Below are 72,089 nucleotides of genomic sequence, written 5' to 3' on the forward strand. Positions count from 1 at the left end.
TGAGCCTGACGAGGGCAAATCCTAGACCTTACCCAGACCTAACAGGCGTTATCCTCTAAAATATTTATCATAACCAGGTTTAATTGATTGTTTCAGTATGGTCCCACATTTCTACGTGATCCAAACCAGAAAAAACCCACGATCCGTTCAACAAGTATGTGAAGAATGCGAAAGTATGAGTCTGATGAGGGCTAATCCCAGACCTATCCCAGACCTAACTTGCGTTATCGTCTAAAATAATGATCGAAACCAGGTTTAATTGACTGTTTTAGTTGTGGTACCACTTTACCACGTGATCCAAAGCAGAAAAAACCCTCGATCAGGTCAACATGCATGTTAAAACTGCGAAAGTATGACCCTGATGAGGTCAAATCCCAGACTTATCCCAGACCTGACATGCGTTATCCTCTAAAATAGTTATCAAGAGCAGGTTTAATTGATTGTTTCGGTTTGGTCCCACATTACTACGTAATCCAAACCAGAAAAAACCCAGGATCCGTTCAACAAGTATGTGAAGAATGCGAAAGTATGAGTCTGATGAGTGAAAATCCCAGACATAACCTAGACCTAACATGCGTTATCCTCTAAAATATTGATCCAAACCAGGTTCAATGGACTGTTTCAGTGGGGTACCACATTACTATTAGATCCAAACCAGAAAATAACCGAGGATCTGTTCAGCGAGTATGTGAAGAATGCGAAAGTATGAGTCTGATGAGTGAAGATCCCAGGCCTAACCTAGACCTAACATGAATTATTCTCTAAAATATTGATCGAAACCTGGTTTAATCTATTGTTTCAGTGTGGTACCACATTACTATTAGATCCAAACCAGAAAATAACCCAGGATCTGTTCTACGAGTATGTGAAGTGTGCGAAAGTATGAGTCTGATGAGGTCAAATCCCTGACCTATCCCAGACCTAACTTGCGTTATCCTCAAAAATATTGATCGAAACCAGGTTTAATTGACTGTTTCAGCGTGGTACCACATTACTACGTGATACAATCCAGAAACAGCCAAGGATCTAGCCATGAAGTATGAGAAATATGCGAATGTATGAGCCTGATGAGGACAAATCCTACACCTAACCCAAACCTAACATGCGTTATCCTCTAAAATATTTATCAAGACCAGGTTTAATTGAATGTTTCAGTGTGGTACCACGTTACTACGTGAACCAAACCAGAAAAAACCCAGGATCCGTTCAACAAGTATGTGAAGAATGCGAAAGTATGAGTCTGATGAGTGAAAATCCCAGGTCTAACCCAGACCTAACATGCGTTATCCTCAAAAATATTGATCGCAACCAGGTTTAATTGACTGTTTCTGCGTGGTACCACATTACTACATGATACAATCCAGAAACAGCCAAGGATCTAGCCAAGAAGTATGAGAAATATGCGAATGTATGAGCCTGATGAGGACAAATCCTAGACCTAACCCAAACCTAACATGCGTTATCCTCTAAAATATTTATCAAGACCAGGTTTAATTGAATGTTTCAGTGTGGTACCACATTACTACGTGAACCAAACCAGAAAAAACCCAGGATCCGTTCAACAAGTATGTGAAGAATGCGAAAGTATGAGTCTGATGAGTGAAAATCCCAGGCCTAACCTAGACCTAACATGCGTTATCCTCAAAAATATTGATCGAAACCAGGTTTAATTGACTGTTTCAGTGTGGTACCACATTACTATGTGATCCAATCCAGAAATAGCCCAGGATCTAGCCGTGAAGTATGAGAAATATGCGAAAGTATGAGTCTGACGAGGGCAAATCCTAGACCTAACTCAGACCTAACATGCGTTATCCTCTAAAATATTTATCATGACCAGGTTTAATTGATTGTTTCAGTGTGGTGCCACATTACTACGTAATCCAAACCAGAAAAAACCCAGGATCCGTTTAACAAGTATGTGAAGAATGCGAAAGTATGAATCTGATGAGTGAAAATCCCCAGCCTAGCCTAGACCTAACATGCGTTATCCTCAAAAATATTGATCAAAACCAGGTTTAATTGACTGTTTCAGTGTGGTACCACACTACTACGTGACCCAAACCGGAAAAAACCCAGGATCTGTTCAACAAGTATGTGAAATACGCGAAAGCATGAGCCTGATGAGGGTAAATCCCAGACCTACCCCAGACCTAACTTGCGTTATCCTCTAACATATTGAACGAAACCAGGTTTAATTGACTGTTTCAGCGTGGTACCACATTACTACGTGATACAATACAGAAACAGCCCAGGATCTAGCCTTGAAGTATGAGAAATATGCGAAAGTATGAGCCTGATGAGGGCAAATCCTAGACCTAACCCAAACCTAACATGTGTTATCCTCTAAAATATTTATCAAGACCAGATTTAATTGAATGTTCCAGTGTGGTACCACATTACTACGTGAACCAAACCAGAAAAAACCCAGGATCCGTTCAACAAGTATGTGAAAAACGCGAAAGTATGAGCCTGATGAGGGCAAATCACAGACCTATCCCAGACCTAACTTTCGTTATCCTCTAAAATATTGATCGAAACCAGGTTTAATTGACTGTTTCAGTGTGGTACCACATTGCTACGTGATCCAAACCAGAAATAGCCCAGGATCTAGCCATGAAGTATGAGAAATATGCGAATGTATGAGCCTGACGAGGGCAAATCCTAGACCTAACCCAGACCTAACTTGCGTTATCCTCTAAAATATTTATCAAGACCAGGTTTAATTGACTGTTTCAGTGTGGTACCACATTGCTACGTGATCCAAACCAGAGAAAACCCAGGATCCGTTCAACAAGTATGAGAAATATGCGAAAGTATGAGCCTGATGTGGGCAAATCCCAGGCCTAACCTAGACCTAACATGCGTTGTCCTCTAAAATATTGATGGAAACCAGGTTTAATTGACTGTTTCAGTGTTGTACTTCATTACTACGTGACGCAATCCAGAAAAAGCCCAGGATCTAGCCATCAAGTATGAGAAATATGCGAAAGAATGAGCCTGATGAGAGCAAATCACAGACCTAACCTAGACCTAACATGAATTATTCTCTAAAATATTGATGAAAACCAGGTTTAATTGACTGTTTCAGTGTGGTACCACATTACTACGTGATCTAATCCAGAAATAGCCCAGGATCTAGCCATGAAGTATGAGAAATATGCGAATGTATGAGCCTGACGAGGGCAAATCCTAGACCTAACCCAGACCTAACTTGCGTTATCATCTAAAATATTTATCAAGACCAGGTTTAATTGATCGTTTCAGTGTGGTCCGACATTACTACGTGATCCAAACCAGAAAAAACCCAGGATCCGTTCAACAAGTATGTGAAGAATGCGAAAGTATGAGTTTGATGAGTGAAAATCCCAGGCCTAACCTAGACCTAACATGCGTTATCCTCAAAACTATTGCTCGAAACCTGGTTTAATCGACTGTTTCAGTGTGGTACCACATTACTATGTGATCCAAACCAGAAAATAACCCAGGTTCTGTTCAACGGGTATGTGAAGTGTGCGAAAGTATGAGTCTGATGAGGGCAATTCCTAGACCTATCCCAGACCTAACATGCGTTATCCTCTAAAATATTTATCAAGACCAGGTTTAATTGACTGTTTCAGTGTGGTACCACATTGCTACGTGATCCAAACCAGAGAAAACCCAGGATCCGTTCAACAAGTATGAGAAATATGCGAAAGTATGAGCCTGATGTGGGCAAATCCCAGGCCTAACCTAGACCTAACATGCGTTGTCCTCTAAAATATTGATGGAAACCAGGTTTAATTGACTGTTTCAGTGTTGTACTTCATTACTACGTGACGCAATCCAGAAAAAGCCCAGGATCTAGCCATCAAGTATGAGAAATATGCGAAAGAATGAGCCTGATGAGAGCAAATCCCAGACCTAACCTAGACCTAACATGAATTATTCTCTAAAATATTGATGAAAACCAGGTTTAATTGACTGTTTCAGTGTGGTACCACATTACTACGTGATCTAGTCCAGAAATAGCCCTGGATCTAGCCATGAAGTATGAGAAATATGCGAAAGTATGACCCTGACGATGGCAAATCCTAGACCTAACCCAGACCTAACTTGCGTTATCCTCTAAAATATTTATCAAGACCAGGTTTAATTGATTGTTTCAGTGTGGTCCGACATTACTACGTGATCCAAACCAGAAAAAACCCAGGATCCGTTCAACAAGTATGTGAAGAATGCGAAAGTATGAGTCTGATGAGTGAAAATCCCAGGCCTAACCTAGACCTAACATGCGTTATCCTCAAAAATATTGATCGAAACCTGGTTTAATCGACTGTTTCAGTGTGGTACGACATTACTATGTGATCCAAACCAGAAAATAACCCAGGATCTGTTCAACGGGTATGTGAAGTGTGCGAAAGTATGAGTCTGATGAGGGCAAATCCTAGACCTATCCCAGACCTAACATTCGTCATCCTCTAAAATATTGATCGAAACCAGGTTTAATTGACTGTTTCAGCGTGGTACCACATTACTACGTGATACAATCCAGAAACAGCCCAGGGTCTAGCCATGAAGTATGAGAAATATGCGAAAGTATGAGCCTGATGAGGGCGAATCCCAGACCTATCCCAGACCTAACTTGCGTTATCCTCTAAAATATTGATCGAAATCAGGTTTAATTGACTGTTTCAGCGTGGTACCACATTACTACGTGATACAATCCAGAAACAGCCCAGGGTCTAGCCATGAAGTATGAGAAATATGCGAAAGTATGAGCCTGATGAGGGCAAATCCAAGACCTAACCCAAACCTAACATGAGTTATCCTCTAAATATTTATCATGACCAGGTTTAATTGAATGTTTCAGTGTGGTACCACATTACTACGTGAACCAAACCAGAAAAAAACCCAGGATCCGTTCAACAAGTATGTGAAGAATGCGAAAGTATGAGTCTGATGAGTGAAAGTCCCAGGGCTAACCTAGACCTAACAAGCGTTATCCTCTAAAATATTCATCCAAACCAGGTTTAATGGACTGTTTCAGTGTGGTACCACTTTACTGCGTGATCCAAAGCAGAAGAAACCCTCGATCAGGTCAACATGTATGTTAAAACTGCGAAAGTATACCCTGGTGTGGGCAAATCCCAGGCCTAACCTAGACCTAACATGCGTTGTCCTCTAAGATATTGATGGAAACCAGGTTTAATTGACTGTTTCAGTGTTGCACTTCATTACTACGTGATCCATACCAGTAAAAACCCAGGATCCGTTCAACAAGTATGTGAAGAATGCGAAAGTATGAGTGTGGTGAGTGAAAAACCCCGTCCTAACCTAGACCTAACATGCGTTATCCTCAAATATATTGATCGAAACCTGGTTTAATCGTCGGTTTCAGTGTGTTACCACATTACTACGTGATCCAATCCAGAAATAGCCCAGGATCTAGCCATGAAATATGAGAAATATGCGAAAGTATGAGCCTGACGAGGGCAAATCCTAGACCTAACCCAGACCTAACATGCGTTATCCTCTAAAATATTGATCGAAACCAGGTTTAATCGACTATTTCAGTGTGGTGCCACATTACTACGTGATCCAAACCAGAGAATGACCCAGGATCTGTTCAACGAGTATGTGAAGTGTGCGAAAGTATGAGTCTGATGAGGGCAAATCCCAGACCTATCCGAGACCTAAAATGCATTATCCTCTAAAATATTTATCAAGACCAGGTTTAATTGAATGTTTCAGTGTGGTACCACATTACTACGTGATCCAATCCAGAAATAGCCCAGGATCCAGCCATGAAGTATGAGAAATATGCGAAAGTATGAGCCTGATGGGGGCAAATCCTAGAACTAACCCAGACCTAACATGCGTTATCCTCTAAAATATTGATCGAAACCAGGTTTAATCGACTGTTTCAGTGTGGTACCACACTACTACGTGACCCAAACCGGGAAAAACCCAGGATCTGTTCAACAAGTGTGTGAAAAACGCGAAAGTATGAGCCTGATGAGGGCAAATCCCAGTCCTATCCCAGACCTAACTTGCGTTATCCTCAAAAATATTGATCGAAACCTGGTTTAATCGACTGTTTCAGTGTGGTACCACATTACTACGTGACCCAATCCAGAAATAGCCGAGGATCTAGCCATGAAGTATGAGAAATATGCGAAAGTATGAGCCTGACGATGACAAATCCTAGACCTAACCCAGACCAAACATGCGATATCCTCAAAAATATTGATCGAAACCGGGTTTAATCGACTGTTTCAGAGTGGTACCACATTACTACGTGATCCAAACCAGAAAAAACCCAGGATCCGTTCAACAAGTATGTGAAGAATGCGAAAGTATGAGTCTGATGAGTGAAAATCCCAGGCCTAACCTAGACCTAACAAGCGTTATCCTGAAAAATATTGATCAAAACCTGGTTTAATCGATTGTTTCAGTGAGGTACCACATTACTATGTGATCCAAACCAGAAAATAACCCAGGATCTGTTCAACGAGTATGTGAAGTGTGCGAAAGTATGAGTATGATGAGGGCAAATCCCAGACCTATCCCAGACCTAACATGCGTTATCCTCTAAAATATTTATCAAGACCAGGTTTAGTTGATTGTTTCAGTGTGGTCCCACATTACTGCGTGATCCAAACCAGAAAAAACCCAGGATCCGTTGAACAAGTATGTGAAGAATGCGAAAGTATGAGTCTGATGAGTGAAATTCCCCGGCCTAACCTGGACCTAACATGCGTTATCCTCAAAAATATTGATCGAAACCGGGTTTAATCGACTGATTCAGTGTGGTACCACATTACTACGTGATCCAAACCAGAAAAAACCCAGGATCCGTTCAACAAGTATGTGAAGAATGCGAAAATATGAGTGTGATGAGTGAAAAACCCCGGCCTAACCTAGACCTAACATGCGTTATCCTCAAAAATATTGATCGAAACTTGGTTTAATCGTCTGTTTCAGTGTGGTGCCACATTACTACGTGATCCAATCCAGAAATAGCCCAGGATCTAGCCATGAGATATGAGAAATATGCGAAAGTATGAGCCTGACGAGGGCAAACCCTAGACCTAACCCAGACCTAACATGCGTTATACTCTAAAATATTTATCAAGACCAGGTTTAATTGATTGCTTCAGTGTGGTCCCACATTACTACGTGATCCAAACCAGAAAAAACCCAGGATCCGTTCAACAAGTATGTGAAGAATGCGAAAGTATGAGTCTGATGAGTGAAATTCCCCGGCCTAACCTGGACCTAACATGCGTTATCCTCAAAAATATTGATCGAAACCAGGTTTAATCGACTGTTTCAGTGTGGTACCACACTACTACGTGACCCAAACCGGAAAAAACCCAGGATCTGTTCAACAAGTATGTGAAAACGCGAAAGTATAAGTCTGATGAGTGAAAATCCCAGACCTATCCCAGACCTAACATGCGTTATCCTGTAAAATATTTATCAAGACCAGGTTTAATCGACTGTTTCAGTGTGGTACCACATTACTACGTGATCCAAACCAGTAAAAACCCAGGATCCGTTCAACAAGTATGTGGAGAATGCGAAAGTATGAGTCTGATGAGTGAAAATCCTCGGCCTAACCTAGACCTAACATGCGTTGTCCTCTAAAATATTGATCGAAACCAGGTTTAATTGACTGTTTCAGTGTTGCACTTCATTACTACGTGATCCAAACCAGTAAAAACCCAGGATCCGTTCAACAAGTATGTGAAGAATGCGAAAGTATGAGTGTGATGAGTGAAAAACCCCGGCCTAACCTAGACCTAACATGCGTTATCCTCAAAAATATTGATCGAAACCTGGTTTAATCGTCTGTTTCAGTGTGGTGCCACATTACTATGTGATCCAAACCAGAAAAAACCCTGTATCTGTTCAACAAGTATGTGAAGAATGCGAAAGTATGAGTCTGATGAGTGAAAATCCCAGGGCTAACCTAGACCTAACAAGCGTTATCCTCTAAAATATTTATCAAGACCAGGTTTAATTGACTTTTTCAGCGTGGTACCACATTACTACGTGACACAATCCAGAAACAGCCCAGGATCTAGCCATGAAGTATGAGAAATATGCGAAAGTATGAGCCTGATGAGGGCAAATCCTAGACCTAACCCAAACCTAACATGCGTTATCCTCTAAAATATTCATCAAGACCAGGTTTAATTGATTGTTTCAGTGTGGTCCCACATTACTACGTGATCCAAACCAGTAAAAACCCAGGATCCGTTCAACAAGTATGTGGATAATGCGAAAGTATGAGTCTGATCAGTGAAAATCCTCGGCCTAACCTATACCTAACATGCGTTATCCTAAAAAATATTGATCGAAACCAGGTTTAATCGACTGTTTCAGTGTGGTAGCACATGACTACGTGATCCAAACCAGAAAAAAACCCAGGACCTGTTCAACAAGTATTTGAAGTATGCGAAAGAATGAGTCTGATGAGGGCAAATCCCAGGCCTAAACTAGACCTAACATGCGTTATCCTCAAAAATATTGGGCAAAACCTGGTTTAATCGACTGTTTCAGTGTGGTACCACATTACTATGTGATCCAAACCTGAAAATAATCCTGGATCTGTTCAAGGAGTATGTGAAGTGTGCGAAAGTATGAGTATGATGAGGGCAAATCCCAGACCTATCCCAGACCTAACATGCGTTATCCTCTAAAATATTTATCAAGACCAGCTTTAATGGAATGTTTCAGTGTGGTACCACATTACTACGTGATCCAAACCAGTAAAAACCCAGAATCCGTTCAACAAGTATGTGGAGAATGCGAAAGTACGAGTTTGATGAGTGAAAATCCTCAGCCTAACCTAGACCTAACATGCGTTATCCTCAAAAATATTGATCGAAACCAGGTTTAATCGACTGTTTCAGTGTGGTATCACATTACTACGTGATCCAAACCAGTAAAAACCCAGGATCCGTTCAACAAGTATGTGGAGAATGCGAAAGTATGAGTCTGATGAGTGAAAATCCTCGGCCTAACCTAGACCTAACATGCGTTGTCCTCTAAAATATTGATGGAAACCAGGTTTAATTGACTGTTTCAGTGTTGCACTTCATTACTACGTGATCCAAACCAGTAAAAACCCAGGATCCGTTCAACAACTATGTGAAGAATGCGACAGTATGAGTGTGATGAGTGAAAACCCCCGGCCTAACCTAGACCTAACATGCGTTATCCTCAAAAATATTGATCGAAACCTGGTTTAATCGTCTGTTTCAGTGTGGTGCCACATTACTATGTGATCCAATCCAGAAAAAACCCTGTATCTGTTCAAAAAGTATGTGAAGAATGCGAAAGTATGAGTCTGATGAGTGAAAATCCCAGAGCTAACCTAGACCTAACAAGCGTTATCCTCTAAAATATTTATCAAGACCAGGTTTAATTGACTGTTTCAGCGTGGTACCACATTATTACGTGACACAATCCAGAAACAGCCCAGGATCTAGCCATGAAGTATGAGAAATAAGCGAAAGTATGAGCCTGATGAGGGCAAATCCTAGACCTAACCCAGACCTAACATGCGTTATCCTCAAAAATATTGATCGAAACCAGGTTTAATCGACTGTTTCAGTGTGGTACCACATTACTATGTGATACAAACCTGAAAATAATCCAGGATCTGTTCAAGGAGTATGTGAAGTGTGCGAAAGTATGAGTATGATGAGGGCAAATCCCAGACCTATCACAGACCTAACATGCGTTATCCTCTAAAATATTTATCAAGACCAGGTTTAATTGATTGTTTCAGTGTGGTCCCACATTACTACGTGACACAATCCAGAAACAGCCCAGGATCTAGCCATGAAGTATGAGAAATATGCGAAAGTATGAGCCTGATGAGGGCAAATCCCAGACCTATCCCAGACCTAACATGCGTTATCCTCTAATATATTTATCAAGACCAGCTTTAATGGAATGTTTCAGTGTGGTACCACATTACTACGTGATCCAAACCAGTAAAAACCCATAATCCGTTCAACAAGTATGTGGAGAATGCGAAAGTACGAGTTTGATGAGTGAAAATCCTCAGCCTAACCTAGACCTAACATGCGTTATCCTCAAAAATATTGATCGAAACCAGGTTTAATCGACTGTTTCAGTGTGGTATCACATTACTACGTGATCCAAACCAGTAAAAACCCCGGATCCGTTCAACAAGTATGTGGAGAATGCGAAAGTATGAGTCTGATGAGTGAAAATCCTCGGCCTAACCTAGACCTAACATGCGTTGTCCTCTAAAATATTGATGGAAACCAGGTTTAATTGAGTGTTTCAGTGTTGCACTTCATTACTACGTGATCCAAACCAGTAAAAACCCAGGATCCGTTCAACAACTATGTGAAGAATGCGACAGTATGAGTGTGATGAGTGAAAACCCCCGGCCTAACCTAGACCTAACATGCGTTATCCTCAAAAATATTGATCGAAACCTGGTTTAATCGTCTGTTTCAGTGTGGTGCCACATTACTATGTGATCCAATCCAGAAAAAACCCTGTATCTGTTCAACAAGTATGTGAAGAATGCGAAAGTATGAGTCTGATGAGTGAAAATCCCAGAGCTAACCTAGACCTAACAAGCGTTATCCTCTAAAATATTTATCAAGACCAGGTTTAATTGACTGTTTCAGCGTGGTACCACATTATTACGTGACACAATCCAGAAACAGCCCAGGAACTAGCCATGAAGTATGAGAAATAAGCGAAAGTATGAGCCTGATGAGGGCAAATCCTAGACCTAACCCAGACCTAACATGCGTTATCCTCAAAAATATTGATCGAAACCAGGTTTAATCGACTGTTTCAGTGTGGTACCACATTACTATGTGATACAAACCTGAAAATAATCCAGGATCTGTTCAAGGAGTATGTGAAGTGTGCGAAAGTATGAGTATGATGAGGGCAAATCCCAGACCTATCCCAGACCTAACATGCGTTATCCTCTAAAATATTTATCAAGACCAGGTTTAATTGATTGTTTCAGTGTGGTCCCACATTACTACGTGACACAATCCAGAAACAGCCCAGGATCTAGCCATGAAGTATGAGAAATATGCGAAAGTATGAGCCTGATGAGGGCAAATCCTAGACCTAACCCAAACCTAACATGCGTTATCCTCTAAAATATTTATCAAGACCAGCTTTAATTGAATGTTTCAGTGTGGTACCACATTACTACGTGATCCAAACCAGTAAAAACCCAGGATACGTTCAACAAGTATGTGAAGAATTCGAAAGTATGAGTGTTATGAGTGAAAAACCCCGGCCTAACCTAGACCTAACATGCGTTATCCTCAAAAATATTGATCGAAACCTGGTTTTATCGACTGTTTCAGTGTGGCGCCACATTACTACGTGATCCAAACCAGAAAAAAACCCAGGACCTGTTCAACAAGTATTTGAAGTATGCGAAAGTATGAGTCTGATGAGGGCAAATCCCAGGCCTAAACTAGACCTAACATGCGTTATCCTCAAAAATATCGATCAAAACCTGGTTTAATCTACTGTTTCAGTGTGGTACCACATTACTATGTGATCCAAACCAGAAAATAACCCAGGATCTGTTCAACGAGTTTGTGAAGTGTGCGAAAGTATGAGTATGATGAGGGCAAATCCCAGACCTATCCCAGACCAAACATGCGTTATCCTCTAAAATATTTATCAAGACCAGGTTTAATTGATTGTTTCAGTGTGGTCCCACATTACTACGTGATCCAAACCAGAAAAAACCCAGGATCCGTCCTACAAGTATGTGAAGAATGCGAAAGTATGAGTCTGATGACTGAAAATCCCCGGCCTAACCTAGACCTAACATGCGTTATCCTCAAAAATATTGATCGAAGCCAGGTTTAATCGACTGTTTCAGTGTGGTACCACACTACTACGTGACCCAAACCGGAAAAAACCCAGGATCTGTTCAACAAGTATGTGAAAAACGCGAAAGTATGGGCCTGATGAGGGCAAATCCCAGACCTATCCCAGACCTAACTTGCGTTATCCTCAAAAATATTTATCAAGACCAGGTTTAATTCATTGTTTCAGTGTGGTCCCACATTACTACGTGATCCAAACCAGAAAAAACCCAGGATCCGTTCAACAAGTATGTGAAGAATGCGAAAGTATGAGTCTGATGAGTGAAAGTCCCAGGCCTAACCTAGACCAAACATGCGTTATCCTCAAAAATATTGATCGAAACCTGGTTTAATTGACTGTTTCAGTGTGGTACCACATTACTACGGGACCCAAACCAGAAAAAACCCAGGATCTGTTCAACAAGTATGGGAAGAATGCGAAGGTATGAGTCTGATGAGTGAAAATCCCAGACCTATCCCAGACCAAACTTGGGTTATCCTCTAAAATCTTGATCCAAACCAGGTTTAATTGATTGTTTCAGTGTGGTCCCACATTACTACGTGATCCAAACCAGAAAAAACCCAGGATCCGTCCTACAAGTATGTGAAGAATGCGAAAGTATGAGTCTGATGACTGAAAATCCCCGGCCTAACCTAGACCTAACATGCGTTATCCTCAAAAATATTGATCGAAGCCAGGTTTAATCGACTGTTTCAGTGTGGTACCACACTACTACGTGACCCAAACCGGAAAAAACCCAGGATCTGTTTAACAAGTATGTGAAAAACGCGAAAGTATGGGCCTGATGAGGGCAAATCCCAGACCTATCCCAGACCTAACTTGCGTTATCCTCAAAAATATTGATCAAGACCAGGTTTAATTCATTGTTTCAGTGTGGTCCCACATTACTACGTGATCCAAACCAGAAAAAACCCAGGATCCGTTCAACAAGTATGTGAAGAATGCGAAAGTATGAGTCTGATGAGTGAAAGTCCCAGGCCTAACCTAGACCAAACATGCGTTATCCTCAAAAATATTGATCGTAACCTGGTTTAATTGACTGTTTCAGTGTGGTACCACATTACTACGGGACCCAAACCAGAAAAAACCCAGGATCTGTTCAACAAGTATGGGAAGAATGCGAAGGTATGAGTCTGATGAGTGAAAATCCCAGACCTATCCCAGACCAAACTTGGGTTATCCTCTAAAATCTTGATCCAAACCAGGTTTAATCGACTGTTTCAGTGTGGTACCACACTACTACGTGACCCAAACCGGAAAAGCCCAGGATCTGTTCAACAAGTATGTGAAAAACGCGAAAGTATGAGCCTGATGAGGGCAAATCCCAGACCTATCCCAGACCTAACATGCGTTATCCTCTAAAATATTTATCAAGACCAGGTTTAATTGATTGTTTCAGTGTGGTCCCACATTACTACGTGATCCAAACCAGAAAAAACCCAGGATCCGTCCAACAAGTATGTGCAGAATGCGAAAGTATGAGTCTGATGAGTGAAAATCCCCGGCCTAACCTAGACCTAACATGCGTTATCCTCAAAAATATTGATCGAAACCAGGTTTAATCGACTGTTTCAGTGTGGTACCACATTACTACGTGATCCAAACCAGAAAAAAACCCAGGACCTGTTCAACAAGTATGTGAAGAATGCGAAAGTATGAGTGTGATGAGTGAAAAACCCCGGCCTAACCTAGACCTAACATGCGTTATCCTCAAAAATATTGATCGAAACCTGGTTTAATCGTCTGTTTCAGTGTGGTGCCACATTACTACGTGATCCAATCCAGAAATAGCCCAGGATCTAGCCATGAGATATGAGAAATATGCGAAAGTATGAGCCTGACGAGGGCAAACCCTAGACCTAACCCAGACCTAACATGCGTTATACTCTAAAATATTTATCAAGACCAGGTTTAATTGATTGCTTCAGTGTGGTCCCACATTACTACGTGATCCAAACCAGAAAAAACCCAGGATCCGTTCAACAAGTATGTGAAGAATGCGAAAGTATGAGTGTGATGAGTGAAATTCCCCGGCCTAACCTAGACCTAACATGCGTTATCCTCAAAAATATTGATCGAAACCTGGTTTAATCGTCTGTTTCAGTGTGGTACCACATTACTACGTGACACAATCCAGAAACAGCCCAGGATCTAGCCATGAAGTATGAGAAATATGCGAAAGTATGAGCCTGATGAGGGCAAATCCTAGACCTAACCCAAACCTAACATGCGTTATCCTCTAAAATATTCATCAAGACCAGGTTTAATTGATTGTTTCAGTGTGGTCCCACATTACTACGTGATCCAAACCAGTAAAAACCCAGGATCCGTTCAACAAGTATGTGGAGAATGCGAAAGTATGAGTCTGATGAGTGAAAATCCTCGGCCTAACCTATACCTAACATGCGTTATCCTAAAAAATATTGATCGAAACCAGGTTTAATCGACTGTTTCAGTGTGGTAGCACATGACTACGTGATCCAAACCAGAAAAAAACCCAGGACCTGTTCAACAAGTATTTGAAGTATGCGAAAGAATGAGTCTGATGAGGGCAAATCCCAGGCCTAAACTAGACCTAACATGCGTTATCCTCAAAAATATTGGGCAAAACCTGGTTTAATCGACTGTTTCAGTGTGGTACCACATTACTATGTGATCCAAACCTGAAAATAATCCAGGATCTGTTCAAGGAGTATGTGAAGTGTGCGAAAGTATGAGTATGATGAGGGCAAATCCCAGACCTATCCCAGACCTAACATGCGTTATCCTCTAAAATATTTATCAAGACCTGCTTTAATGGAATGTTTCAGTGTGGTACCACATTACTACGTGATCCAAACCAGTAAAAACCCAGAATCCGTTCAACAAGTATGTGGAGAATGCGAAAGTACGAGTTTGATGAGTGAAAATCCCAGAGCTAACCTAGACCTAACAAGCGTTATCCTCTAAAATATTTATCAAGACCAGGTTTAATTGACTGTTTCAGCGTGGTACCACATTATTACGTGACACAATCCAGAAACAGCCCAGGATCTAGCCATGAAGTATGAGAAATATGCGAAAGTATGAGCCTGATGAGGGCAAATCCTAGACCTAACCCAAACCTAACATGCGTTATCCTCTAAAATATTTATCAAGACCAGGTTTAATTGATTGTTTCAGTGTGGTCCCACATTACTACGTGACACAATCCAGAAACAGCCCAGGATCTAGCCATGAAGTATGAGAAATAAGCGAAAGTATGAGCCTGATGAGGGCAAATCCTAGACCTAACCCAGACCTAACATGCGTTATCCTCAAAAATATTGATCGAAACCAGGTTTAATCGACTGTTTCAGTGTGGTACCACATTACTATGTGATACAAACCTGAAAATAATCCAGGATCTGTTCAAGGAGTATGTGAAGTGTGCGAAAGTATGAGTATGATGAGGGCAAATCCCAGACCTATCCCAGACCTAACATGCGTTATCCTCTAAAATATTTATCAAGACCAGGTTTAATTCATTGTTTCAGTGTGGCCCCACATTACTACGTGACACAATCCAGAAACAGCCCAGGATCTAGCCATGAAGTATGAGAAATATGCGAAAGTATGAGCCTGATGAGGGCAAATCCTAGACCTAACCCAAACCTAACATGCGTTATCCTCTAAAATATTTATCAAGACCAGCTTTAATTGAATGTTTCAGTGTGGTACCACATTACTACGTGATCCAAACCAGTAAAAACCCAGGATCCGTTCAACAAGTATGTGAAGAATTCGAAAGTATGAGTGTTATGAGTGAAAAACCCCGGCCTAACCTAGACCTAACATGCGTTATCATTAAAAATATTGATCGAAACCTGGTTTTATCGTCTGTTTCAGTGTGGTACCACATTACTATGTGATCCAAACCAGAAAAAAACCCAGGACCTGTTCAACAAGTATTTGAAGTATGCGAAAGTATGAGTCTGATGAGGGCAAATCCCAGGCCTAAACTAGACCTAACATGCGTTATCCTCAAAAATATCGATCAAAACCTGGTTTAATCTACTGTTTCAGTGTGGTACCACATTACTATGTGATCCAAACCAGAAAATAACCCAGGATCTGTTCAACGAGTTTGTGAAGTGTGCGAAAGTATGAGTATGATGAGGGCAAATCCCAGACCTATCCCAGACCAAACATGCGTTATCCTCTAAAATATTTATCAAGACCAGGTTTAATTGATTGTTTCAGTGTGGTCCCACATTACTACGTGATCCAAACCAGAAAAAACCCAGGATCCGTCCTACAAGTATGTGAAGAATGCGAAAGTATGAGTCTGATGACTGAAAATCCCCGGCCTAACCTAGACCTAACATGCGTTATCCTCAAAAATATTGATCGAAGCCAGGTTTAATCGACTGTTTCAGTGTGGTACCACACTACTACGTGACCCAAACCGGAAAAAACCCAGGATCTGTTCAACAAGTATGTGAAAAACGCGAAAGTATGGGCCTGATGAAGGCAAATCCCAGACCTATCCCAGACCTAACTTGCGTTATCCTCAAAAATATTTATCAAGACCAGGTTTAATTCATTGTTTCAGTGTGGTCCCACATTACTACGTGATCCAAACCAGAAAAAACCCAGGATCCGTTCAACAAGTATGTGAAGAATGCGAAAGTATGAGTCTGATGAGTGAAAGTCCCAGGCCTAACCTAGACCAAACATGCGTTATCCTCAAAAATATTGATCGAAACCTGGTTTAATTGACTGTTTCAGTGTGGTACCACATTACTACGGGACCCAAACCAGAAAAAACCCAGGATCTGTTCAACAAGTATGTGAAGAATGCGAAGGTATGAGTCTGATGAGTGAAAATCCCAGACCTATCCCAGACCAAACTTGGGTTATCCTCTAAAATATTGATCCAAACCAGGTTTAATCGACTGTTTCAGTGTGGTACCACACAACTACGTGACCCAAACCGGAAAAAACCCAGGATCTGTTCAACAAGTATGTGAAGAATGCGAAAGTATGAGTATGATGAGGGCAAATCCCAGGCCTAAACTAGACCTAACATGCGTTATCCTCAAAAATATTGATCAAAACCTGGTTTAATCGACTGTTTCAGTGTGGTACCACATTACTATGTGATCCAAACCAGAAAATAACCCAGGATCTGTTCAACGAGTTTGTGAAGTGTGCGAAAGTATGAGTATGGTGAGGGCAAATCCCAGACCTATCCCAGACCTAACATGCGTTATCCTCTAAAATATTTATCAAGACCAGGTTTAATTGATTGTTTCAGTGTGGTCCCACATTACTACGTGATCCAAACCAGAAGAAACCCAGGATCCGTCCAACAAGTATGTGAAGAATGCGAAAGTATGAGTCTGATGAGTGAAAATCCCCGGCCTAACCTAGACCTAACATGCGTTATCCTCAAAAATATTGATCGAAACCAGGTTTAATCGACTGTTTCAGTGTGGTACCACATTACTACGTGATCCAAACCAGAAAAAAACCCAGGACCTGTTCAACAAGTATTTGAAGTATGCGAAAGTATGAGTCTGATGAGGGCAAATCCCAGGCCTAAACTAGACCTAACATGCGTTATCCTCAAAAATATTGATCAAAACCTGGTTTAATCGACTGTTTCAGTGTGGTACCACATTACTATGTGATCCAAACCAGAAAATAACCCAGGATCTGTTCAACGAGTTTGTGAAGTGTGCGAAAGTATGAGTATGGTGAGGGCAAATCCCAGACCTATCCCAGACCTAACATGCGTTATCCTCTAAAATATTTGTCATGACTAGGTTTAATTGATTGTTTCAGTGTGGTCCCACATTACTACGTGATCCAAACCGGAAAAAACCCAGGATCCGTTTAACAAGTATGGGAAGAATGCGAAAGTATGAGCCTGACGAGGGCAAATCCTAGACCTAACCCAGACCTAACATGCGTTACCCTCAAAAATATTGATCGAAACCTGGTTTAATCGACTGTTTCAGTGTGGTACCACATTACTACCGGACCCAAACCAGAAAAAACCCAGGATCTGTTCAACAAGTATGTGAAGAATGCGAAAGTATGAGTCTGATGAGTGAAAATCCCAGACCTATCCCAGACCTAACTTGCGTTATCCTCTAAAATATTGATCGAAACCAGGTTTAATTGGCTGTTTCAGCGTGGTACCACATTACTACGTGATACAATCCAGAAACAGCCCAGGATCTAGCCATGAAGTATGAGTAATATGCGAAAGTATCAGCCTGATGAAGGCAAATCCTAGACCTAACCCAAACCTAACATGCGTTATCCTCTAAAATATTGATCCAAACCAGGTTTAATGGACTGCTTCATTGTGGTACCTCTTTACTACGTGATCCAAAGCAGAAAAAAACCCAGGATCTGTTCAATAAGTATGTGAAGTATGCGAAAGTATGAGTCTGATCAGGGCAAATCCCAGGCCTAAACTAGACCTAACATGCGTTATCCTCAAAAATATTAATCGAAACCAGGTTTAATCGACTGTTTCAGTGTGGTACCACATTACTACGTGATCCAAACCAGAAAAAAACCCAGGATCAGTTCAACAAGTATGTGAAGTATGCGAAAGTATGAGTCTGATGAGGGCAAATCCCAGGCCTAAACTAGACATAACTTTCGTTATCCTCTAAAATATTGATCGAAACCAGGTTTAATTGACTGTTTTAGTGTGGTACCACTTTACTACGTGATCCAAAGCAGAAAAAACCCTCGATCAGGTCAACATGCATGTTAAAACTGCGAAAGTATGAGTCTGATGAAGGCAAATCCCAGACCTATCCCAGACCTAACATGCGTTATCCTCAAAAATATTAATCGAAACCAGGTTTAATCGACTGTTTCAGTGTGGTACCACATTACCACGTGATCCAAACCAGAAAAAAACCCTGGATCTTGTCAAGGAGTATGTGAAGTGAGCGAAAGTATGAGTCTGATGAGGGATAATCCGAGACCTATCCCAGACCTAACATGAATTATTCTCTAAAATATTTATCAAGACCAGGTTTCATTGATTGTTTCAGTGTGGTCCCACATTACTACGTGATGCAAACCAGAAAAAACCCAGGATCCGTTCAACAAGTATGTGAAAAACGCGAAAGTATGAGCCTGATGAGGGCAAATCCCAGGCCTAACCTAGACCTAACATGCGTGGTCCTCTAAAATATTGATGGAAACCAGGTTTAATTGTCTGTTTCAGTGTTGTACTTCCTTACTACGTGATGCAATCCAGAAAAAGCCCAGGATCTATCCATCAAGTATGAGAAATATGCGAAAGAATGAGCCTGATGAGAGCAAATCCCAGACCTAACCTAGACCTAACATGGATTATTCTCTAAAATATTGATCAAAACCAGGTTTAATTGACTGTTTCAGTGTGGTACCACATTACTACGTGATCCAATCCAGAAATAGCCCAGGATCCAGCCATGAAGTATGAGAAATATGCGAAAGTATGAGCCTGATGGGGGCAAATCCTAGACCTAACCCTAACCTAACATGCGTTATCCTCTAAAATATTTATCAAGACCAGGTTTAATTGAATGTTTCAGTGTGGTACCACATTACTACGTGAACCAAACTAGAAAAAACCCAGGAGCCGTTCAACAACTATGTGAAGAATGCGAAAGTGTGAGTCTGATGAGTGAATATCCCCGGCCTAACCTAGACCTAACATGCGTTATCCCCAAAAATATTGATCGAAACCAGGTTTAATCGACTGTTTCAGTGTGGTACCACATTACTACGTGATCCAAACCAGAAAAAACCCCAGGATCTTTTCAACAAGTATGTGAAGAATGCGAAAGTATGAGTCTGATGAGGGCAAATCCCAGACCTAAACTAGACATAACTTTCGTTATCCTCTAAAATATTGATCGAAACCAGGTTTAATTGACTGTTTTAGTGTGGTACCACTTTTCTACGTGATCCAAAGCAGAGAAAACCCTCGATCAGGTCAACATGCATGTAAAAACTGCGAAAGTATGAGCCTGATGAGGGCAAATCCCAGACCTATCCCAGACCTAACATGCGTTATCCTCAAAAATATTAATCGAAACCAGGCTTAATCGACTGTTTCAGTGTGGTACTACATTACTACGTGATCCAAACCAGAAAAAAACCCAGGATCTTGTCAACGAGTATGTGAAGTGTGCGAAAGTATGAGTCTGATGAGGGCTAATCCCAGACCTATCCCAGACCTAACTTGCGTTATCCTCTAAAATAGTGATCGAAACCAGGTTTGATTGACTGTTTTAGTTGTGGTACCACTTCACTACGTGATCCAAAGCAGAAAAAACCCTCTATCAGGTCAACATGCATGTTAAAACTGCGGAAGTATGAGCCTGATGAGGGCAAATCCCAGACCTATCCCAGACCTAACATGCGTTATCCTCAAAACTATTGATCGAAACCGGGTTTAATCGACTGTTTCAGTGTGGTACCACACTACTACGTGACCCAAGCCGGAAAAAACCCAGGATCTGTTCAACAAGTATGTGAAAAACGCGAAAGTATGAGCCTGATGAGGGCAAATCCCAGACCTATCCCAGACCTAACTTGCGTTATCCTGTAAAATATTTATCAAGACCAGGTTTAATCGACTGTTTCAGTGTGGTACCACATTACTACGTGATCCAAACCAGTAAAAACCCAGGATCCGTTCAACAAGTATGTGGAGAATGCGAAAGTATGAGTCTGATGAGTGAAAATCCTCGGCCTAACCTAGACCTAACATGCGTTGTCCTCTAAAATATTGATCGAAACCAGGTTTAATTGACTGTTTCAGTGTTGCACTTCATTACTACGTGATCCAAACCAGTAAAAACCCAGGATCCGTTCAACAAGTATGTGAAGAATGCGAAAGTATGAGTGTGATGAGTGAAAAACCCCGGCCTAACCTAGACCTAACATGCGTTATCCTCAAAAATATTGATCGAAACCTGGTTTAATCGTCTGTTTCAGTGTGGTGCCACAATACTATGTGATCCAAACCAGAAAAAACCCTGTATCTGTTCAACAAGTATGTGAAGAATACGAAAGTATGAGTCTGATGAGTGAAAATCCCAGGGCTAACCTAGACCTAACAAGCGTTATCCTCTAAAATATTTATCAAGACCAGGTTTAATTGACTGTTTCAGCGTGGTACCACATTACTACGTGACACAATCCAGAAACAGCCCAGGATCTAGCCATGAAGTATGAGAAATATGCGAAAGTATGAGCCTGATGAGGGCAAATCCTAGACCTAACCCAAACCTAACATGCGTTATCCTCTAAAATATTCATCAAGACCAGGTTTAATTGATTGTTTCAGTGTGGTCCCACATTACTACGTGATCCAAACCAGTAAAAACCCAGGATCCGTTCAACAAGTATGTGGAGAATGCGAAAGTATGAGTCTGATCAGTGAAAATCCTCGGCCTAACCTATACCTAACATGCGTTATCCTAAAAAATATTGATCGAAACCAGGTTTAATCGACTGTTTCAGTGTGGTAGCACATGACTACGTGATCCAAACCAGAAAAAAACCCAGGACCTGTTCAACAAGTATTTGAAGTATGCGAAAGAATGAGTCTGATGAGGGCAAATCCCAGGCCTAAACTAGACCTAACATGCGTTATCCTCAAAAATATTGGGCAAAACCTGGTTTAATCGACTGTTTCAGTGTGGTACCACATTACTATGTGATCCAAACCTGAAAATAATCCTGGATCTGTTCAAGGAGTATGTGAAGTGTGCGAAAGTATGAGTATGATGAGGGCAAATCCCAGACCTATCCCAGACCTAACATGCGTTATCCTCTAAAATATTTATCAAGACCAGCTTTAATGGAATGTTTCAGTGTGGTACCACATTACTACGTGATCCAAACCAGTAAAAACCCAGAATCCGTTCAACAAGTATGTGGAGAATGCGAAAGTACGAGTTTGATGAGTGAAAATCCTCAGCCTAACCTAGACCTAACATGCGTTATCCTCAAAAATATTGATCGAAACCAGGTTTACTCGACTGTTTCTGTGTGGTATCACATTACTACGTGATCCAAACCAGTAAAAACCCAGGATCCGTTCAACAAGTATGTGGAGAATGCGAAAGTATGAGTCTGATGAGTGAAAATCCTCGGCCTAACCTAGACCTAACATGCGTTGTCCTCTAAAATATTGATGGAAACCAGGTTTAATTGACTGTTTCAGTGTTGCACTTCATTACTACGTGATCCAAACCAGTAAAAACCCAGGATCCGTTCAACAACTATGTGAAGAATGCGACAGTATGAGTGTGATGAGTGAAAACCCCCGGCCTAACCTAGACCTAACATGCGTTATCCTCAAAAATATTGATCGAAACCTGGTTTAATCGTCTGTTTCAGTGTGGTGCCACATTACTATGTGATCCAATCCAGAAAAAACCCTGTATCTGTTCAAAAAGTATGTGAAGAATGCGAAAGTATGAGTCTGATGAGTGAAAATCCCAGAGCTAACCTAGACCTAACAAGCGTTATCCTCTAAAATATTTATCAAGACCAGGTTTAATTGACTGTTTCAGCGTGGTACCACATTATTACGTGACACAATCCAGAAACAGCCCAGGATCTAGCCATGAAGTATGAGAAATAAGCGAAAGTATGAGCCTGATGAGGGCAAATCCTAGACCTAACCCAGACCTAACATGCGTTATCCTCAAAAATATTGATCGAAACCAGGTTTAATCGACTGTTTCAGTGTGGTACCACATTACTATGTGATACAAACCTGAAAATAATCCAGGATCTGTTCAAGGAGTATGTGAAGTGTGCGAAAGTATGAGTATGATGAGGGCAAATCCCAGACCTATCACAGACCTAACATGCGTTATCCTCTAAAATAGTTATCAAGACCAGGTTTAATTGATTGTTTCAGTGTGGTCCCACATTACTACGTGACACAATCCAGAAACAGCCCAGGATCTAGCCATGAAGTATGAGAAATATGCGAAAGTATGAGCCTGATGAGGGCAAATCCCAGACCTATCCCAGACCTAACATGCGTTATCCTCTAAAATATTTATCAAGAGCAGCTTTAATGGAATGTTTCAGTGTGGTACCACATTACTACGTGATCCAAACCAGTAAAAACCCATAATCCGTTCAACAAGTATGTGGAGAATGCGAAAGTACGAGTTTGATGAGTGAAAATCCTCAGCCTAACCTAGACCTAACATGCGTTATCCTCAAAAATATTGATCGAAACCAGGTTTAATCGACTGTTTCAGTGTGGTATCACATTACTACGTGATCCAAACCAGTAAAAACCCAGGATCCGTTCAACAAGTATGTGGAGAATGCGAAAGTATGAGTCTGATGAGTGAAAATCCTCGGCCTAACCTAGACCTAACATGCGTTGTCCCCTAAAATATTGATGGAAACTAGGTTTAATTGACTGTTTCAGTGTTGCACTTCATTACTACGTGATCCAAACCAGTAAAAACCCAGGATCCGTTCAACAACTATGTGAAGAATGCGACAGTATGAGTGTGATGAGTGAAAACCCCCGGCCTAACCTAGACATAACATGCGTTATCCTCAAAAATATTGATCGAAACCTGGTTTAATCGTCTGTTTCAGTGTGGTGCCACATTACTATGTGATCCAATCCAGAAAAAACCCTGTATCTGTTCAACAAGTATGTGAAGAATGCGAAAGTATGAGTCTGATGAGTGAAAATCCCAGAGTTAACCTAGACCTAACAAGCGTTATCCTCTAAAATATTTATCAAGACCAGGTTTAATTGACTGTTTCAGCGTGGTACCACATTATTACGTGATCCAAACCAGAAAAAACCCAGGATCCGTCCAACAAGTATGTGCAGAATGCGAAAGTATGAGTCTGATGAGTGAAAATCCCCGGCCTAACCTAGACCTAACATGCGTCATCCTCAAAAATATTGATCGAAACCAGGTTTAATCGACTGTTTCAGTGTGGTACCACATTACTACGTGATCCAAACCAGAAAAAAACCCAGGACCTGTTCAACAAGTATGTGAAGAATGCGAAAGTATGAGTGTGATGAGTGAAAAACCCCGGCCTAACCTAGACCTAACATGCGTTATCCTCAAAAATATTGATCGAAACCTGGTTTAATCGTCTGTTTCAGTGTGGTGCCACATTACTACGTGATCCAATCCAGAAATAGCCCAGGATCTAGCCATGAGATATGAGAAATATGCGAAAGTATGAGCCTGACGAGGGCAAACCCTAGACCTAACCCAGACCTAACATGCGTTATACTCTAAAATATTTATCAAGACCAGGTTTAATTGATTGCTTCAGTGTGGTCCCACATTACTACGTGATCCAAACCAGAAAAAACCCAGGATCCGTTCAACAAGTATGTGAAGAATGCGAAAGTATGAGTGTGATGAGTGAAATTCCCCGGCCTAACCTAGACCTAACATGCGTTATCCTCAAAAATATTGATCGAAACCTGGTTTAATCGTCTGTTTCAGTGTGGTACCACATTACTACGTGACACAATCCAGAAACAGCCCAGGATCTAGCCATGAAGTATGAGAAATATGCGAAAGTATGAGCCTGATGAGGGCAAATCCTAGACCTAACCCAAACCTAACATGCGTTATCCTCTAAAATATTCATCAAGACCAGGTTTAATTGATTGTTTCAGTGTGGTCCCACATTACTACGTGATCCAAACCAGTAAAAACCCAGGATCCGTTCAACAAGTATGTGGAGAATGCGAAAGTATGAGTCTGATGAGTGAAAATCCTCGGCCTAACCTATACCTAACATGCGTTATCCTAAAAAATATTGATCGAAACCAGGTTTAATCGACTGTTTCAGTGTGGTAGCACATGACTACGTGATCCAAACCAGAAAAAAACCCAGGACCTGTTCAACAAGTATTTGAAGTATGCGAAAGAATGAGTCTGATGAGGGCAAATCCCAGGCCTAAACTAGACCTAACATGCGTTATCCTCAAAAATATTGGGCAAAACCTGGTTTAATCGACTGTTTCAGTGTGGTACCACATTACTATGTGATCCAAACCTGAAAATAATCCAGGATCTGTTCAAGGAGTATGTGAAGTGTGCGAAAGTATGAGTATGATGAGGGCAAATCCCAGACCTATCCCAGACCTAACATGCGTTATCCTCTAAAATATTTATCAAGACCAGCTTTAATGGAATGTTTCAGTGTGGTACCACATTACTACGTGATCCAAACCAGTAAAAACCCAGAATCCGTTCAACAAGTATGTGGAGAATGCGAAAGTACGAGTTTGATGAGTGAAAATCCCAGAGCTAACCTAGACCTAACAAGCGTTATCCTCTAAAATATTTATCAAGACCAGGTTTAATTGACTGTTTCAGCGTGGTACCACATTATTACGTGACACAATCCAGAAACAGCCCAGGATCTAGCCATGAAGTATGAGAAATATGCGAAAGTATGAGCCTGATGAGGGCAAATCCTAGACCTAACCCAAACCTAACATGCGTTATCCTCTAAAATATTTATCAAGACCAGGTTTAATTGATTGTTTCAGTGTGGTCCCACATTACTACGTGACACAATCCAGAAACAGCCCAGGATCTAGCCATGAAGTATGAGAAATAAGCGAAAGTATGAGCCTGATGAGGGCAAATCCTAGACCTAACCCAGACCTAACATGCGTTATCCTCAAAAATATTGATCGAAACCAGGTTTAATCGACTGTTTCAGTGTGGTACCACATTACTATGTGATACAAACCTGAAAAAAATCCAGGATCTGTTCAAGGAGTATGTGAAGTGTGCGAAAGTATGAGTATGATGAGGGCAAATCCCAGACCTATCCCAGACCTAACATGCGTTATCCTCTAAAATATTTATCAAGACCAGGTTTAATTGATTGTTTCAGTGTGGCCCCACATTACTACGTGACACAATCCAGAAACAGCCCAGGATCTAGCCATGAAGTATGAGAAATATGCGAAAGTATGAGCCTGATGAGGGCAAATCCTAGACCTAACCCAAACCTAACATGCGTTATCCTCTAAAATATTTATCAAGACCAGCTTTAATTGAATGTTTCAGTGTGGTACCACATTACTACGTGATCCAAACCAGTAAAAACCCAGGATCCGTTCAACAAGTATGTGAAGAATTCGAAAGTATGAGTGTTATGAGTGAAAAACCCCGGCCTAACCTAGACCTAACATGCGTTATCATTAAAAATATTGATCGAAACCTGGTTTTATCGTCTGTTTCAGTGTGGTACCACATTACTATGTGATCCAAACCAGAAAAAAACCCAGGACCTGTTCAACAAGTATTTGAAGTATGCGAAAGTATGAGTCTGATGAGGGCAAATCCCAGGCCTAAACTAGACCTAACATGCGTTATCCTCAAAAATATCGATCAAAACCTGGTTTAATCTACTGTTTCAGTGTGGTACCACATTACTATGTGATCCAAACCAGAAAATAACCCAGGATCTGTTCAACGAGTTTGTGAAGTGTGCGAAAGTATGAGTATGATGAGGGCAAATCCCAGACCTATCCCAGACCAAACATGCGTTATCCTCTAAAATATTTATCAAGACCAGGTTTAATTGATTGTTTCAGTGTGGTCCCACATTACTACGTGATCCAAACCAGAAAAAACCCAGGATCTGTTCAACAAGTATGTGAAGAATGCGAAGGTATGAGTCTGATGAGTGAAAATCCCAGACCTATCCCAGACCAAACTTGGGTTATCCTCTAAAATATTTATCCAAACCAGGTTTAATCGACTGTTTCAGTGTGGTACCACACAACTACGTGACCCAAACCGGAAAAAACCCAGGATCTGTTCAACAAGTATGTGAAAAACGCGAAAGTATGAGCCTGATGAGGGCAAATCCCAGACCTATCCCAGACCTAACTTGCGTTATCCTCAAAAATATTTATCAAGACCAGGTTTAATTCATTGTTTCAGTGTGGTCCCACATTACTACGTGATCCAAACCAGAAAAAACCCAGGATCCGTTCAACAAGTATGTGAAGAATGCGAAAGTATGAGTCTGATGAGTGAAAGTCCCAGGCCTAACCTAGACCAAACATGCGTTATCCTCAAAAATATTGATCGAAACCTGGTTTAATTGACTGTTTCAGTGTGGTACCACATTACTACGGGACCCAAACCAGAAAAAACCCAGGATCTGTTCAACAAGTATGTGAAGAATGCGAAGGTATGAGTCTGATGAGTGAAAATCCCAGACCTATCCCAGACCATACTTGGGTTATCCTCTAAAATATTGATCCAAACCAGGTTTAATCGACTGTTTCAGTGTGGTACCACACAACTACGTGACCCAAACCGGAAAAAACCCAGGATCTGTTCAACAAGTATGTGAAAAACGCGAAAGTATGAGCCTGATGAGGGCAAATCCCAGACCTATCCCAGACCTAACTTGCGTTATCCTCAAAAATATTTATCAAGACCAGGTTTAATTCATTGTTTCAGTGTGGTCCCACATTACTACGTGATCCAAACCAGAAAAAACCCAGGATCCGTTCAACAAGTATGTGAAGAATGCGAAAGTATGAGTCTGATGAGTGAAAGTCCCAGGCCTAACCTAGACCAAACATGCGTTATCCTCAAAAATATTGATCGAAACCAGGTTTAATCGACTGTTTCAGTGTGGTACCACACTACTACGTGACCCATACTGGAAAAAACCCAGGATCTGTTCAACAAGTATGTGAAGAATGCGAAAGTATGAGTATGATGAGGGCAAATCCCAGGCCTAAACTAGACCTAACATGCGTTATCCTCAAAAATATTGATCAAAACCTGGTTTAATCGACTGTTTCAGTGTGGTACCACATTACTATGTGATCCAAACCAGAAAATAACCCAGGATCTGTTCAACGAGTTTGTGAAGTGTGCGAAAGTATGAGTATGGTGAGGGCAAATCCCAGACCTATCCCAGACCTAACATGCGTTATCCTCTAAAATATTTATCAAGACCAGGTTTAATTGATTGTTTCAGTGTGGTCCCACATTACTACGTGATCCAAGCCAGAAGAAACCCAGGATCCGTCCAACAAGTATGTGAAGAATGCGAAAGTATGAGTCTGATGAGTGAAAATCCCCGGCCTAACCTAGACCTAACATGCGTTATCCTCAAAAATATTGATCGAAACCAGGTTTAATCGACTGTTTCAGTGTGGTACCACATTACTACGTGATCCAAACCAGAAAAAAACCCAGGACCTGTTCAACAAGTATTTGAAGTATGCGAAAGTATGAGTCTGATGAGGGCAAATCCCAGGCCTAAACTAGACCTAACATGCGTTATCCTCAAAAATATTGATCAAAACCTGGTTTAATCGACTGTTTCAGTGTGGTACCACATTACTATGTGATCCAAACCAGAAAATAACCCAGGATCTGTTCAACGAGTTTGTGAAGTGTGCGAAAGTATGAGTATGGTGAGGGCAAATCCCAGACCTATCCCAGACCTAACATGCGTTATCCTCTAAAATATTTATCATGACTAGGTTTAATTGATTGTTTCAGTGTGGTCCCACATTACTACGTGATCCAAACCGGAAAAAACCCAGGATCCGTTTAACAAGTATGGGAAGAATGCGAAAGTATTAGCCTGACGAGGGCAAATCCTAGACCTAACCCAGACCTAACATGCGTTACCCTCAAAAATATTGATCGAAACCTGGTTTAATCGACTGTTTCAGTGTGGTACCACATTACTACCGGACCCAAACCAGAAAAAACCCAGGATCTGTTCAACAAGTATGTGAAGAATGCGAAAGTATGAGTCTGATGAGTGAAAATCCCAGACCTATCCCAGACCTAACTTGCGTTATCCTCTAAAATATTGATCGAAACCAGGTTTAATTGGCTGTTTCAGCGTGGTACCACATTACTACGTAATACAATCCAGAAACAGCCCAGGATCTAGCCATGAAGTATGAGTAATATGCGAAAGTATCAGCCTGATGAGGGCAAATCCTAGACCTAACCCAAACCTAACATGCGTTATCCTCTAAAATATTGATCCAAACCAGGTTTAATGGACTGCTTCATTGTGGTACCTCTTTACTACGTGATCCAAAGCAGAAAAAAACCCAGGATCTGTTCAATAAGTATGTGAAGTATGCGAAAGTATGAGTCTGATCAGGGCAAATCCCAGGCCTAAACTAGACCTAACATGCGTTATCCTCAAAAATATTAATCGAAACCAGGTTTAATCGACTGTTTCAGTGTGGTACCACATTACTACGTGATCCAAACGAGAAAAAAACCCAGGATCAGTTCAACAAGTATGTGAAGTATGCGAAAGTATGAGTCTGATGAGGGCAAATCCCAGGCCTAAACTAGACATAACTTTCGTTATCCTCTAAAATATTGATCGAAACCAGGTTTAATTGACTGTTTTAGTGTGGTACCACTTTACTACGTGATCCAAAGCAGAAAAAACCCTCGATCAGGTCAACATGCATGTTAAAACTGCGAAAGTATGAGTCTGATGAAGGCAAATCCCAGACCTATCCCAGACCTAACATGCGTTATCCTCAAAAATATTAATCGAAACCAGGTTTAATCGACTGTTTCAGTGTGGTACCACACTACTACGTGACCCATACCGGAAAAAACCCAGGATCTGTTCAACAAGTATGTGAAGTATGCGAAAGTATGAGTCTGATGAGGGCAAATCCCAGGCCTAAACTAGACATAACTTTCGTTATCCTCTAAAATATTGATCGAAACCAGGTTTAACTGACTGTTTTAGTTGTGGTACCACTTTACTACGTGATCCAAAGCAGAAAAAACCCTCGATCAGGTCAACATGCATGTTAAAACTGTGAAAGTATGACCCCTGATGAGGGCAAATCCCAGGCCTAACCTAAACCTAACACGCGTCATCTTCTAAAATATTGAGCGAAACCAGGTTTAATTGATTGTTTCAGTGTGGTACCACATTACTACGTGATGCAATCCAGAAATATCCCAGGATATAGCCATGAAGTATAAGAAATATGCGATAGTATTAGTCTGATGGGGGCAAATCCCAGACCTATCCCAGACCAAACTTGCGTTATCCTCTAAAATATTGATCCAAACCAGGTTTAATGGACTGTTTCAGTGAGGTCCCACATTACTACGTGATCCATACCAGAAGAAACCCAGGATCCGTTCAACAAGTATGTGAAGAATACGAAAGTATGTGTCTGATGAGTGAAAATCCAGACCTAACCTAGACCTAACATGAATTATTCTCTAAAATATTTATCAAGACCAGGTTTCATTGATTGTTTCAGTGTGGTCCCACATTACTACGTGATGCAAACCAGAAAAAACCCAGGATCTTTTCAACAAGTATGTGAAAAACGCGAAAGTATGAGCCTGATGAGGGCAAATCCCAGGCCTAACCTAGACCTAACATGCGTGGTCCTCTAAAATATTGATGGAAACCAGGTTTAATTGTCTGTTTCAGTGTTGTACTTCCTTACTACGTGATGCAATCCAGAAAAAGCCCAGGATCTATCCATCAAGTATGAGAAATATGCGAAAGAATGAGCCTGATGAGAGCAAATCCCAGACCTAACCTAGACCTAACATGGATTATTCTCTAAAATATTGATCAAAACCAGGTTTAATTGACTGTTTCAGTGTGGTACCACATTACTACGTGATCCAATCCAGAAATAGCCCAGGATCCAGCCATGAAGTATGAGAAATATGCGAAAGTATGAGCCTGATGGGGGCAAATCCTAGACCTAACCCTAACCTAACATGCGTTATCCTCTAAAATATTTATCAAGACCAGGTTTAATTGAATGTTTCAGTGTGGTGCCACATTACTACGTGAACCAAACTAGAAAAAACCCAGGAGCCGTTCAACAACTATGTGAAGAATGCGAAAGTGTGAGTCTGATGAGTGAATATCCCCGGCCTAACCTAGACCTAACATGCGTTATCCCCAAAAATATTGATCGAAACCAGGTTTAATCGACTGTTTCAGTGTGGTACCACATTACTACGTGATCCAAACCAGAAAAAACCCCAGGATCTTTTCAACAAGTATGTGAAGAATGCGAAAGTATGAGTCTGATGAGGGCAAATCCCAGACCTAAACTAGACATAACTTTCGTTATCCTCTAAAATATTGATCGAAACCAGGTTTAATTGACTGTTTTAGTGTGGTACCACTTTTCTACGTGATCCAAAGCAGAGAAAACCCTCGATCAGGTCAACATGCATGTAAAAACTGCGAAAGTATGAGCCTGATGTGGGCAAATCCCAGACCTATCCCAGACCTAACATGCGTTATCCTCAAAAATATTAATCGAAACCAGGCTTAATCGACTGTTTCAGTGTGGTACTACATTACTACGTGATCCAAACCAGAAAAAAACCCAGGATCTTGTCAACGAGTATGTGAAGTGTGCGAAAGTATGAGTCTGATGAGGGCTAATCCCAGACCTATCCCAGACCTAACTTGCGTTATCCTCTAAAATAGTGATCGAAACCAGGTTTGATTGACTGTTTTAGTTGTGGTACCACTTTACTACGTGATCCAAAGCAGAAAAAACCCTCTATCAGGTCAACATGCATGTTAAAACTGCGGAAGTATGAGCCTGATGAGGGCAAATCCCAGACCTATCCCAGACCTAACATGCGTTATCCTCAAAACTATTGATCGAAACCGGGTTTAATCGTCTGTTTCAGTGTGGTGCCACATTACTATGTGATCCAAACCAGAAAAAACCCTGTATCTGTTCAACAAGTATGTGAAGAATGCGAAAGTATGAGTCTGATGAGTGAAAATCCCAGGGCTAACCTAGACCTAACATGCGTTGTCCTCTAAAATATTGATCGAAACCAGGTTTAATTGACTGTTTCAGTGTTGCACTTCATTACTACGTGATCCAAACCAGTAAAAACCCAGGATCCGTTCAACAAGTATGTGAAGAATGCGAAAGTATGAGTGTGATGAGTGAAAAACCCCGGCCTAACCTAGACCTAACATGCGTTATCCTCAAAAATATTGATCGAAACCAGGTTTAATTGACTGTTTCAGTGTTGCACTTCATTACTACGTGATCCAAACCAGTAAAAACCCAGGATCCGTTCAACAAGTATGTGAAGAATGCGAAAGTATGAGTGTGATGAGTGAAAAACCCCGGCCTAACCTAGACCTAACATGCGTTATCCTCAAAAATATTGATCGAAACCTGGTTTAACCGTCTGTTTCAGTGTGGTGCCACATTACTATGTGATCCAAACCAGAAAAAACCCTGTATCTGTTCAACAAGTATGTGAAGAATGCGAAAGTATGAGTCTGATGAGTGAAAATCCCAGGGCTAACCTAGACCTAACAAGCGTTATCCTCTAAAATATTTATCAAGACCAGGTTTAATTGACTGTTTCAGCGTGGTACCACATTACTACGTGACACAATCCAGAAACAGCCCAGGATCTAGCCATGAAGTATGAGAAATATGCGAAAGTATGAGCCTGATGAGAGCAAATCCCAGACCTAACCTAGACCTAACATGGATTATTCTCTAAAATATTGATCCAAACCAGGTTTAATGGACTGTTTCAGTGAGGTCCCACATTACTACGTGATCCATACCAGAAGAAACCCAGGATCCGTTCAACAAGTATGTGAAGAATACGAAAGTATGTGTCTGATGAGTGAAAATCCAGACCTAACCTAGACCTAACATGAATTATTCTCTAAAATATTTATCAAGACCAGGTTTCATTGATTGTTTCAGTGTGGTACCACATTACTACGTGATCCAAACCAGTAAAAACCCAGGACCCGTTCAACAAGTATGTGGAGAATGCGAAAGTATGAGTCTGATGAGTGAAAATCCTCGGCCCAACCTAGACCTAACATGCGTTGTCCTCTAAAATATTGATCGAAACCAGGTTTAATTGACTGTTTCAGTGTTGCACTTCATTACTACGTGATCCAAACCAGTAAAAACCCAGGATCCGTTCAACAAGTATGTGAAGAATGCGAAAGTATGAGTGTGATGAGTGAAAAACCCCGGCCTAACCTAGACCTAACATGCGTTATCCTCAAAAATATTGATCGAAACCTGGTTTAATCGTCTGTTTCAGTGTGGTGCCACATTACTATGTGATCCAAACCAGAAAAAACCCTGTATCTGTTCAACAAGTATGTGAAGAATGCGAAAGTATGAGTCTGATGAGTGAAAATCCCAGGGCTAACCTAGACCTAACAAGCGTTATCCTCTAAAATATTTATCAAGACCAGGTTTAATTGACTGTTTCAGCGTGGTACCACATTACTACGTGACACAATCCAGAAACAGCCCAGGATCTAGCCATGAAGTATGAGAAATATGCGAAAGTATGAGCCTGATGAGGGCAAATCCTAGACCTAACCCAAACCTAACATGCGTTATCCTCTAAAATATTCATCAAGACCAGGTTTAATTGATTGTTTCAGTGTGGTCCCACATTACTACGTGATCCAAACCAGTAAAAACCCTGTATCTGTTCAACAAGTATGTGAAGTATGCGAAAGAATGAGTCTGATGAGGGCAAATCCCAGGCCTAAACTAGACCTAACATGCGTTATCCTCAAAAATATTGGGCAAAACCTGGTTTAATCGACTGTTTCAGTGTGGTACCACATTACTATGTGATCCAAACCTGAAAATAATCCTGGATCTGTTCAAGGAGTATGTGAAGTGTGCGAAAGTATGAGTATGATGAGGGCAAATCCCAGACCTATCCCAGACCTAACATGCGTTATCCTCTAAAATATTTATCAAGACCAGCTTTAATGGAATGTTTCAGTGTGGTACCACATTACTACGTGATCCAAACCAGTAAAAACCCAGAATCCGTTCAACAAGTATGTGGAGAATGCGAAAGTACGAGTTTGATGAGTGAAAATCCTCAGCCTAACCTAGACCTAACATGCGTTATCCTCAAAAATATTGATCGAAACCAGGTTTAATCGACTGTTTCAGTGTGGTATCACATTACTACGTGATCCAAACGAGTAAAAACCCAGGATCCGTTCAACAAGTATGTGGAGAATGCGAAAGTATGAGTCTGATGAGTGAAAATCCTCGGCCTAACCTAGACCTAACATGCGTTGTCCTCTAAAATATTGATGGAAACCAGGTTTAATTGACTGTTTCAGTGTTGCACTTCATTACTACGTGATCCAAACCAGTAAAAACCCAGGATCCGTTCAACAACTATGTGAAGAATGCGACAGTATGAGTGTGATGAGTGAAAACCCCCGGCCTAACCTAGACCTAACATGCGTTATCCTCAAAAATATTGATCGAAACCTGGTTTAATCGTCTGTTTCAGTGTGGTGCCACATTACTATGTGATCCAATCCAGAAAAAACCCTGTATCTGTTCAAAAAGTATGTGAAGAATGCGAAAGTATGAGTCTGATGAGTGAAAATCCCAGAGCTAACCTAGACCTAACAAGCGTTATCCTCTAAAATATTTATCAAGACCAGGTTTAATTGACTGTTTCAGCGTGGTACCACATTATTACGTGACACAATCCAGAAACAGCCCAGGATCTAGCCATGAAGTATGAGAAATAAGCGAAAGTATGAGCCTGATGAGGGCAAATCCTAGACCTAACCCAGACCTAACATGCGTTATCCTCAAAAATATTGATCGAAACCAGGTTTAATCGACTGTTTCAGTGTGGTACCACATTACTATGTGATACAAACCTGAAAATAATCCAGGATCTGTTCAAGGAGTATGTGAAGTGTGCGAAAGTATGAGTATGATGAGGGCAAATCCCAGACCTATCACAGACCTAACATGCGTTATCCTCTAAAATATTTATCAAGACCAGGTTTAATTGATTGTTTCAGTGTGGTCCCACATTACTACGTGACACAATCCAGAAACAGCCCAGGATCTAGCCATGAAGTATGAGAAATATGCGAAAGTATGAGCCTGATGAGGGCAAATCCCAGACCTATCCCAGACCTAACATGCGTTATCCTCTAAAATATTTATCAAGACCAGCTTTAATGGAATGTTTCAGTGTGGTACCACATTACTACGTGATCCAAACCAGTAAAAACCCATAATCCGTTCAACAAGTATGTGGAGAATGCGAAAGTACGAGTTTGATGAGTGAAAATCCTCAGCCTAACCTAGACCTAACATGCGTTATCCTCAAAAATATTGATCGAAACCAGGTTTAATCGACTGTTTCAGTGTGGTATCACATTACTACGTGATCCAAACCAGTAAAAACCCAGGATCCGTTCAACAAGTATGTGGAGAATGCGAAAGTATGAGTCTGATGAGTGAAAATCCTCGGCCTAACCTAGACCTAACATGCGTTGTCCCCTAAAATATTGATGGAAACTAGGTTTAATTGACTGTTTCAGTGTTGCACTTCATTACTACGTGATCCAAACCAGTAAAAACCCAGGATCCGTTCAACAACTATGTGAAGAATGCGACAGTATGAGTGTGATGAGTGAAAACCCCCGGCCTAACCTAGACCTAACATGCGTTATCCTCAAAAATATTGATCGAAACCTGGTTTAATCGTCTGTTTCAGTGTGGTGCCACATTACTATGTGATCCAATCCAGAAAAAACCCTGTATCTGTTCAACAAGTATGTGAAGAATGCGAAAGTATGAGTCTGATGAGTGAAAATCCCAGAGTTAACCTAGACCTAACAAGCGTTATCCTCTAAAATATTTATCAAGACCAGGTTTAATTGACTGTTTCAGCGTGGTACCACATTATTACGTGACACAATCCAGAAACAGCCCAGGATCTGTTCAACAAGTATGTGAAAAACGCGAAAGTATGGGCCTGATGAGGGCAAATCCCAGACCTATCCCAGACCTAACTTGCGTTATCCTCAAAAATATTTATCAAGACCAGGTTTAATTCATTGTTTCAGTGTGGTCCCACATTACTACGTGATCCAAAACAGAAAAAACCCAGGATCCGTTCAACAAGTATGTGAAGAATGCGAAAGTATGAGTCTGATGAGTGAAAGTCCCAGGCCTAACCTAGACCAAACATGCGTTATCCTCAAAAATATTGATCGAAACCTGGTTTAATTGACTGTTTCGGTGTGGTACCACATTACTACGGGACCCAAACCAGAAAAAACCCAGGATCTGTTCAACAAGTATGGGAAGAATGCGAAGGTATGAGTCTGATGAGTGAAAATCCCAGACCTATCCCAGACCAAACTTGGGTTATCCTCTAAAATATTGATCCAAACCAGGTTTAATCGACTGTTTCAGTGTGGTACCACACTACTACGTGACCCAAACCGGAAAAGCCCAGGATCTGTTCAACAAGTATGTGAAAAACGCGAAAGTATGAGTCTGATGAGGGCAAATCCCAGACCTATACCAGACCTAACATGCGTTATCCTCTAAAATATTTATCAAGACCAGGTTTAATTGATTGTTTCAGTGTGGTCCCACATTACTACGTGATCCAAACCAGAAAGAACCCAGGATCTGTCCAACAAGTATGTGAAGAATGCGAAAGTATGAGTCTGATCAGTGAAAATCCCCGGCCTAACCTAGACCTAACATGCGTTATCCTCAAAAATATTGTTCGAAACCAGGTTTAATCGACTGTTTCAGCGTGGTACCACACTACTACGTGACCCATACCGGAAAAAACCCAGGATCTGTTCAACAAGTATGTGAAGAATGCGAAAGTATGAGTATGATGAGGGCAAATCCCAGACCTATCCCAGACCTAACATGCGTTATCCTCTAAAATATTTATCAAGACCAGGTTTAATTGATTGTTTCAGTGTGGTCCCACATTACTACGTGATCCAAACCAGAAAAAACCCAGGATCCGTCCAACAAGTATGTGCAGAATGCGAAAGTATGAGTCTGATGAGTGAAAATCCCCGGCCTAACCTAGACCTAACATGCGTTATCCTCAAAAATATTGATCGAAACCAGGTTTACTCGACTGTTTCAGTGTGGTACCACATTACTACGTGATCCAAACCAGAAAAAAACCCAGGACCTGTTCAACAAGTATGTGAAGAATGCGAAAGTATGAGTGTGATGAGTGAAAAACCCCGGCCTAACCTAGACCTAACATGCGCTATCCTCAAAAATATTGATCGAAACCTGGTTTAATCGTCTGTTTCAGTGTGGTGCCACATTACTACGTGATCCAATCCAGAAATAGCCCAGGATCTAGCCATGAGATATGAGAAATATGCGAAAGTATGAGCCTGACGAGGGCAAACCCTAGACCTAACCCAGACCTAACATGCGTTATACTCTAAAATATTTATCAAGACCAGGTTTAATTGATTGCTTCAGTGTGGTCCCACATTACTACGTGATCCAAACCAGAAAAAACCCAGGATCCGTTCAACAAGTATGTGAAGAATGTGAAAGTATGAGTCTGATGAGTGAAATTCCCCGGCCTAACCTGGACCTAACATGCGTTATCCTCAAAAATATTGATCGAAACCAGGTTTAATCGACTGTTTCAGTGTGGTACCACACTACTACGTGACCCAAACCGGAAAAAACCCAGGATCTGTTCAACAAGTATGTGAAAACGCGAAAGTATGCGTCTGATGAGTGAAAATCCCAGACCTATCCCAGACCTAACATGCGTTATCCTGTAAAATATTTATCAAGACCAGGTTTAATCGACTGTTTCAGTGTGGTACCACATTACTACGTGATCCAAACCAGTAAAAACCCAGGATCCGTTCAACAAGTATGTGGAGAATGCGAAAGTATGAGTCTGATGAGTGAAAATCCTCGGCCTAACCTAGACCTAACATGCGTTGTCCTGTAAAATATTGATCGAAACCAGGTTTAATTGACTGTTTCAGTGTTGCACTTCATTACTACGTGATCCAAACCAGTAAAAACCCAGGATCCGTTCAACAAGTATGTGAAGAATGCGAAAGTATGAGTGTGATGAGTGAAAAACCCCGGCCTAACCTAGACCTAACATGCGTTATCCTCAAAAATATTGATCGAAACCTGGTTTAATCGTCTGTTTCAGTGTGGTGCCACATTACTATGTGATCCAAACCAGAAAAAACCCTGTATCTGTTCAACAAGTATGTGAAGAATGCGAAAGTATGAGTCTGATGAGTGAAAATCCCAGGGCTAACCAAGACCTAACAAGCGTTATCCTCTAAAATATTTATCAAGACCAGGTTTAATTGACTGTTTCAGCGTGGTACCACATTACTACGTGACACAATCCAGAAACAGCCCAGGATCTAGCCATGAAGTATGAGAAATATGCGAAAGTATGAGCCTGATGAGGGCAAATCCTAGACCTAACCCAAACCTAACATGCGTTATCCTCTAAAATATTCATCAAGACCAGGTTTAATTGATTGTTTCAGTGTGGTCCCACATTACTACGTGATCCAAACCAGTAAAAACCCAGGATCCGTTCAACAAGTATGTGGAGAATGCGAAAGTATGAGTCTGATGAGTGAAAATCCTCGGCCTAACCTATACCTAACATGCGTTATCCTAAAAAATATTGATCGAAACCAGGTTTAATCGACTGTTTCAGTGTGGTAGCACATGACTACGTGATCCAAACCAGAAAAAACCCAGGACCTGTTCAACAAGTATTTGAAGTATGCGAAAGAATGAGTCTGATGAGGGCAAATCCCAGGCCTAAACTAGACCTAACATGCGTTATCCTCAAAAATATTGGGCAAAACCTGGTTTAATCGACTGTTTCAGTGTGGTACCACATTACTATGTGATCCAAACCTGAAAATAATCCAGGATCTGTTCAAGGAGTATGTGAAGTGTGCGAAAGTATGAGTATGATGAGGGCAAATCCCAGACCTATCCCAGACCTAACATGCGTTATCCTCTAAAATATTTATCAAGACCAGCTTTAATGGAATGTTTCAGTGTGGTACCACATTACTACGTGATCCAAACCAGTAAAAACCCAGAATCCGTTCAACAAGTATGTGGAGAATGCGAAAGTACGAGTTTGATGAGTGAAAATCCTCGGCCTAACCTAGACCTAACATGCGTTATCCTCAAAAATATTGATCGAAACCAGGTTTAATCGACTGTTTCAGTGTGGTATCACATTACTACGTGATCCAAACCAGTAAAAACCCAGGATCCGTTCAACAAGTATGTGGAGAATGCGAAAGTATGAGTCTGATGAGTGAAAATCCTCGGCCTAACCTAGACCTAACATGCGTTGTCCTCTAAAATATTGATGGAAACCAGGTTTAATTGACTGTTTCAGTGTTGCACTTCATTACTACGTGATCCAAACCAGTAAAAACCCAGGCTCCGTTCAACAACTATGTGAAGAATGCGACAGTATGAGTGTGATGAGTGAAAACCCCCGGCCTAACCTAGACCTAACATGCGTTATCCTCAAAAATATTGATCGAAACCTGGTTTAATCGTCTGTTTCAGTGTGGTGCCACATTACTATGTGATCCAATCCAGAAAAAACCCTGTATCTGTTCAAAAAGTATGTGAAGAATGCGAAAGTATGAGTCTGATGAGTGAAAATCCCAGAGCTAACCTAGACCTAACAAGCGTTATCCTCTAAAATATTTATCAAGACCAGGTTTAATTGACTGTTTCTGCGTGGTACCACATTATTACGTGACACAATCCAGAAACAGCCCAGGATCTAGCCATGAAGTATGAGAAATAAGCGAAAGTATGAGCCTGATGAGGGCAAATCCTAGACCTAACCCAGACCTAACATGCGTTATCCTCAAAAATATTGATCGAAACCAGGTTTAATCGACTGTTTCAGTGTGGTACCACATTACTATGTGATACAAACCTGAAAATAATCCAGGATCTGTTCAAGGAGTATGTGAAGTGTGCGAAAGTATGAGTATGATGAGGGCAAATCCCAGACCTATCACAGACCTAACATGCGTTATCCTCTAAAATATTTATCAAGACCAGGTTTAATTGATTGTTTCAGTGTGGTCCCACATTACTACGTGACACAATCCAGAAACAGCCCAGGATCTAGCCATGAAGTATGAGAAATATGCGAAAGTATGAGCCTGATGAGGGCAAATCCCAGACCTATCCCAGACCTAACATGCGTTATCCTCTAAAATATTTATCAAGACCAGCTTTAATGGAATGTTTCAGTGTGGTACCACATTACTACGTGATCCAAACCAGTAAAAACCCAGGATCCGTTCAACAAGTATGTGGAGAATGCGAAAGTATGAGTCTGATGAGTGAAAATCCTCGGCCTAACCTAGACCTAACATGCGTTGTCCCCTAAAATATTGATGGAAACTAGGTTTAATTGACTGTTTCAGTGTTGCACTTCATTACTACGTGATCCAAACCAGTAAAAACCCAGGATCCGTTCAACAACTATGTGAAGAATGCGACAGTATGAGTGTGATGAGTGAAAACCCCCGGCCTAACCTAGACCTAACATGCGTTATCCTCAAAAATATTGATCGAAACCTGGTTTAATCGTCTGTTTCAGTGTGGTGCCACATTACTATGTGATCCAATCCAGAAAAAACCCTGTATCTGTTCAACAAGTATGTGAAGAATGCGAAAGTATGAGTCTGATGAGTGAAAATCCCAGAGTTAACCTAGACCTAACAAGCGTTATCCTCTAAAATATTTATCAAGACCAGGTTTAATTGACTGTTTCAGCGTGGTACCACATTATTACGTGACACAATCCAGAAACAGCCCAGGATCTGTTCAACAAGTATGTGAAAAACGCGAAAGTATGGGCCTGATGAGGGCAAATCCCAGACCTATCCCAGACCTAACTTGCGTTATCCTCAAAAATATTTATCAAGACCAGGTTTAATTCATTGTTTCAGTGTGGTCCCACATTACTACGTGATCCAAAACAGAAAAAACCCAGGATCCGTTCAACAAGTATGTGAAGAATGCGAAAGTATGAGTCTGATGAGTGAAAGTCCCAGGCCTAACCTAGACCAAACATGCGTTATCCTCAAAAATATTGATCGAAACCTGGTTTAATTGACTGTTTCAGTGTGGTACCACATTACTACGGGACCCAAACCAGAAATAACCCAGGATCTGTTCAACAAGTATGGGAAGAATGCGAAGGTATGAGTCTGATGAGTGAAAATCCCAGACCTATCCCAGACCAAACTTGGGTTATCCTCTAAAATATTGATCCAAACCAGGTTTAATCGACTGTTTCAGTGTGGTACCACACTACTACGTGACCCAAACCGGAAAAGCCCAGGATCTGTTCAACAAGTATGTGAAAAACGCGAAAGTATGAGTCTGATGAGGGCAAATCCCAGACCTATACCAGACCTAACATGCGTTATCCTCTAAAATATTTATCAAGACCAGGTTTAATTGATTGTTTCAGTGTGGTCCCACATTACTACGTGATCCAAACCAGAAAGAACCCAGGATCTGTCCAACAAGTATGTGAAGAATGCGAAAGTATGAGTCTGATCAGTGAAAATCCCCGGCCTAACCTAGACCTAACATGCGTTATCCTCAAAAATATTGTTCGAAACCAGGTTTAATCGACTGTTTCAGCGTGGTACCACACTACTACGTGACCCATACCGGAAAAAACCCAGGATCTGTTCAACAAGTATGTGAAGAATGCGAAAGTATGAGTATGATGAGGGCAAATCCCAGACCTATCCCAGACCTAACATGCGTTATCCTCTAAAATATTTATCAAGACCAGGTTTAATTGATTGTTTCAGTGTGGTCCCACATTACTACGTGATCCAAACCAGAAAAAACCCAGGATCCGTCCAACAAGTATGTGCAGAATGCGAAAGTATGAGTCTGATGAGTGAAAATCCCCGGCCTAACCTAGACCTAACATGCGTTATCCTCAAAAATATTGATCGAAACCAGGTTTACTCGACTGTTTCAGTGTGGTACCACATTACTACGTGATCCAAACCAGAAAAAAACCCAGGACCTGTTCAACAAGTATGTGAAGAATGCGAAAGTATGAGTGTGATGAGTGAAAAACCCCGGCCTAACCTAGACCTAACATGCGCTATCCTCAAAAATATTGATCGAAACCTGGTTTAATCGTCTGTTTCAGTGTGGTGCCACATTACTACGTGATCCAATCCAGAAATAGCCCAGGATCTAGCCATGAGATATGAGAAATATGCGAAAGTATGAGCCTGACGAGGGCAAACCCTAGACCTAACCCAGACCTAACATGCGTTATACTCTAAAATATTTATCAAGACCAGGTTTAATTGATTGCTTCAGTGTGGTCCCACATTACTACGTGATCCAAACCAGAAAAAACCCAGGATCCGTTCAACAAGTATGTGAAGAATGTGAAAGTATGAGTCTGATGAGTGAAATTCCCCGGCCTAACCTGGACCTAACATGCGTTATCCTCAAAAATATTGATCGAAACCAGGTTTAATCGACTGTTTCAGTGTGGTACCACACTACTACGTGACCCAAACCGGAAAAAACGCAGGATCTGTTCAACAAGTATGTGAAAACGCGAAAGTATGCGTCTGATGAGTGAAAATCCCAGACCTATCCCAGACCTAACATGCGTTATCCTGTAAAATATTTATCAAGACCAGGTTTAATCGACTGTTTCAGTGTGGTACCACATTACTACGTGATCCAAACCAGTAAAAACCCAGGATCCGTTCAACAAGTATGTGGAGAATGCGAAAGTATGAGTCTGATGAGTGAAAATCCTCGGCCTAACCTAGACCTAACATGCGTTGTCCTGTAAAATATTGATCGAAACCAGGTTTAATTGACTGTTTCAGTGTTGCACTTCATTACTACGTGATCCAAACCAGTAAAAACCCAGGATCCGTTCAACAAGTATGTGAAGAATGCGAAAGTATGAGTGTGATGAGTGAAAAACCCCGGCCTAACCTAGACCTAACATGCGTTATCCTCAAAAATATTGATCGAAACCTGGTTTAATCGTCTGTTTCAGTGTGGTGCCACATTACTATGTGATCCAAACCAGAAAAAACCCTGTATCTGTTCAACAAGTATGTGAAGAATGCGAAAGTATGAGTCTGATGAGTGAAAATCCCAGGGCTAACCAAGACCTAACAAGCGTTATCCTCTAAAATATTTATCAAGACCAGGTTTAATTGACTGTTTCAGCGTGGTACCACATTACTACGTGACACAATCCAGAAACAGCCCAGGATCTAGCCATGAAGTATGAGAAATATGCGAAAGTATGAGCCTGATGAGGGCAAATCCTAGACCTAACCCAAACCTAACATGCGTTATCCTCTAAAATATTCATCAAGACCAGGTTTAATTGATTGTTTCAGTGTGGTCCCACATTACTACGTGATCCAAACCAGTAAAAACCCAGGATCCGTTCAACAAGTATGTGGAGAATGCGAAAGTATGAGTCTGATGAGTGAAAATCCTCGGCCTAACCTATACCTAACATGCGTTATCCTAAAAAATATTGATCGAAACCAGGTTTAATCGACTGTTTCAGTGTGGTAGCACATGACTACGTGATCCAAACCAGAAAAAACCCAGGACCTGTTCAACAAGTATTTGAAGTATGCGAAAGAATGAGTCTGATGAGGGCAAATCCCAGGCCTAAACTAGACCTAACATGCGTTATCCTCAAAAATATTGGGCAAAACCTGGTTTAATCGACTGTTTCAGTGTGGTACCACATTACTATGTGATCCAAACCTGAAAATAATCCAGGATCTGTTCAAGGAGTATGTGAAGTGTGCGAAAGTATGAGTATGATGAGGGCAAATCCCAGACCTATCCCAGACCTAACATGCGTTATCCTCTAAAATATTTATCAAGACCAGCTTTAATGGAATGTTTCAGTGTGGTACCACATTACTACGTGATCCAAACCAGTAAAAACCCAGAATCCGTTCAACAAGTATGTGGAGAATGCGAAAGTACGAGTTTGATGAGTGAAAATCCTCGGCCTAACCTAGACCTAACATGCGTTATCCTCAAAAATATTGATCGAAACCAGGTTTAATCGTCTGTTTCAGTGTGGTGCCACATTACTATGTGATCCAATCCAGAAAAAACCCTGTATCTGTTCAACAAGTATGTGAAGAATGCGAAAGTATGAGTCTGATGAGTGAAAATCCCAGAGCTAACCTAGACCTAACAAGCGTTATCCTCTAAAATATTTATCAAGACCAGGTTTAATTGACTGTTTCAGCGTGGTACCACATTATTACGTGACACAATCCAGAAACAGCCCAGGATCTAGCCATGAAGTATGAGAAATATGAGAAAGTATGAGCCTGATGAGGGCAAATCCTAGACCTAACCCAAACCTAACATGCGTTATCCTCTAAAATATTTATCAAGACCAGGTTTAATTGATTGTTTCAGTGTGGTCACACATTACTACGTGACACAATCCAGAAACAGCCCAGGATCTAGCCATGAAGTATGAGAAATAAGCGAAAGTATGAGCCTGATGAGGGCAAATCCTAGACCTAACCCAGACCTACAATGCGTTATCCTCAAAAATATTGATCGAAACCAGGTTTAATCGACTGTTTCAGTGTGGTACCACATTACTATGTGATACAAACCTGAAAATAATCCAGGATCTGTTCAAGGAGTATGTGAAGTGTGCGAAAGTATGAGTATGATGAGGGCAAATCCCAGACCTATCCCAGACCTAACATGCGTTATCCTCTAAAATATTTATCAAGACCAGGTTTAATTGATTGTTTCAGTGTGGCCCCACATTACTACGTGACACAATCCAGAAACAGCCCAGGATCTAGCCATGAAGTATGAGAAATATGCGAAAGTATGAGCCTGATGAGGGCAAATCCTAGACCTAACCCAAACCTAACATGCGTTATCCTCTAAAATATTTATCAAGACCACCTTTAATTGACTGTTTCAGTGTGGTCCCACATTACTACGTGATCCAAACCAGAAAAAACCCAGGATCCGTTCAACAAGTATGTGAAGAATGCGAAAGTATGAGCCTGATGAGTGAAAATCCCAGGCCTAACCTAGACCTAACTTGCGTTGTCCTCTAAGATATTGATGGAAACCAGGTTTAATTGACTGTTTCAGTGTGGTACCACACTACTTCGTGATCCAAACCAGAAAAAACCCGGGACCTGTTCAACAAGTATGTGAAAAACGCGAAAGTATGAGCCTGAAGAGGGCAAATCCCAGACCTATCCCAGACCTAACTTGCGTTATCCTCTAAAATATTGATCGAAACCAGGTTTAATCGACTGTTTCAGTGTGGTACCACATTACTACATGATCCAAACCAGAAAAAACCCAGGATCCGTTCAACAAGTATGTGAAGAATGCGAAAGTATGAGCCTGATGAGTGAAAATCCCAGGCCAAACCTAGACCTAACTTGCGTTGTCCTCTAAGATATTAATGGAAACCAGGTTTAATGGACTGTTTCAGTGTGGCACCACATTACTACGTGATCCAAACCAGAAAAAACCCAGGATCAGTTCAACAAGTATGTGAAGAATGCGAAAGTATGAGTCTGATGTGTGAAAATCCCAGGGCTAACCTAGACCTAACATGCGCTATCCTCTAAAATATTGATCCAAACCAGGTTTAATGGACTGTTTCAGTGTGGCACCACATTACTACCTGATCCAAACCAGAAAAAACACAGGATCAGTTTAACAAGTATGCGAAGAATGCGATAGTATGAGTCTGATGAGTGAAAAACGCCGGCCTAACCTAGACGTAACATGCGTTATCCTGTAAAATATTGATCGAAACCAGGTTTAATCGACTGCTTCAGTGTGGTATCACACTACTACGTGACCCAAACCAGAAAAAACCCATGATCTGTTCAACAAGTATGTGAAAGACGCGAAAGTATGAGCCTGATGAGGGCAAATCCTAGACCTAACCCAGACCTAACATGCGTTATCCTCTAAAATATTTACAAAGACCAGGTTTAATTTATTGTTTCAGTGTGGTACCACATTACTATGTGATCCAAACCAGAAAAAAACCCAGGACCTGTTCAACAAGTATTTGAAGTATGCGAAAGTATGAGTCTGATGAGGGCAAATCCCAGGCCTAAACTAGACCTAACATGCGTTATCCTCAAAAATATCGATCAAAACCTGGTTTAATCTACTGTTTCAGTGTGGTACCACATTACTATGTGATCCAAACCAGAAAATAACCCAGGATCTGTTCAACGAGTTTGTGAAGTGTGCGAAAGTATGAGTATGATGAGGGCAAATCCCAGACCTATCCCAGACCAAACATGCGTTATCCTCTAAAATATTTATCAAGACCAGGTTTAATTGATTGTTTCAGTGTGGTCCCACATTACTACGTGATCCAAACCAGAAAAAACCCAGGATCCGTCCTACAAGTATGTGAAGAATGCGAAAGTATGAGTCTGATGACTGAAAATCCCCGGCCTAACCTAGACCTAACATGCGTTATCCTCAAAAATATTGATCGAAGCCAGGTTTAATCGACAGTTTCAGTGTGGTACCACACTACTACGTGACCCAAACCGGAAAAAACCCAGGATCTGTTCAACAAGTATGTGAAAAACGCGAAAGTATGGGCCTGATGAAGGCAAATCCCAGACCTATCCCAGACCTAACTTGCGTTATCCTCAAAAATATTTATCAAGACCAGGTTTAATTCATTGTTTCAGTGTGGTCCCACATTACTACGTGATCCAAACCAGAAAAAACCCAGGATCCGTTCAACAAGTATGTGAAGAATGCGAAAGTATGAGTCTGATGAGTGAAAGTCCCAGGCCTAACCTAGACCAAACATGCGTTATCCTAAAAAATATTGATCGAAACCAGGTTTAATCGACTGTTTCAGTGTGGTAGCACATGACTACGTGATCCAAACCAGAAAAAACCCAGGACCTGTTCAACAAGTATTTGAAGTATGCGAAAGAATGAGTCTGATGAGGGCAAATCCCAGGCCTAAACTAGACCTAACATGCGTTATCCTCAAAAATATTGGGCAAAACCTGGTTTAATCGACTGTTTCAGTGTGGTACCACATTACTATGTGATCCAAACCTGAAAATAATCCAGGATCTGTTCAAGGAGTATGTGAAGTGTGCGAAAGTATGAGTATGATGAGGGCAAATCCCAGACCTATCCCAGACCTAACATGCGTTATCCTCTAAAATATTTATCAAGACCAGCTTTAATGGAATGTTTCAGTGTGGTACCACATTACTACGTGATCCAAACCAGTAAAAACCCAGAATCCGTTCAACAAGTATGTGGAGAATGCGAAAGTACGAGTTTGATGAGTGAAAATCCTCGGCCTAACCTAGACCTAACATGCGTTATCCTCAAAAATATTGATCGAAACCAGGTTTAATCGTCTGTTTCAGTGTGGTGCCACATTACTATGTGATCCAATCCAGAAAAAACCCTGTATCTGTTCAACAAGTATGTGAAGAATGCGAAAGTATGGGTCTGATGAGTGAAAATCCCAGAGCTAACCTAGACCTAACAAGCGTTATCCTCTAAAATATTTATCAAGACCAGGTTTAATTGACTGTTTCAGCGTGGTACCACATTATTACGTGACACAATCCAGAAACAGCCCAGGATCTAGCCATGAAGTATGAGAAATATGAGAAAGTATGAGCCTGATGAGGGCAAATCCTAGACCTAACCCAAACCTAACATGCGTTATCCTCTAAAATATTTATCAAGACCAGGTTTAATTGATTGTTTCAGTGTGGTCCCACATTACTACGTGACACAATCCAGAAACAGCCCAGGATCTAGCCATGAAGTATGAGAAATAAGCGAAAGTATGAGCCTGATGAGGGCAAATCCTAGACCTAACCCAGACCTACAATGCGTTATCCTCAAAAATATTGATCGAAACCAGGTTTAATCGACTGTTTCAGTGTGGTACCACATTACTATGTGATACAAACCTGAAAATAATCCAGGATCTGTTCAAGGAGTATGTGAAGTGTGCGAAAGTATGAGTATGATGAGGGCAAATCCCAGACCTATCCCAGACCTAACATGCGTTATCCTCTAAAATATTTATCAAGACCAGGTTTAATTGATTGTTTCAGTGTGGCCCCACATTACTACGTGACACAATCCAGAAACAGCCCAGGATCTAGCCATGAAGTATGAGAAATATGCGAAAGTATGAGCCTGATGAGGGCAAATCCTAGACCTAACCCAAACCTAACATGCGTTATCCTCTAAAATATTTATCAAGACCACCTTTAATTGAATGTTTCAGTGTGGTACCACATTACTACGTGATCCAAACCAGTAAAAACCCAGGATCCGTTCAACAAGTATGTGAAGAATTCGAAAGTATGAGTGTTATGAGTGAAAAACCCCGGCCTAACCTAGACCTAACATGCGTTATCCTTAAAAATATTGATCGAAACCTGGTTTTATCGTCTGTTTCAGTGTGGTACCACATTACTATGTGATCCAAACCAGAAAAAAACCCAGGACCTGTTCAACAAGTATTTGAAGTATGCGAAAGTATGAGTCTGATGAGGGCAAATCCCAGGCCTAAACTAGACCTAACATGCGTTATCCTCAAAAATATCGATCAAAACCTGGTTTAATCTACTGTTTCAGTGTGGTACCACATTACTATGTGATCCAAACCAGAAAATAACCCAGGATCTGTTCAACGAGTTTGTGAAGTGTGCGAAAGTATGAGTATGATGAGGGCAAATCCCAGACCTATCCCAGACCAAACATGCGTTATCCTCTAAAATATTTATCAAGACCAGGTTTAATTGATTGTTTCAGTGTGGTCCCACATTACTACGTGATCCAAACCAGAAAAAACCCAGGATCCGTCCTACAAGTATGTGAAGAATGCGAAAGTATGAGTCTGATGACTGAAAATCCCCGGCCTAACCTAGACCTAACATGCGTTATCCTCAAAAATATTGATCGAAGCCAGGTTTAATCGACAGTTTCAGTGTGGTACCACACTACTACGTGACCCAAACCGGAAAAAACCCAGGATCTGTTCAACAAGTATGTGAAAAACGCGAAAGTATGGGCCTGATGAAGGCAAATCCCAGACCTATCCCAGACCTAACTTGCGTTATCCTCAAAAATATTTATCAAGACCAGGTTTAATTCATTGTTTCAGTGTGGTCCCACATTACTACGTGATCCAAACCAGAAAAAACCCAGGATCCGTTCAACAAGTATGTGAAGAATGCGAAAGTATGAGTCTGATGAGTGAAAGTCCCAGGCCTAACCTAGACCAAACATGCGTTATCCTCAAAAATATTGATCGAAACCTGGTTTAATTGACTGTTTCAGTGTGGTACCACATTACTACGGGACCCAAACCAGAAAAAACCCAGGATCTGTTCAACAAGTATGTGAAGAATGCGAAGGTATGAGTCTGCTGAGTGAAAATCCCAGACCTATCCCAGACCAAACTTGGGTTATCCTCTAAAATATTGATCCAAACCAGGTTTAATCGACTGTTTCAGTGTGGTACCACACTACTACGTGACCCAAACCGGAAAAAACCCAGGATCTGTTCAACAAGTATGTGAAAAACGCGAAAGTATGAGCCTGATGAGGGCAAATCCCAGACCTATCCCAGACCTAACATGCGTTATCCTCTAAAATATTTATCAAGACCAGGTTTAATTGATTGTTTCAGTGTGGTCCCACATTACTACGTGATCCAAACCAGAAAAAACCCAGGATCCGTCCAACAAGTATGTGAAGAATGCGAAAGTATGAGTCTGATCAGTGAAAATCCCCGGCCTAACCTAGACCTAACATGCGTTATCCTCAAAAATATTGATCGAAACCAGGTTAAATCGACTGTTTCAGTGTGGTACCACACTACTACGTGACCCATACCGGAAAAAACCCAGGATCTGTTCAACAAGTATGTGAAGAATGCGAAAGTATGAGTATGATGAGGGCAAATCCCAGGCCTAAACTAGACCTAACATGCGTTATCCTCAAAAATATTGATCAAAACCTGGTTTAATCGACTGTTTCAGTGTGGTACCACATTACTATGTGATCCAAACCAGAAAATAACCCAGGATCTGTTCAACGAGTTTGTGAAGTGTGCGAAAGTATGAGTATGGTGAGGGCAAATCCCAGACCTATCCCAGACGTAACATGCGTTATCCTCTAAAATATTTATCAAGACCAGGTTTAATTGATTGTTTCAGTGTGGTCCCACATTACTACGTGATCCAAACCAGAAAAAAACCCAGGATCCGTACAACAAGTATGTGAAGAATGCGAAAGTATGAGTCTGATGAGTGAAAATCCCCGGCCTAACCTAGACCTAACATGCGTTATCCTCAAAAATATTGATCGAAACCAGGTTTAATCGACTGTTTCAGTGTGGTACCACATTACTACGTGATCCAAACCAGAAAAAAACCCAGGACCTGTTCAACAAGTATTTGAAGTATGCGAAAGTATGAGTCTGATGAGGGCAAATCCCAGGCCTAAACTAGACCTAACATGCGTTATCCTCAAAAATATTGATCAAAACCTGGTTTAATCGACTGTTTCAGTGTGGTACCACGTTACTATGTGATCCAAACCAGAAAATAACCCAGGATCTGTTCAACGAGTTTGTGAAGTGTGCGAAAGTATGAGTATGGTGAGGGCAAATCCCAGACCTATCCCAGACCTAACATGCGTTATCCTCTAAAATATTTATCATGACTAGGTTTAATTGATTGTTTCAGTGTGGTCCCACATTACTACGTGATCCAAACCGGAAAAAACCCAGGATCCGTTTAACAAGTATGGGAAGAATGCGAAAGTATGAGCCTGACGAGGGCAAATCCTAGACCTAACCCAGACCTAACATGCGTTACCCTCAAAAATATTGATCGAAACCTGGTTTAATCGACTGTTTCAGTGTGGTACCACATTACTACCGGACCCAAACCAGAAAAAACCCAGGATCTGTTCAACAAGTATGTGAAGAATGCGAAAGTATGAGTCTGATGAGTGAAAATCCCAGATCTATCCCAGACCTAACTTGCGTTATCCTCTAAAATATTGATCGAAACCAGGTTTAATTGGCTGTTTCAGCGTGGTACCACATTACTACGTGATACAATCCAGAAACAGCCCAGGATCTAGCCATGAAGTATGAGTAATATGCGAAAGTATCAGCCTGATGAGGGCGAATCCTAGACCTAACCCAAACCTAACATGCGTTATCCTCTAAAATATTGATCGAAACCAGGTTTAATCGACTGTTTCAGTGTGGTACCACATTACTACGTGATCCAAACCAGAAAAAAACCCAGGATCAGTTCAACAAGTATGTGAAGTATGCGAAAGTATGAGTCTGATGAGGGCAAATCCCAGGCCTAAACTAGACATAACTTTCGTTATCCTCTAAAATATTGATCGAAACCAGGTTTAATTGACTGTTTTAGTGTGGTACCACTTTACTACGTGATCCAAAGCAGAAAAAACCCTCGATCAGGTCAACATGCATGTTAAAACTGCGAAAGTATGAGTCTGATGAAGGCAAATCCCAGACCTATCCCAGACCTAACATGCGTTATCCTCAAAAATATTAATCGAAACCAGGTTTAATCGACTGTTTCAGTGTGGTACCACATTACCACGTGATCCAAACCAGAAAAAAACCCTGGATCTTGTCAAGGAGTATGTGAAGTGAGCGAAAGTATGAGTCTGATGAGGGATAATCCGAGACCTATCCCAGACCTAACTTGCGTTATCCTCTAAAATAGTGATCGAAACCAGGTTTAACTGACTGTTTTAGTTGTGGTACCACTTTACTACGTGATCCAAAGCAGAAAAAACCCTCGATCAGGTCAACATGCATGTTAAAACTGTGAAAGTATGACCCTGATGAGGGCAAATCCCAGGCCTAACCTAAACCTAACACGCGTCATCTTCTAAAATATTGAGCGAAACCAGGTTTAATTGATTGTTTCAGTGTGGTACCACATTACTACGTGATGCAATCCAGAAATATCCCAGGATATAGCCATGAAGTATAAGAAATATGCGATAGTATGAGCCTGATGAGGGCAAATCCCAGGCCTAACCTAGACCTAACATGCGTGGTCCTCTAAAATATTGATGGAAACCAGGTTTAATTGTCTGTTTCAGTGTTGTACTTCCTTACTACGTGATGCAATCCAGAAAAAGCCCAGGATCTATCCATCAAGTATGAGAAATATGCGAAAGAATGAGCCTGATGAGAGCAAATCCCAGACCTAACCTAGACCTAACATGGATTATTCTCTAAAATATTTATCAAGACCAGGTTTAATTGAATGTTTCAGTGTGGTACCACATTACTACGTGAACCAAACTAGAAAAAACCCAGGAGCCGTTCAACAACTATGTGAAGAATGCGAAAGTGTGAGTCTGATGAGTGAATATCCCCGGCCTAACCTAGACCTAACATGCGTTATCCCCAAAAATATTGATCGAAACCAGGTTTAATCGACTGTTTCAGTGTGGTACCACATTACTACGTGATCCAAACCAGAAAAAACCCCAGGATCTTTTCAACAAGTATGTGAAGAATGCGAAAGTATGAGTCTGATGAGGGCAAATCCCAGACCTAAACTAGACATAACTTTCGTTATCCTCTAAAATATTGATCGAAACCAGGTTTAATTGACTGTTTTAGTGTGGTACCACTTTTCAACGTGATCCAAAGCAGAGAAAACCCTCGATCAGGTCAACATGCATGTTAAAACTGCGAAAGTATGAGCCTGATGTGGGCAAATCCCAGACCTATCCCAGACCTAACATGCGTTATCCTCAAAAATATTAATCGAAACCAGGCTTAATCGACTGTTTCAGTGTGGTACTACATTACTACGTGATCCAAACCAGAAAAAAACCCAGGATCTTGTCAACGAGTATGTGAAGTGTGCGAAAGTATGAGTCTGATGAGGGCTAATCCCAGACCTATCCCAGACCTAACTTGCGTTATCCTCTAAAATAGTGATCGAAACCAGGTTTGATTGACTGTTTTAGTTGTGGTACCACTTTACTACGTGATCCAAAGCAGAAAAAACCCTCGATCAGGTCAACATGCATGTTAAAACTGCGGAAGTATGAGCCTGATGAGGGCAAATCCCAGACCTATCCCAGACCTAACATGCGTTATCCTCAAAACTATTGATCGAAACCAGGTTTAATCGAGTGTTTCAGTGTGGTACCACACTACTACGTGACCCAAGCCGGAAAAAACCCAGGATCTGTTCAACAAGTATGTGAAAAACGCGAAAGTATGAGCCTGATGAGGGCAAATCCCAGACCTCTCCCAGACCTAACTTGCGTTATCCTCTAAAATATTGAACGAAACCAGGTTTAATTGACTGTTTCAGCGTGGTACCACATTACTACGTGATACAATCCAGAAACAGCCCAGGATCTAGCCATGAAGTATGAGAAGTATGCGAAAGTATGAGCCTGATGTGGGCAAATCCCAGGCCTAGCCTAGACCTAACATGCGTTGTCCTCTAAAATATTGATCGAAACCAGGTTTAATTGACTGTTTTAGTGTGGTACCACTTTACTACGTGATCCAAAGCAGAAAAAACCCTCGATCAGGTCAACATGCATGTTAAAACTGCAAAAGTATGAGCCTGATGAGGGCAAATCCCAGACCGATCTCAGTCCTAACATGCGTTATCCTCAGAAATATTTATCAAGACCAGGTTTAATTGATTGTTTCAGTGAGGTCCCACATTACTACGTGATGCAATCCAGAAAAAGCCCAGGATCTAGCCATCATGTATGAGAAATATGCGAAAGAATGAGCCTGATGAGAGCAAATCCCAGACCTTACCTAGACCTAACATGAATTATTCTCTAAAATATTGATCGAAACCAGGTTTAATTGACTGTTTCAGTGTGGACCCACATTACTACGTGATCCAAATCAGAAAAAACCCAGGATCCGTTCAACAAGTATGTGAAGAATGCCAAAGTATGAGTCTGATTTGTGAAAATCCCAGACCTAACCTAGACCTAACATGCGTTATGCTCTAAGATATTGATCCAAACCAGGTTTATTGGACTGTTTCAGTGTGGTACCACACTACTACGTGATCCAAACCAGAAAAAACCCAGGATCTATTCAACAAGTATGTGAAAAACGCGAAAGTATGAGCCTGATGAGAGCAAATCCCAGACCTATCCCAGACCTAACTTGCGTTGTTCTCTAAGATATTGATGGAAACCAGGTTTAATTGACTGTTTCAGTGTGGTACCACATTACTATGTGATCCAAACCAGAAAATAATCCAGGATCTGTTCAAGGAGTATGTGAAGTGTGCGAAAGTATGAGTATGATGAGGGCAAATCCCAGACCTATCCCAGACCTAACATGCGATATCCTCTAAAATATTTATCAAGACCAGCTTTAATTGAATGTTTCAGTGTGGTACCACATTACTACGTGATCCAAACCAGTAAAAACCCGGGATCCGTTCAACAAGCATGTGAAGAATGCGACAGTATGAGTGTGATGAGTGAAAAACCCCGGCCTAACCTAGACCTAACATGCGTTATCCTCAAAAATATTGATCGAAACCTGGTTTAATTGTCTGTTTCAGTGTGGTGCCACATTACTATGTGATCCAAACCAGAAAAAACCCTGTATCTGTTCAACAAGTATGTGAAGAATGCGAAAGTATGAGTCTGATGAGTGAAAATCCCAGAGCTAACCTAGACCTAACAAGCGTTATCCTCTAAAATATTTATCAAGACCAGGTTTAATTGACTGTTTCAGCGTGGTACCACATTATTACGTGACACAATCCAGAAACAGCCCAGGATCTAGCCATGAAGTATGAGAAATATGCGAAAGTATGAGCCTGATGAGGGCAAATCCTAGACCTAACCCAAACTTAACATGCGTTATCCTCTAAAATATTCATCAAGACCAGGTTTAATCGACAGTTTCAGTGTGGTACCACATTACTACGTGATCCAAACCAGTGAAAACCCAGGATCCGTTCAACAAGTATGTGGAGAATGCGAAAGTATGAGTCTGATGAGTGAAAATCCTCGGCCTAACCTAGACCTAACATGCGTTGTCCTCTAAAATATTGATGGAAACCAGGTTTAATTGACTGTTTCAGTGTTGCACTTCATTACTACGTGATCCAAACCAGTAAATACCCAGGATACGTTCAACAACTTTGTGAAGAATGCGACAGTATGAGTGTGATGAGTGAAAAACCCCGGCCTAACCTAGACCTAACATGCGTTATCCTCAAAAATATTGATCGAAACCTGGTTTAATCGTCTGTTTCAGTGTGGTGCCACATTACTATGTGATCCAAACCAGAAAAAACCCTGTATCTGTTCAACAAGTATGTGAAGAATGCGAAAGTATGAGTCTGATGAGTGAAAATCCCAGAGCTAACCTAGACCTAACAAGCGTTATCCTCTAAAATATTTATCAAGACCAGGTTTAATTGACTGTTTCAGCGTGGTACCACATTATTACGTGACACAATCCAGAAACAGCCCAGGATCTAGCCATGAAGTATGAGAAATATGCGAAAGTATGAGCCTGATGAGGGCAAATCCTAGACCTAACCCAAACCTAACATGCGTTATCCTCTAAAATATTCATCAAGACCAGGTTTAGTTGATTGTTTCAGTGTGGTACCACATTACTACGTGATCCAAACCAGTAAAAACCCAGGATCCGTTCAACAAGTATGTGGAGAATGCGAGAGTATGAGTCTGATGAGTGAAAATCCTCGGCCTAACCTATACCTAACATGCGTTATCCTCAAAAATATTGATCGAAACCAGGTTTAATCGACTGTTTCAGTGTGGTACCACATGACTACGTGATGCAAACCAGAAAAAAAACCAGGATCTGTTCAAGAAGTATTTGAAGTATGCGAAAGAATGAGTCTGATGAGGGCAAATCCCAGGTCTAAACTAGACCTAACATGCGTTATCCTCAAAAATATTGATCAAAACCTGGTTTAATCGACTGTTCCAGTGTGGTACCACATTACTATGTGATCCAAACCAGAAAATAATCCAGGATCTGTTCAACGAGTATGTGAAGTGTGCGAAAGTATGAGTATGATGAGGGCAAATCCCAGACCTATCCCAGACCTAACATGCGTTATCCTCTAAAATATTTATCAAGACCAGCTTTAATTGAATGTTTCAGTGTGGTACCACATTACTACGTGATCCAAACCAGTAAAAACCCGGGATCCGTTCAACAAGCATGTGAAGAATGCGACAGTATGAGTGTGATGAGTGAAAAACCCCGGCCTAAACTAGACCTAACATGCGTTATCCTCAAAAATATTGATCGAAACCTGGTTTAATTGTCTGTTTCAGTGTGGTGCCACATTACAATGTGATCCAAACCAGAAAAAACCCTGTATCTGTTCAACAAGTATGTGAAGAATGCGAAAGTATGAGTCTGATGAGTGAAAATCCCAGAGCTAACCTAGACCTAACAAGCGTTATCCTCTAAAATATTTATCAAGACCAGGTTTAATTGACTGTTTCAGCGTGGTACCACATTATTACGTGACACAATCCAGAAACAGCCCAGGATCTAGCCATGAAGTATGAGAAATATGCGAAAGTATGAGCCTGATGAGGGCAAATCCCAGACCTAACCCAAACTTAACATGCGTTATCCTCTAAAATATTCATCAAGACCAGGTTTAATCGACAGTTTCAGTGTGGTACCACATTACTACGTGATCCAAACCAGTGAAAACCCAGGATCCGTTCAACAAGTATGTGGAGAATGCGAAAGTATGAGTCTGATGAGTGAAAATCCTCGGCCTAACCTAAACCTAACATGCGTTGTCCTCTAAAATATTGATGGAAACCAGGTTTAATTGACTGTTTCAGTGTTGCACTTCATTACTACGTGATCCAAACCAGTAAATACCCAGGATACGTTCAACAACTTTGTGAAGAATGCGACAGTATGAGTGTGATGAGTGAAAAACCCCGGCCTAACCTAGACCTAACATGCGTTATCCTCAAAAATATTGATCGAAACCTGGTTTAATCGTCTGTTTCAGTGTGGTGCCACATTACTATGTGATCCAAACCAGAAAAAACCCTGTATCTGTTCAACAAGTATGTGAAGAATGCGAAAGTATGAGTCTGATGAGTGAAAATCCCAGAGCTAACCTAGACCTAACAAGCGTTATCCTCTAAAATATTTATCAAGACCAGGTTTAATTCATTGTTTCAGTGTGGTCCCACATTACTACGTGATCCAAACCAGAAAAAACCCAGGATCCGTTCAACAAGTATGTGAAGAATGCGAAAGTATGAGTCTGATGAGTGAAAGTCCCAGGCCTAACCTAGACCAAACATGCGTTATCCTCAAAAATATTGATCGAAACCTGGTTTAATTGACTATTTCAGTGTGGTACCACATTACTACGGGACCCAAACCGGAAAAAACCCAGGATCTGTTCAACAAGTATGTGAAGACTGCGAAGGTATGAGTCTGATGAGTGAAAATCCCAGACCTATCCCAGACCAAACTTGGGTTATCCTCTAAAATATTGATCCAAACCAGGTTTAATCGACTGTTTCAGTGTGGTACCACACTACTACGTGACCCAAACCGGAAAAAACCCAGGATCTGTTCAACAAGTATGTGAAAAACGCGAAAGTATGAGCCTGATGAGGGCAAATCCCAGACCTATCCCAGACCTAACATGCGTTATCCTCTAAAATATTTATCAAGACCAGGTTTAATTGATTGTTTCCTGTGGTCCCACATTACTACGTGATCCAAACCAGAAAAAACCCAGGGTCCGTCCTACAAGTATGTGAAGAATGCGAAAGTATGAGTCTGATGACTGAAAATCCCCGGCCTAACCGAGACCTAACATGCGTTATCCTCAAAAATATTGATCGAAGCCAGGTTTAATCGACTGTTTCAGTGTGGTACCACACTACTACGTGACCCACACCGGAAAAAACCCAGGATCTGTTCAACAAGTATGTGAAAAACGCGAAAGTATGGGCCTGATGAGGGCAAATCCCAGACCTATCCCAGACCTAACTTGCGTTATCCTCAAAAATATTTATCAAGACCAGGTTTAATTCATTGTTTCAGTGTGGTCCCATATTACTACGTGATCCAAACCAGAAAAAACCCAGGATCCGTTCAACAAGTATGTGAAGAATGCGAAAGTATGAGTCTGATGAGTGAAAGTCCCAGGCCTAACCTAGACCAAACATGCGTTATCCTCAAAAATATTGATCGAAACCTGGTTTAATTGACTATTTCAGTGTGGTACCACATTACTACGGGACCCAAACCGGAAAAAACCCAGGATCTGTTCAACAAGTATGTGAAGACTGCGAAGGTATGAGTCTGATGAGTGAAAATCCCAGACCTATCCCAGACCAAACTTGGGTTATCCTCTAAAATATTGATCCAAACCAGGTTTAATCGACTGTTTCAGTGTGGTACCACACTACTACGTGACCCAAACCGGAAAAAACCCAGGATCTGTTCAACAAGTATGTGAAAAACGCGAAAGTATGAGCCTGATGAGGGCAAATCCCAGACCTATCCCAGACCTAACATGCGTTGTCCTCTAAAATATTTATCAAGACCAGCTTTAATTGAATGTTTCAGTGTGGTACCACATTACTACGTGATCCAAACCAGTAAAAACCCAGGATCCGTTCAACAAGTATGTGAAGAATTCGAAAGTATGAGTGTGTTGAGTGAAAAACCCCGGCCTAACCTAGACCTAACATGCGTTATCCTCAAAAATATCGATCGAAACCTGGTTTAATCGTCTGTTTCAGTGTGGTACCACATTACTATGTGATCCAAACCAGAAAAAACTCAGGATCCGTTCAACAAGTATGTGGAGAATGCGAAAGTATGAGTCTGATGAGTGAAAATCCTCGGCCTAACCTATACCTAACATGCGTTATCCTCAAGAATATTGATCGAAACCAGGTTTAATCGACTGTTTCAGTGTGGCGCCACATTACTACGTGATCGAAACCAGAAAAAAACCCAGGACCTGTTCAACAAGTATTTGAAGTATGCGAAAGTATGGGCCTGATGAGGGCAAATCCCAGACCTATCCCAGACCTAACTTGCGTTATCCTCAAAAATATTTATCAAGACCAGGTTTAATTCATTGTTTCAGTGTGGTCCCACATTACTACGTGATCCAAACCAGAAAAAACCCAGGATCCGTTCAACAAGTATGTGAAGAATGCGAAAGTATGAGTCTGATGAGTGAAAGTCCCAGGCCTAACCTAGACCAAACATGCGTTATCGTCAAAAATATTGGTCGAAACCTGGTTCAATTGACTGTTTCAGTGTGGTACCACATTACTACGGGACCCAAACCAGAAAAAACCCAGGATCTGTTCAACAAGTATGTGAAGACTGCGAAGGTATGAGTCTGATGAGTGAAAATCCCAGACCTATCCCAGACCAAACTTGGGTTATCCTCTAAAATATTGATCCAAACCAGGTTTAATCGACTGTTTCCGTGTGGTACCACACTACTACGTGACCCAAACCGGAAAAAACCCAGGATCTGTTAAACAAGTATGTGAAAAACGCGAAAGTGTGAGCCTGATGAGGGCAAATCCCAGACCTATCCCAGACCTAACATGCGTTATCCTCTAAAATATTTATCAAGACCAGGTTTAATTGATTGTTTCAGTGTGGTCCCACATTACTACGTGATCCAAACCAGAAAAAACCCAGGATCCGTCCAACAAGTATGTGCAGAATGCGAAAGTATGAGTCTGATGAGTGAAAATACCCGGCCTAACCTAGACCTAACATGCGTTATCCTCAAAAATATTGATCGAAACCAGGTTTAATCGACTGTTTCAGTGTGGTACCACACTACTACGTGACCCAAACCGGAAAAAACCCAGGATCTGTTCAACAAGTATGTGAAAAACGCGAAAGTATGGGCCTGATGAGGGCAAATCCCAGACCTATCCCAGACCTAACTTGCGTTATCCTCAAAAATATTTATCAAGACCAGGTTTAATTCATTGTTTCAGTGTGGTCCCACATTACTACGTGATCCAAACCAGAAAAAACCCAGGATCCGTTCAACAAGTATGTGAATAATGCGAAAGTATGAGTCTGATGAGTGAAAGTCCCAGGCTTAACCTAGACCAAACATGCGTTATCCTCAAAAATATTGATCGAAACCTGGTTTAATTGACTGTTTCAGTGTGGTACCACATTACTACGGGACCCAAACCAGAAAAAACCCAGGATCTGTTCAACAAGTATGTGAAGACTGCGAAGGTATGGGTCTGATGAGTGAAAATCCCAGACCTATCCCAGACCAAACTTGGGTTATCCTCTAAAATATTGATCCAAACCAGGTTTAATCGACTGTTTCAGTGTGGTACCACACTACTACGTGACCCAAACCGGAAAAAACCCAGGATCTGTTCAACAAGTATGTGAAAAACGCGAAAGTATGAGCCTGATGAGGGCAAATCCCAGACCTATCCCAGACCTAACATGCGTTGTCCTCTAAAATATTTATCAAGACCAGCTTTAATTGAATGTTTCAGTGTGGTACCACATTACTACGTGATCCAAACCAGTAAAAACCCAGGATCCGTTCAACAAGTATGTGAAGAATTCGAAAGTATGAGTGTGTTGAGTGAAAAACCCCGGCCTAACCTAGACCTAACATGCGTTATCCTCAAAAATATCGATCGAAACCTGGTTTAATCGTCTGTTTCAGTGTGGTACCACATTACTATGTGTTCCAAACCAGAAAAAACTCAGGATCCGTTCAACAAGTATGTGGAGAATGCGAAAGTATGAGTCTGATGAGTGAAAATCCTCGGCCTAACCTATACCTAACATGCGTTATCCTCAAAAATATTGATCGAAACCAGGTTTAATCGACTGTTTCAGTGTGGCGCCACATTACTACGTGATCGAAACCAGAAAAAACCCAGGATCTGTTCAACAAGTATGTGAAAAACGCGAAAGTATGGGCCTGATGAGGGCAAATCCCAGACCTATCCCAGACCTAACTTGCGTTATCCTCAAAAATATTTATCAAGACCAGGTTTAATTCATTGTTTCAGTGTGGTCCCACATTACTACGTGATACAATCCAGAAACAGCCCAGGATCTAGCCATGAAGTATGAGAAATATGCGAAAGTATGAGCCTGACGAGGGCAAATCCTAGACCTAACCCAGACCAAACATGCGTTATCCTCATAAATATTGATCGAAACCAGGTTTAATCGACTGTTTCAGTGTGGTACCACATTACTACGTGATCCAAACGAGAAAAAACCCAGGATCCGTTCAACAAGTATGTGGAGAATGCGAAAGTATGAGTCTGATGAGTGAAAATCCTCGGCCTAACCTATACCTAACATGCGTTATCCTCAAAAATATTGATCGAAACCAGGTTTAATCTACTGTTTCAGTGTGGTACCACATTACTACGTGACCCAAACCGGAAAAACCCCAGGATCTGTTCAACAAGTATGTGAAAAACGCGAAAGTATGGGCCTGATGAGGGCAAATCCCAGACCTATCCCAGACCTAACTTGCGTTATCCTCAAAAATATTTATCAAGACCAGGTTTAATTCATTGTTTCAGTGTGGTCCCACATTACTACGTGATCCAAACCAGAAAAAACCCAGGATCCGTTCAACAAGTATGTGAAGAATGCGAAAGTATGAGTCTGATGAGTGAAAGTCCCAGGCCTAACCTAGACCAAACATGCGTTATCCTCAAAAATATTGATCGAAACCTGGTTTAATTGACTGTTTCAGTATGGTACCACATTACTACGTGATACAATCCAGAAACAGCCCAGGATCTAGCCATGAAGTATGAGAAATATGCGAAAGTATGAGCCTGACGAGGGCAAATCCTAGACCTAACCCAGACCAAACATGCGTTATCCTCATAAATATTGATCGAAACCAGGTTTAATCGACTGTTTCAGTGTGGTACCACATTACTACGTGATCCAAACGAGAAAAAACCCAGGATCCGTTCAACAAGTATGTGAAGAATGCGAAAGTATGAGTCTGATGAGTGAAAATCCCCGGCCTAACCTAGACCTAACATGCGTTATCCTCAAAAATATTGATCGAAAGCTGGTTTAATCGTCTGTTTCAGTGTGGTACCACACTACTACGTGACCCAAACCGGAAAAAACCCAGGATCTGTTCAACAAGTATGTGAAGAACGCGAAAGTATGAGCCTGATGAGGGCAAATCCCAGACCTATCCCAGACCTAACTTGCGTTATCCTCAAAAATATTGATAGAAACCTGGTTTAATCGACTGTTTCAGTGTGGTGCCACATTACTACGTGATCCAATCCAGAAATAGCCCAGGATCTAGCCATGAAATATGAGAAATATGCGAAAGTATGAGCCTGACGATGGCAAATCCTAGACCTAACCCAGACCTAACATGCGTTATCCTCTAATATATTTATCAAGACCAGGTTTAATTGATTGTTTCAGTGTGGTCCCACATTACTACGTGATCCAAACCAGAAAAAACCCAGGATCCGTTCAACAAATATGTGAAGAATGCGAAAGTATGAGTCTGATGAGTGAAAATCCCAGACCTATCGTCAGACCTAACATGCGTTATCCTCTAAAATATTTATCAAGACCAGGTTTAATTGAATGTTCCAGTGTGGTACCACATTACTACGTGAACCAAACCAGAAAAAACCCTGTATCTGTTCAACAAGTATATGAAGAATGCGAAAGTATGAGTGTGATGAGTGAAAAACGTCGGCCTAACCTAGACCTAACATGCGTTGTCCTCAAAAATATTGATCGAAAGCTGGTTTAATCGTCTGTTTCAGTGTGGTACCACATTACTATGTGATCCAAACCAGTAAAAAACCAGGATCCGTTCAACAAGTATGTGAAGAATGCGAAAGTATGAGTGTGATGAGTGAAAAACCCCGGCCTAACCTAGACCTAACATGCGTTATCCTCTAAAATATTTATCTAGACCAGGTTTAATTGAGTGTTTCAGTGTGGTACCACATAACTAAGTGAACCAAACCAGAAAAAACCCTGTATCTGTTCAACAAGTATGTGAAGAATGCGAAAGTATGAGTGTGATGAGTGAGAAACGCCGGCCTAACCTAGACCTAACATGCGTTATCCTCAAAAATATTGATCGAAAGCTGGTTTAATCGTCTGTTTCAGTGTGGTACCACATTACTATGTGATCCAAACCAGAAAATAACCCAGGATCTGTTCAACGAGTATGTGATGTGTGCGAAAGTATGAGTCTGATGAGGGCAAATCCCAGACCGATCCCAGACCTAACATGCATTATCCTCTAAAATATTTATCAAGACCAGGTTTAATTGATTGTTTCAGTGTGGTCCCACATTACTACGTGACACAATCCAGAAACAGCTCAGGATCTAGCCATGAAGTATGAGAAATATGCGAAAGTATGAGCCTGATGAGGGCAAATCCTAGACCTAACCCAAACCTAACAAGCGTTATCCTCTAAAATATTTGTCAAGACCAGGTTTAATTGAATGTTTCAGTGTGGTACCACATTACTACGTGATCCAAACCAGTAAAAACCCAGGATCCGTTCAACAAGTACGTGGAGAATGCGAAAGTATGAGTTTGATAAGTGAAAATCGTCGGCCTAACCTAGACCTAACATGCGTTATCCTCAAAAATATTGATCGAAACCAGGTTTAATCGACTGTTTCAGTGTGGTACCACATTACTACGTGATCCAAACCAGTAAAAACCCAGGATCCGTTCAACAAGTATGTGGAGAATACGAAAGTATGAGTCTGATGAGTGAAAATCCTCGGCCTAACCTAGACCTAACATGCGTTGTCCTCTAAAATATTGATGGAAACCAGGTTTAATTGACTGTTTCAGTGTTGCACTTCATTACTACGTGATCAAAACCAGTAAAAACCCAGGATCCGTTCAACAACTGTGTGAAGAATGCGAAAGTATGAGTGTGATGAGTGAAAAACCCCGGCCTAACCCAGACCTAACATGCGTTATCCTCAAATAGATTGATCGAATCCTGGTTTAATTGACTGTTTCAGTGTTGCACTTCATTACTACGTGATCGAAACCAGTAAAAACCCAGGATTCGTTCAACAAAAATGTGAAGAATGCGAAAGTATGAGTCTGATGAGTGAAAATCCCAGACATATCGTCAGACCTAACATGCGTTATCCTCTAAAATATTTATCTAGACCAGGTTTAATTGAATGTTTCAGTGTGGTACCACATAACTAAGTGAACCAAACCAGAACAAACCCTGCAACTGTTCAACAAGTATGTGAAGAATGCGAAAGTATGAGTGTGATGAGTGAAAAACGCCGGCCTAACCTAGACCTAACATGCGTTATCCTCAAAAATATTCATCGAAAGCTGGTTTAATCGTCTGTTTCAGTGTGGTACCACATTACTATGTGAGCCAAACCAGAAAATAAACCAGGATCTGTTCAACGAGTATGTGATGTGTGCGAAAGTATGAGTCTGATGAGGGCAAATCCCAGACCTACCCCAGACCTAGCATGCATTATCCTCTAAAATATTTATCAAGACCAGGTTTAGTTGATTGTTTCAGTGTGGTCCCACATTACTACGTGGCACAATCCAGAAACAGCCCAGGATCTAGCCATTAAGTATGAGAAATATGCGAAAGTATGAGCCTGATGAGGGCAAATCCTAGACCTAACCCAAACCTAACATGCGTTATCCTCTAAAATATTTATCAAGACCAGGTTTACTCGACTGTTTCAGTGTGGTACCACATTACTACGTGAACCAAACCAGTAAAAACCCAGGATCCGTTCAACAAGTATGTGGAGAATGCGAAAGTATGAGTTTGATGAGTGAAAATCCTCGGCCTAACCTAGACCTAACATGCGTTATCCTCAAAAATATTGATCGAAACCAGGTTTAATCGACTCTTTCAGTGTGGTACCACATTACTACGTGATCCAAACCAGTAAAAACCCAGGATCCGTTCAACAAGTATGTGGAGAATGCGAAAGTATGAGTCTGATGAGTGAAAATCCTCGGCCTAACCTAGACCTAACATGCGTTGTCCTCTAAAACATTGATGGAAACCAGATTTAATTGACTGTTTCAGTGTTGCACTTCATTGCTACGTGATCCAAACCAGTAAAAACCCAGGATCCGTTCAACAAGTATGTGAAGAATGCGAAACTATGAGTGTGATGAGTGAAAAACCCCGGCCTAACCTAGACCTAACATGCGTTATCCTCAAAAATATTGATCGAAACCTGGTTTAATCGTCTGTTTCAGTGTGGTACCACATTACTATGTGATCCAAACCAGAAAAAACCCTGTATCTGTTCAACAAGTATGTGAAGAATGCGAAGGTATGAGTCTGATGAGTGAAAATCCCAGGGCTAACCTAGACCTAACAAGCGTTATCCTCTAAAATATTTATCAAGACCAGGTTTAACTGACTGTTTCAGCGTGGTACCACATTACTACGTGACACAATCCAGAAACAGCCCAGGATCTAGCCATGAAGTATGAGAAATATGCGAAAGCATGAGCCTGATGAGGGCAAATCCTAGACCTAACCCAAACCTAACATGCGTTATCCTCTAAAATATTTATCAAGGTCAGGTTTAATTGAATGTTTCAGTGTGGTACCACATTACTACGTGATCCAAACCAGTAAAAACCCAGGATCCGTTCAACAAGTATGTGGAGAATGCGAAAGTATGAGTCTGATGAGTGAAAATCCTCGGCCTAACCTATACCTAACATGCGTTATCCTCAAAAATATTGACCGAAACCAGGTTTAATCAACTGTTTCAGTGTGGTACCACATTACTACTCGATCCAAACCAGAAAAAAACCCAGGACCTGTTCAACAAGTATTTGAAGTATGCGAAAGAATGAGTCTGATGAGGGCAAATCCCAGGCCTAAACTAGACCTAACATGCGTTATCCTCAAAAATATTGATCAAAACCTAGTTTAATCGACTGTTTCAGTGTGGTACCACATTACTATGTGATCCAAACCAGAAAATAACCCAGGATCTGTTCAACGAGTATGTGAAGTGTGCGAAAGAATGAGTATGATGAGGGCAAATCCCAGACCTATCCCAGACCTAACATGCGTTATCCTCTAAAATATTTATCAAGACCAGGATTAATTGATTGTTTCAGTGTGGTCCCACATTACTACGTGATCCAAACCAGAAAAAACCCAGGATCCGTTCAACAAGTATGTGAAGAATGCGAAAGTATGAGTCTGATGAGTGAAAGTCCCAGGCCTAACCTAGACCTAACATGCGTTATCCTCAAAAATATTGATCGAAACCTGGTTTAATCGACTGTTTCAGTGTGGTACCACAATTCTACCGGACCCAAACCAGAAAGACCCAGGATCTGTTCAACAAGTATGTGAAGAATGCGAAAGTATGAGTCTGAGGAGTGAAAATCCCAGACCTATCCCAGACCAAACTTGCGTTATCCTCTAAAATATTGATCGAAACCTGGTTTAATCGACTGTTTCAGTGTGGTACCACTATGCTACGTGATCCAAACCAGAAAAAACCCAGGATCTGTTCAACAAGTATGCGAAAAACGCGAAAGTATGAGCCTGATGAGGGCGAATCCCAGACCTATCCCAGACCTAACTTGCGTTACCCTCTAAAATATTGATCGAAACCAGGTTTAATTGACTGTTTCAGCGTGGTACCACATTACTACGTGATACAATCCAGAAACAGCCCAGGATCTAGCCATGAAGTATGAGAAATATGCGAAAGTATGAGCCTGATGAGGGCAAATCCTAGACCTAACCCAAACCTAACATGCGTTATCCTCTAAAATATTGATCCAAACCAGGTTTAATGGACTGCTTCAGTGTGGCACCTCTTTACTACGTGATCCAAAGCAGAAAAAAACCCAGGATCTGTTCAATAAGTATGTGAAGTATGCGAAAGTATGAGTCTGATAAGGGCAAATCCCAGGCCTAAACTAGACCTAACATGCGTTATCCTCTAAAATATTCATCAAGACCAGGTTTAATTGATTGTTTCAGTGTGGCCCCACATTACTACGTGATCCAAACCAGAAAAAACCCAGGATCCGTTCAACAAGTATGTGAAGAATGCGAAAGTATGAGTCTGATGAGTGAAAATCCCCGGCCTAACCTAGACCTAACATGCGTTATCCTCAAAAATATTGATCGAAAGCTGGTTTAATCGTCTGTTTCAGTGTGGTACCACATTACTACCTGATCCAATCCAGAAATAGCCCAGGATCTAGCCATGAAATATGAGAAATATGCGAAAGTATGAGCCTGATGAGGGCAAATCCTAGACCTATCCCAGACCTAACTTGCGTTATCCTCAAAAATATTGATAGAAACCTGGTTTAAACGACTGTTTCAGTGTGGTACCACATTACTACCTGATCCAATCCAGAAACAGCTCAGGATCTAGCCATGAAGTATGAGAAATATGCGAAAGTATGAGCCTGATGAGGGCAAATCCTAGACCTAACCCAAACCTAACATGCGTTATCCTCTAAAATATTTGTCAAGACCAGGTTTAATTGAATGTTTCAGTGTGGTACCACATTACTACGTGATCCAAACCAGTAAAAACCCAGGATCCGTTCAACAAGTACGTGGAGAATGCGAAAGTATGAGTTTGATAAGTGAAAATCGTCGGCCTAACCTAGACCTAACATGCGTTTTCCTCAAAAATATTGATCGAAACCAGGTTTAATCGACTGTTTCAGTGTGGTACCACATTACTACGTGATCCAAACCAGTAAAAACCCAGGATCCGTTCAACAAAAATGTGAAGAATACGAAAGTATGAGTCTGATGAGTGAAAATCCCAGACCTATCGTCAGACCTAACATGCGTTATCCTCTAAAATATTTATCTAGACCAGGTTTAATTGAATGTTTCAGTGTGGTACCACATAACTAAGTGAACCAAACCAGAACAAACCCTGCAACTGTTCAACAAGTATGTGAAGAATGCGAAAGTATGAGTGTGATGAGTGAAAAACGCCGGCCTAACCTAGACCTAACATGCGTTATCCTCAAAAATATTCATCGAAAGCTGGTTTAATCGTCTGTTTCAGTGTGGTACCACATTACTATGTGATCCAAACCAGAAAAAACCCTGTATCTGTTCAACAAGTATGTGAAGAATGCGAAAGTATGAGTCTGATGAGTGAAAATCCCAGGGCTAACCTAGACCTAACAAGCGTTATCCTCTAAAATATTTATCAAGACCAGGTTTAATTGACTGTTTCAGCGTGGTACCACATTACTACGTGACACAATCCAGAAACAGCCCAGGATCTAGCCATGAAGTGTGAGAAATATGCGAAAGCATGAGCCTGATGAGGGCAAATCCTAGACCTAACCCAAACCTAACATGCGTTATCCTCTAAAATATTTATCAAGGTCAGGTTTAATTGAATGTTTCAGTGTGGTACCACATTACTACGTGATCCAAACCAGAAAAACCCAGGATCCGTTCAACAAGTATGTGAAGAATGCGAAAGTATGAGTCTGATGAGTGAAAATCCTCGGCCTAACCTATACCTAACATGCGTTATCCTCAAAAATATTGATCAAAACCTAGTTTAATCGACTGTTTCAGTGTGGTACCACATTACTATGTGATCCAAACCAGAAAATAACCCAGGATCTGTTCAACGAGTATGTGAAGTGTGCGAAAGAATGAGTATGATGAGGGCAAATCCCAGACCTATCCCAGACCTAACATGCGTTATCCACTAAAATATTTATCAAGACCAGGATTAATTGATTGTTTCAGTGTGGTCCCACATTACTACGTGATCCAAACCAGAAAAAACCCAGGATCCGTTCAACAAGTATGTGAAGAATGCGAAAGTATGAGTCTGATGAGTGAAAGTCCCAGGCCTAACCTAGACCTAACATGCGTTATCCTCAAAAATATTGATCGAAACCTGGTTTAATCGACTGTTTCAGTGTGGTACCACAATTCTACCGGACCCAAACCAGAAAGACCCAGGATCTGTTCAACAAGTATGTGAAGAATGCGAAAGTATGAGTCTGAGGAGTGAAAATCCCAGACCTATCCCAGACCAAACTTGCGTTATCCTCTAAAATATTGATCGAAACCTGGTTTAATCGACTGTTTCAGTGTGGTACCACTATGCTACGTGATCCAAACCAGAAAAAACCCAGGATCAGTTCAACAAGTATGTGAAAAACGCGAAAGTATGAGCCTGATGAGGGCGAATCCCAGACCTATCCCAGACCTAACTTGCGTTATCCTCTAAAATATTGATCGAAACCAGGTTTAATTGACTGTTTCAGCGTGGTACCACATTACTACGTGATACAATCCAGAAACAGCCCAGGATCTAGCCATGAAGTATGAGAAATATGCGAAAGTATGAGCCTGATGAGGGCAAATCCTAGACCTAACCCAAACCTAACATGCGTTATCCTCTAAAATATTGATCCAAACCAGGTTTAATGGACTGCTTCAGTGTGGCACCTCTTTACTACGTGATCCAAAGCAGAAAAAAACCCAGGATCTGTTCAATAAGTATGTGAAGTATGCGAAAGTATGAGTCTGATGAGGGCAAATCCCAGGCCTAAACTAGACCTAACATGCGTTATCCTCTAAAATATTCATCAAGACCAGGTTTAATTGATTCTTTCAGTGTGGTCCCACATTACTACGTGATCCAAACCAGAAAAAACCCAGGATCCGTTCAACAAGTATGTGAAGAATGCGAAAGTATGAGTCTGATGAGTGAAAATCCCCGGCCTAACCTAGACCTAACATGCGTTATCCTCAAAAATATTGATCGAAAGCTGGTTTAATCGTCTGTTTCAGTGTGGTACCACACTACTACGTGACCCAAACCGGAAAAAAACCAGGATCTGTTCAACAAGTATGTGAAGAAATCGAAAGTATGAGCCTGATGAGGGCAAATCCCAGACCTATCCCAGACCTAACTTGCGTTATCCTCAAAAATATTGATAGAAACCTGGTTTAATCGACTGTTTCAGTGTGGTACCACATTACTACCTGATCCAATCCAGAAATAGCCCAGGATCTAGCCATGAAATATGAGAAATATGCGAAAGTATGAGCCTGACGAGGGCAAATCCTAGACCTAACCCAGACCTAACATGCGTTATCCTGTAAAATATTTATCAAGACCAGGTTTAATTGATTGTTTCAGTGTGGTCCCACATTACTACGTGATCCAAACCAGAAAAAACCCAGGATCCGTTCAACAAATATGTGAAGAATGCGAAAGTATGAGTGTGATGAGTGAAAAACGCCGGCCTAACCTAGACCTAACATGCGTTATCCTCAAAAATATTGATCGAAAGCTGGTTTAATCGTCTGTTTCAGTGTGGTTCCACATTACTATGTGATCCAAACCAGAAAATAACCCAGGATCTGTTCAACGAGTATGTGAAGTGTGCGAAAGTATGAGTCTGATGAGGGCAAATCCCAGACCTATCCCAGACCTAACATGCATTATCCTCTAAAATATTTATCAAGACCAGGTTTAATTGATTGTTTCAGTGTGGTCCCACATTACTACCTGACACAATCCAGAAACAGCCCAGGATCTAGCCATGAAGTATGAGAAATATGCGAAAGTATGAGCCTGATGAGGGCAAATCCTAGACCTAACCCAAACCTAACATGCGTCATCCTCTAAAATATTTATCAAGACCAGGTTTAATGAATGTTTCAGTGTGGTACCACATTACTACGTGATCCAAACCAGTAAAAACCCAGGATCCGTTCAACAAGTACGTGGAGAATGCGAAAGTATGAGTTTGATGAGTGAAAATCCTCGGCCTAACCTAGACCTAACATGCGTTATCCTCAAAAATATTGATCGAAACCAGGTTTAATCGACTGTTTCAGTGTGGTACCACATTACTACGTGATCCAAACCAGTAAAAACCCAGGATCCGTTCAACAAGTACGTGGAGAATGCGAAAGTATGAGTCTGATGAGTGAAAATCCTCGGCCTAACCTAGACCTAACATGCGTTGTCCTCTAAAATATTGATGGAAACCAGGTTTAATTGACTGTTTCAGTGTTGCACTTCATTACTACGGGATGAAAACCAGTAAAAACCCAGGATCCGTTCAACAAGTATGTGAAGAATGCGAAAGTATGAGTGTGATGAGTGAAAAACCCCGGCCTAACCTAGACCTAACATGCGTTATCCTCAAATATATTGATCGAAACCTGGTTTAATTGACTGTTTCAGTGTTGCACTTCATTACTACGTGATCCAAACCAGTAAAAACCCAGGATCCGTTCAACAAGTATGTGCAGAATGCGAAAGTATGAGTGTGATGTGTGAAAAACCTCGGCCTAACCTAGACCTAACATGCGTTATCCTCAAATATATTGATCGAAACCTGGTTTAATCGTCTGTTTCAGTGTGGTACCACATTACTATGTGATCCAAACCAGAAAATAACCCAGGATCTGTTCAACGAGTATGTGAAGTGTGCGAAAGTATGAGTCCGATGAGGGCAAATCCCAGACCTATCCGAGACCTAACATGCATTATCCTCTAAAATATTTATCAAGACCAGGTTTAATTGATTGTTTCAGTGTGGTCCCACATTACTACGTGATCCAAACCAGTAAAAACCCAGGATCCGTTCAACAAGTATGTGAAGAATGCGAAAGTATGAGTGTGATGAGTGAAAAACCCCGGCCTAACCTAGACCTAACATGCGTTATCCTCAAATATATTGATCGAAACCTGGTTTAATTGACTGTTTCAGTGTTGCACTTCATTACTACGTGATCCAAACCAGTAAAAACCCAGGATCCGTTCAACAAGTATGTGCAGAATGCGAAAGTATGAGTGTGATGTGTGAAAAACCTCGGCCTAACCTAGACCTAACATGCGTTATCCTCAAATATATTGATCGAAACCTGGTTTAATCGTCTGTTTCAGTGTGGTACCACATTACTATGTGATCCAAACCAGAAAATAACCCAGGATCTGTTCAACGAGTATGTGAAGTGTGCGAAAGTATGAGTCCGATGAGGGCAAATCCCAGACCTAT

Source organism: Colletes latitarsis, unplaced genomic scaffold, assembly GCF_051014445.1.
Source record: "Colletes latitarsis isolate SP2378_abdomen unplaced genomic scaffold, iyColLati1 scaffold0018, whole genome shotgun sequence".
NCBI lineage: Eukaryota > Metazoa > Arthropoda > Insecta > Hymenoptera > Colletidae > Colletes > Colletes latitarsis.